Here is a 71,243-nt window from a genome sequence, read left to right on the forward strand (position 1 = left end):
AGGTAAGTAACAGAATAGAAGTCAAACATAAAAAGTAACAAGCTACTGATACATACCATGAACATAAATGAACCTTGCAAACGTTGATAGAAGCCAGTCACATAAGACCCAGCGTTGTGTGACTTCATTTATATGAATGGTCTAGAATAGGCAAATCCATAGACTGAAAGTGATTACGGATTTCCTAGGGCGGGGCAGATCAGGGAAATGGGCAGTGGCTGCTGATGGGTACGTAGTTTCTTCTGGAGTGATCAATGTTCTAAAACGATGGTGATGGATACACAACTCTGTGAATATATACAAACCCCTTGCATGGTACACTTGAAATAGATGGGCTGGATAGCATGTAAATTATATCTCAATAAAACTGTATAAAAATAAAGAGAAGCGCCCGGAAGTGCTGCCTTGGAGTCGGTGAGAAGGCGGCCACGGCCAGGCCTGGTGCCTGAAGAGAAGTCGGAGTCGGCGGCTGTAGAGGCTGTGCGCCACATACATCTGCAGAACTTCTCACGCTCTCTGCTTGAGACCCTCAATGGGCAGAAGCTGGGTGGGCACTTCTGCGACGTGACTGTGTGCATTCATGAAGCTTCGCTGCGTGCGCACCGCTGCGGGCTGGCAATCGGCTCGCCCTCCTTCCAAGACAAGCTGCTGCTCGGCCACTCTGAGATCCGTGTGCCTTCGGTGGTGCCTGTGCAGACGGTGCGACAGCTAGTCGAGCTCCTGTACAGCGGTTCGCTCGTTGTGGCACAGAGTGAAGCCCTGCAGGTACTCATGGCTGCGTCGGTGCTTCGCATAGACAGTTATCGACGAATGCACGCAGATTATCGCACGCGCTCCTCTGCACCCGCGAGCACCTCTGCACCCGCGCCCCTGCCCACCCCTGTGCCCCCGCCACTCGCACCTGAGCAGCTGCGTCACCGCCTGCGCCACCTGCTGGCTGCGCACCCCCGGGGCACCCCGGTGCCGCGCACAGCGGTAAGCAGCGCCAGCCCGCGAGTTTGCAGCTGCCTGCGCCCCCGACACCTGCCAAAGCCGAGGGGCTTGGTGCCTACCCCTCACTGTCCGCGGCCCCTGACGACCGAGGTGACAACGATGACGAGGAAACTGACGATGAGACCGATGGCGAGGACGGCGAAGGTGGCGGCCCGGGAGAGAGCCAAGCACCTCCTTCCTTCCCAGACTGTGCTGCCGGCTTCCTCACTGCTGCTGCTGACAGCGCGTGCGAGGAGTTCCATGCACCCACTGGCCTCTCTGACTACAGTGGTGTGGGAGAGATTTTCTTCTGGGATCTGGGGCAGCTGAGGACGTATTTCCAGACAGCTATGTAACCGCTTGGCACGACAAGGATGGCGCTGTCCCCGAAGGCTGTCCCACCGAGACCCCTGTCCAGCCCGACTGCATACTGGCCGGACCCCGCCCGCCTGGCGTGAAGACCCCAGGGCCGCCTGTCGCACTCTTCCCCTTTCACTTGAGTGCTCCCGAACCACCCGCACCACCCCCTCCAGCACCATCCGGGCCAGCCCCTGCGCCCCCACCCGCCTTCTACCCCACACTCCAGCCCGAGGCAGCCCCCGGCACTCAGCCGTGGGAGGCCCCGGCTCCCTCTGCTGCTCCCACCACGGCCCCCTCAGGCACCACTGCTCGCACTCCAGGTGCCGAGCCACTTGCCTATGTGTGCGGCCACTGTTGCAAGACGTTCAGCTCAAGGAAAAACTACACCAAGCACATGTTCATCCACTCGGGGGAGAAGCCGCACCAGTGCGCCGTGTGATGGCGATCCTTCTCGCTGCGCTACTGCCTTTTCAAGCACATGGTCACGCACACCTGCGTGCACGCCTTCCAGTGCGCGGTCTACGCCAAGCCCTTCACGCAGAAGAGTTCGCTCAATATGCACATGCGCGCTCACCGGCCAGAGCGCGCGCCCTTCCCCCGTCTACCGCAAGGTCTTCTCTCGCTAGGCGCTGCTGGAGCACCACCTGGCCGCGCACCCCGCGCCCTGATGGGGCTGGGGCCTGGTCTCGCCCACTGTGGATCCGCAGCCTCCCGCACAGGCGGCCACGCCCGCTTTCCCACCAGTAGGCCACGCTCCCTCCTGAGCGCAAGTCCTGTTTCTCCCTTCACCCCTTTCTCCATACGCCCAAGTCCGCCTTACTCCTCTCCTCCATGTACTTGAACCTTCCAGGTGGTGTTGGGCTGGGGCTGGGCCTGGGACTGGCTAGGGATCAGACCACCTCTGAGAACTAGACCATTTCCGGCCTAAACCAGGCGTTCAGGCCCTTGGACCCGGCCCAAGATTTGACTCCGGTTCTCGCCCCGCCCTCTCCTGGGGTTGGGGTGGGGACTGAGGCCGCTCTCCTGCTCCAGTGTCGGGCTGGGCAAGGTCCCTGGCTCCCTACCCAAGCCATCACTCCCTCATGGGGCTCCTAAGGAGGCTCAAGTGGACCCATCATATATGGGGGCTGGTCCTCGGGACCCTCACTCTAATAAAGGAGTGTAGGCCATGGTGCCTAAACAATAAATAAATACATAAATAAATAAATAAATAGAAGCTCTAGTTCACAGCGCCCATGGGGCCTAAACAAACAAACAATTAAATAAATAAATAAATAAAAGCTCTAGTTCATAGTCCCCTTGTGTTAGGTGTGTCCTATGACCAGCTTTTGCCAAAGGGAGACAATGGACTAACGTGAGCCACTTCCAGAGCTGGCCCACAAAAGCCTCCAATGCCTTTCTCACACTCACCCCTTCTACCGATAGACGCAGGTGGGAGGAGGTCCCAGAGATGACGGAGGCACCTGATGGAAAGATTCTGGGTTCCTGCATGCCCACGCAGAGGGGAGCAGCCTCTACCCTGAACGCCCAGCCAGCAACCTCTGGTGGGCCCAAAATATAATGTGAAGTCAATGAAATCTGGGGGAGTCATCTGATATTTCAGCACATGTAACTAATGTATCTGCTTAAAAACTTGGCCGGGGCCGGGCGCGGTGTCTCACGGCTGTAATCGCAGCAATTTGAGAGGACAAAGCAGGCGGATCACTTGAGGTCAGGAGTTCAAGACAAGCTTGGCCAACATGGTGAAACCCCATCTCTACTAAAAATACAAAAAATTAGCCAGGTGTGGTGGTGGGCGCCCGTAATCCAAGCTATTCAGGAGGCTGAGGCAGCAGAATTGCTTAAGCCCAGGAGGCGGAGGTTGCAGTGAGCCTCGATTGTGCCACTGCACTCCAGCCTGGGCAACAGAGTGAGACTCCGTCTCAAAAGAAAAAAAGAAAAAACACTTGACCAGGGGCAGTGGCCCACGCCTGTAATTCCAGCACTTCGGGAGGCTGAGAATGGTGGATCACCTGAGGTCAGGAGTTCGAGGCCAGCCTGGTCAACATGGCGAACCCCATCTCTACTGAAAATACAAAAATTAGCTGGATGTGGTGGCAAGCGCCTCTAATCCCAGCTACTCAGGAGGCTGAGACAGGAAAATCACTTGAACCTTGGAGGTGGAGGTTGCGGTGAGCTGAGATCGCACCACTGCACTCCAGCCTGGGCAACAAGAATGAAACTCCATCTCAAAAATAAATAAAATAAGTAAAAATTTAACCACACTGTTAGCTAAGTATTTTTTAGACATTTAAACCCATTTAAACCCAGCCATTTTGTCTCAGAAAATTTTGTTCCTATGCAATGTTTGATTCTGTGCTAAATAAAACATTTAAATCAGAATTATACCAATCTTTAAATCTTTTTGCTAACACAGTATTTTCCAGGGCATTTTTTTTTTTGTATTTTTTTTTTAAGCAGCTGAAACAGGCACTTGTTTATTTCCCCAGAAGGAGGCAGAATGGGGTCCTTGGGGAGTCTCTGTCCCAGCCTGGTGCCCTGGACAGGCAGATCTCACTTCCAGAAGAGCACATTCCAGAAAAGTAGTCAGCAAGGGTAGAGGCCCAGGGACAGCAGTGGGAAGAGCAGGGCGCCTTAGGTGTGGTGCTCCAGCACACCCTGGGCCAGTGCTGCCAGGAAGAGCTGCCAGCCCTCGGCCAGTGACAGTGGTGCCTCCTGCAGCTCCCACCACAGGAATGGGCTGCCAAGGAGCGTGGCTGCCGGGCTTGTCAACACCAGCAGGGCAGCATAGAGGGTCCAGGGCCCAAAGGCTCGGCGAGCACAGCAGCAGCACCATAGTGGCGGCCAGCAGGAAGTCCAGTCAGAAGTTGGTGAGGGCGATGCAGCCCAGCTGCAGTACTAGGTAGATCAGGGCTACCAGCTTCAGAGCCATCCAGCTCCTGTCTGGGACCTGTGTGCTTACCACCCTGTGCTGGGGGAGGGGGGACACTAGGGTCAGGGGCCCCCCTGAGCTCCTCAAGGCCCACTCCGGCCTCATGCAGCTGCATCCACAGTTGCAGAGCCTTGAAACCAAGGACCAGGAGCAAGAAGCTGGTGGCGGGCATGTAGAGGCCGATGGAGACGAAGCGGGACAGAGTGGGGAGCAGGTAGAGGAAGAACAGCTGGTGCAGGTGTTCCAGGAGGTGGTTGAGCTTGCAGAACATGCCCTCCAAAGCCTTGCCCACTGCCACCAGGTCATACTTGTACTGGCGGAAGCTATTGATGCGACGCAGGGTTAGGGCCTCCACATGGTAGCGCAGGAGGAGGCCATGGGAGGCCTGCCACAAAATCATGAGCAGCAGTGTTTGCAGGCCCTGCAGCAGTTCGTCCAACAACGTCCAGTCCTGGGGCTGCAGCTTACCCTGAAGCGTGCACAGCAGGCCCACTTTCTGGCAGAAGGTCTGGAAGAGATTGAGCAGGTCAAGGTTGGGCAGCTGTCCATGGCAAATTTTATTCAGACATGTTAAAACCTTGATCCATTTTATAAAAATAAAGGATAGAAACCCAATTCTAACTCATCCACTTTATTTTTTATTTTTTTTTATACAGAGTCTTGCTCTGTCACCCAGGCTGGAGTGCAGTGGCATCATCTCGGCTCTCTGCAACCTCCACCTCCTGGGTTCAAGCCATTCTCCTGCCTCAGCCTCCTGAGTAGCTGGTATTACAGGCATGCCTCACCCATTCCTGGCTACTTTTTGTATGTTGGCCAGGTGGGTCTTGAACTCCTGGCCTCAAGCGATCCACCTGCCTCGGCCTGCCAAAGTGCTGGAATTACAGATGTGAGCCACCATGCCCAGCCTCTAGCTCATCGACTCTTATTTTTAATTCACCAAAACTATTTTATCAGGATTTTTTTTTATTTAAATGACTCTGTTTTGGGCCACATCAAAATTAACTGACTACAGATTCTGCTATCGTAAGTTTTCTTTAGGGATCAGTATTTCTTTAAGTCAACTTTTCAGGATCAAATTAAACACAACAAAACATTTTCCAAAATATTTTTCTTCCAACAATTTTTAGTCATCATAAGTTGTATCACATATAGTTTTAACTGTTATCCATTTTGCATGGATTATTTGTATTATTAATCTTCACTATGAGAATTGAAATATCTCTAGTCAAAATGGTGGGGTCAAACCATTCTACTTTTTTAGTTTAGAGATTTGAATTAGTCTTAGCTTTTAGGAACATGCTGCTTGCCTAGAAGTCTCCATAAACCCCTGTGCTGGCCTTGCCCCATTGATGAAACAGAAGAGGATTTTCTCAGAGCTCCTTACAAGTTACAGTCAGGTGGAAGCCAACACATCACTTCCTATCATCCTGCTTAGGCACTGAAAGCAGCCTTCCTACTCACATATCCTGGCTGAGAGCCATGACTTTTTCTCTCTCTTCAATGAATACATACCAAGAAAAGAGAGTCTGTTTTAGACAAATAAATTCCCAATTTATCTAAGGGTAACTCAGTTCCTCCCCTTCATCTTGCAGTTCAGTGTAGGGAAACAACGCTGGTCTTCACCCGGGATTTTCATACTTCCCTGTTTCTTAAGAACAGAGGGCTTAGTTTTATCCTCGGCAGCAACTTGCCAAGCAAAAAGGCTACCGCTCCTAACTAACCTACCTTGTAGCTAAGGTGACCAGAACAAGTCCAAGCTAACTGGGCATGAGCAGAGGCACTGTGAGGGGCTCGCAGAGGCTGTCTGCCTGGAACTCACACAGCTGAGCAGGTCTTGGTCCTTCCTTCTCTCCTCTTCCTATCTCTGAAGCACAGCCCTCTGGGGTCCAGAGACAGCATTGAGGACAGAAGTCAGCTACTGAGACTCTGGGACAGCAGGACAGGTGCTGGCTGATGGCTATGGGGACAGCCTGGGTCAGCATGGACAGCCACCTCCAGAGTTCTTTAACAGGAGAAAGAAAGCACTCTCTCTTGTCTGTGCCACAACTGTTCTGAACTTTCTGCTGTGTGTAGACAAATCTAACCCCAGCTGAGGCACTCACTTTTCCCTGAATCTCTGTGAGCTGGGACCAGTCCTGCCCTTCCCTGGGACACACGCTCCTGCAAGAGGCAGGGGTGTAGGTGACCAGCATGACTGTAAAGATCTGGGGCTCTCGCCAGTCCCACATCCATGGCCACTTCTAATAGTCACAGAGGCTCAGTTTTCCCCTGGGGAACTACTCCCTTCCTCCAAGTCCATGTGGTTAAGTAAGGTTGGCTTACTTCCTGGTTGCAGGAGACAGGAACCGTGGGACACGCGCTGGAGGAACCACTGGTGCCATGCAATGTGCTGTGCAGTGTGGCTCTGGTGCACCTGCCGCCTGGGGCCCATGAAGACCCTGTGTGCATGTGTGGCCATGGGCATGAGGCCCAGGCATCCCCTTCAAGGTTCACGCATGCCCACTCATGAGGAGGCCCAAGGTTACCCCAGAGCACATCCCACTCACCCACCAGGTATGGAGGGAGCCAGACAGGTCCACACTGAGACTTCCATATGCAGTTCCAGTCCAACCCCTCATTAGACACTTGGGAAACCCAGGCCCAGAGAGAGGAGGGGCTGGCCCAGGACACAGGACATGGGCAGAGTCCAGTTACCATCTCCTAGGCCAGGGCTGAACCATATCCCATGGGGTTGCTTTGGGAATCGGAGCCCCTAAAATCCTGCAGACCCTGACTCACTTTTCCCAGGAGAGGCTGTTTCCTCTCAGCATCCCCAAAGGTGCATACCCACAGGCACGCACAAGCTGACATCACAGGGGGTGACTAAGGGTAGGATGGGAGGAGAAGCGGATCCTGGGGAGGTAACAAGGGGAAAGAAGAAAGAGGCTGAGGCAGCTCTGCTACAGACAGCAGCATCCAATCACCAGCACCATGACCAGGGCCCATAGCATGGGAAGGGGAGAGATGCAAAGAGGCCAGGCTGGGGGATCCCTAAGGTCCCCTGGGTCAGCCTGGTCTGGTGCCACCTCCACGGCAGTCAGGGGAAAGCAGGGCCTGGGGTCCTGTGTCCACTGCTCTGGGCACCTTCAACCAGGATGAGCCCCCTAGACTGAAGGAGCTACAGGAAAGAAGACCTCAGTTTCCTTCCCTACATACTGAGGTGCTTGGCGTGGGTCACCTCAAGAGTCCCACAGGCTCAGAAAGCCTCCGTTGCCCCAGCTCTCCATAGGTGACCCACTGTGCTCCAAGGTTCTTAGAAAATGCTTTCTACCCCTGGAGTTCCTTCTGAGCAGAGAGAGACAGGGTGGTTGATGCACTGAGACTTGGAGCAGCAGAGCATGGACCACGCATCCCTGGACAAGGGCAAAGACCCCAGTGTGGGAGCCTCAGGTCCTCCTACTGTGGAAGTGGAGCCGGGGCCACCTCCCTGGATGTGGTAAGGAGGCCTTGGAAGTGTCTGGACCCCAGGCCAGTGCTGGCAGTAGGAATAAGAGGGTTTTCTGATATTTCTCTCAATCCTCTTGGATTTTTGCCCCCTGGGATGTGGGAGCGTGGATTTGCCTTGCAAGTTCTGTGTTGTGGTTTTCCTTCTTTGGATGCAGTGCACGCTCTGGCCACCAGGGGGAGACATGTGCCCACTGTGTTCTGCAGGAGCACCTGAGCCAGGGAAGAGCCAGGGGTCATTCAGGCCATTCCCCTGCCTCCAACCTGACCTGCATTTCCTATTGTCAGCATCCATCTCCACAGTCCGAGCTGGTCCGTGGTAGGATGTGGGAGTGAGGGGCTCCAGATCCTCTCATTTACTCATTCAGTCATGATACCCAGAGCACTTACCTTGTTCCAGGGCCTGAGTTCAGCTTGGGTGCTGCAGTGAAAAAGACAGACATGGTATGGTCCCTGCCCTCCAGGAGCGCACCATCTGGAGGGGGAGCGGGACCAAGCCACAAAACATATAAGTGGGGAAAGGAGCAAGTGCTGTGTCGAAGTAAAGCAACTGCTGCAGGGGAGGCTGGGGGCCACTTCATGGTGGGGGGATCTGAAAAGGCCTCCCTGAGGTGACAGTCATGCCATGAGCAGAATGACAAGGGGGAGCCAGCCCTGCAGGCATTTCCAGCACAGTGTGGGGAGGTGGAACTGTGCAGGGGCTCTAGGACAGACATTAGTTTGTCCAGAGAGGAGCTTAGAAAGGGGGACAGCGTGGCTGGAGGGAGCTGGGGGGAGAGCAGGGGAGGGAGGGAAGGGTGGAGCAGATCCTGGGCCAGGTCCACTGTATGATGGCCCCACTGCTGTGTGGAAACACTGCCCCACCCGTAGCCGCCCATAACAATGGGCGCTCACTATCTCCGTTTCCACAGACCCAGGCCCAGCCCAGCTCAACAGGGTGCTTCTACCATATGGTCTCTCAGGGGGCTGGACTGAGGTCTCCTCTGAGACTCAACTGGGGCAGGATCTACTTTCAAGTTCATTCATGGGGCTATTGGAAGGATTCCATGTGGACTGAAGGACCAAGTTCCCCTCTGTTGTCCTCTCTGGGTCCTAAGCCACAGGAGCCTCCCCTTAGGGCAGCTCCTAACAGAGCAGCTGCTCCCCAGAGCCAGGGTTCAGAGAGAGGAAAGGAGAAAGAGAGGAGGGAGAGAGGGGGGAAGAGAGAGCTGAGAAGATCTGAGAAAATGTCAGCCATGGTTACTAACAAGTAAAGCTTGGAGGAGATATCCCATCACTTTTGCCATATTCTGTGATTAGAACAGGGTCTAGTCCACACTCAAAGGGAGGGCATTGCACAAGGATGTGTATCCCAGGGGTGTGGATCACGGGGAGCCATTAGTGAGGCTGCCTACTACATAGGCAAGAAAGGTACTTGGGTTTTAATGTGGATATAAAGAGAAGCCACTGGAAGGATTAACGGAGGAAGACAATATATGAAATCATTTAACTTCAACCCAGCATGGCCAGAAGGAGAAATGACATTTCCAAGTTCACATGGCAGCAATCCAGGCCTTCCACAGGAGCTGTGGGGAGGTGGTGTTGCACGTATGGAGATGTCATGGAGTAGGAGGCTGAGCAGTCAGCATTTGGGGTCCTCTTATCAGATAAATTTGGGATAAATCTGTTTTCTGACCTGAGTCTTACTTGCACAGCACATTGACTTTGCGAAAATTCATCACCTTGCATGTTTCATCTGTGCATTCTATTTTCTTTTCAATTTAATGCCAGAAAATTAGAAAAAGACTTCTGGGAAATCTTTAAACCTCCAAACATGTGGTTTTACCCTCTATCTCTAAGGATGGGAGGGAAACTCTGCCAGTGTCTGGGTTGTAGGTGGAGTAAAGAAACTTGCAGTACCCCGTCTCTACTAAAAATACAAAAAAATTAGCCAGGCGTGGTGGCAGGTGCCTGTGGTCCCAGCTACTCGGGAGGCTGAGGCAGGAGAATGGCATGAACCTGGGAGGCAGAGCTTGCAGTGAGCCAAGATCGCGCCATTGCACTCCAGCCTGGGCGACAGAGTGAGTCCGTCTCAAAAGAAAGAAAGAAAGAAAGAAACTTGCAGTAAAGTAAGTTTGATGAAAAACAGGTAGTCCCAGAGCAGGATGGAAGGATCTAGGTGGTAGGAGGAGTAGGTCTGCCCCGATGGACCCAGAGCAGTTTCCTCCCCCAGCGCTGTGATGCGCGCCTGGAATTTAACACTCATTTTGAGTGTTCTCTGGGCCCGTTGCTGAGGCAGCAGCACACTTTAGATGACGAGAAGGTGGCTTCTCCCGCATTTGGTGAGCCTGGGGCTTTGGAACCCTCTTCCATTATTTGTGTGAGGTGGACATCTTTTTCCTGTAATGCAACTGCATTCAGTGCATCCAGTCACCAATATGCAAGAAAGACAGAGACATCCATCTGATGAAGGAACCCTAAGCCCAGCCCACTAAAAGACTCTGACTCTTGGTTTCATTTGCCTTCTTTTCACTTTTCTAATCAATTATTGGCTTACAGAGACCCCCCCTAGGGTAGAAAGTCATAGGAGAGAGGAGAACATCAGTCTAGAGGAACTGATGGGCGGGGCAGGAGGTGGAGGGCAGACTGGGGCTTCTCTCCAGTCTCTCCTGGATTCCAGGCTAAAACCCTACACACTATGCTTTTGGGGCCATAGACTGGCTCCTGGCAGCCCAGGAGAGTATCCCACAGCCCCTGTTCATCAGCTGCCTTCCCTTCCCAGGTGAATCTGCACCAGGCCTGTCATCTCCTCTATGGCCAGCCTAGTCCGAACTGCTTTTATGCACAACTCAATTCTAACACTTACTAAACAGAGTTAGTGCAGACCCCACAGGTTAAGGGCTCAGCTCCATAAGGCTGCCCTCACTTCAGACACCAATCACAAGCCCCAGGCCTCTCGTACTTCTGACTGGCCAGCTTTCAATGGAAGGTTTGAATAACCCCATCCCCAGGCTCCATGATTAGCTGGAATGATGCACAGAACTCAGGAAAGCACTCAGCTTCCTATCACTGGTTATTATAAGGGACACTACTCCAGAACAGCCAAGAGGAAGAGATGCACAGGGCACCATGGCAGGGGGTGCACAGAGCTCCTATACCCTCTGGGCACAACACCCTCCCAGCACCTCCCTGTGGTCACCAACGTGGGAGCTCTCAGAACCCAGTTGCCTGGGGGCTTTATGGGGGTTCCATCATGTGGCATGATTTATTAAATCACTGGCCACTGGTGACTCACTCAATCTCCAGCCCTCTTCTCTCCCTGGGGGTGCAGAGGTCGGACAGACTGTTTCAACCCTCTCATCATGTGTGTGGTCTTTCTGACCAGGGCCACCCTGAAGCTTCCTAGGAGCCTACCAAGAGTCACCTCAGAACAAAAGAAGCTCCTGTCACCCCTACAGGTCTCAGAAAACTGCAAGGGTTTAAGAACTCTACTGCCAGGGACTGGGGACACAGACCAGTCACATGCTTATAATATCACAAAATCACACTGAGAGAGCAAGACTGAGCCTCTCGGAGACTCTGGGGAGACACTGATCAATCCCAGGATGGACGCACACTCAGCCCTCAGGGTCCGTGGGGGACTGATTCCAGATCCCCAAGGATACCAAAATCCACAGAGACTCAATCAAGTCTCTGATAGAAAATGGTGTAGTATTTGCATATGACCTGAGCATATCCTCCTGTGTACTCTCAATCATCTCTAGATTCCTTATAACACCTAATATAGTGTCAATGCTATGTAAATAGTTGTTACGCTGTATTGCTTTTTTATTTTTATTTTTTTATATTTTTCACCTGCGATTGGTTGAACCCATGGACTGAATATATTGAGGACCACATGCAGAAAACTATTTTTACTTGAGTTTTGTAGAGGATGGAATAAATATTTCAATCACTTTACTATCACTATCAAAGACCACCAATCTTAAATCACCCTAGGAGGTCAGCATATTTGTTGATAATGGATGTTTGCTGCTTCCTTAGGAGGCAGCACCAATGTGCTGGCAGGAGGACAAACAAGGCATGAGTTTCAAAAGGTGAGGTTTCTCCAGGCGCAGTGGCTCAAATCTATAATCCCAGCACTTTGGGAGGCCGAGGCAGGAGGATCTTTTGAGCCCAGGAGTTTGAGACCAGCTTGGGCAACATAGCCAAACCCTGTCTCTACAAAAAATACAAAAATTAGCTGGGCATGGCAGTACAAGCCTATAGTCCCAGCTACTAGGGAGGCTGAGATGGGAGGATCACCTGAGCTGGGGAGGCAGAAGTTGAAGCAAGCCGTGATCACACTACTGTACTCCAGCCTGGATAAGAATGAGACTGTGTCTCAAATAAGTAAATAAATAAAATTTAAAAATAAAAGGTGAGGTTTGCTGTCCAATGCTGGTCCCAGCCAAGTATGACCTTAGCATCTGCTTTCTGCAAAGTCCCAGGTCCCCACTTGCCAAGGACAACAGTTCCCAGAGTGACTGGCCTCAGAAAACAAGGTGTCTGAGGGGATGATCAGAGGAAGGAGCCTGGTGGAAATTGGACAGGGAAGGGCTCTGTCCATGAGGTGGCAGTCGCCCATAAGCTGTGGTGTGGGAGGAAGCACAGGGAACCTAGCTTGGTGCTGGAGACAGCATTTCCTGGTCCTGACTTGGAGGAGTTTTTAACCCCGACATTCCTGACTCCTCCTTTGAGGAGGCTCCTGGCCTGCAAATCTCACGGGGTTATTGTGAGGATCACCTGGGATGATGGGTTTGGATGCACTTTGTGAATGACACAGTGGGCCTTCCTCTTTCTGTCACTGGCCCTTTGACCTTGAATATGAATTGCCAGGGATCTCCAAGTCTCAATGTCTAAATGTCTAAGCCTGACAGGGTATGAGCTGCTGCAATGGAACATTCTACAGTGCCTCCTGGAAGATTCCCTGCTTCTGTCTGCACCTGACATAGCCCCTACTCCTGTTCCCCAGCCCGGAGAGCTCGCCCAAGGGGCACCCGGGTGGTACTAGGCCTACCTTCTCTTTGGAAAAGGTGATGACTTCCTCATTTCAGCTCTCCATCTTCCTAGCTTGCCCCATGGAATTCCAGGGCTCTGGCACAGCATTTGCTGGACATGAGAGGGAGAAAATCTAGGGCAGGGATCTGCCCTGGGGTGGGGGTGAAGGAGTATCCTGGAAACTGGGTGTCAGGAGGGTGAGTCCCGCCCAGCTGGCCAGCGCCCTGTCCCCATGACACTGCTGGGTGCACATCAGTCCTCCTATCTCCTACACAAGCTCCCTTCCAAGGATCGCTTTCCAGAGTGGCTACAGCGCGGTCCATGCTGTCATGGGTGATGGAACAGCCCTGGAGGCCAACATACTGCTGTGTGGGGAGCCAGGGAAGACACTGCTCTTTCCCATCACCTTTGAGGTCCAATGAGCCATCACGTCCCTGATCTCCTCACCCAGGGCCTGCACCCTCCCACCGACCTGTGCAGGGCCCAGGCCACCTGACATCGGAGCTGCCGTGGGCAAAGAGCTATAAAACCAGAGGAACATACCAGCGTCCTAACAGAGACGCCTAGGCTCACAGGCAGGGTTTATACATGGAAGGAAATCCCATCTGGGAGGAACCTGAGGACAAGTAGAGCCCAAAGGTAGAAAACAGGGGCCTGAGACAGGATCACATGCCTCGAGATCTGTGAGATTGCCGGGTCACGCCATGGTTTTAAGCAATCCCACTCTCTTACTCCCCAGGAAAGGCAGCACCTTCCAGGCCCTGCCAGCCCTGGACACCCCTAAGCCATGTCTGAGGCCCATGTCCTCCTCCACAGCCGCCGGAAGGGTCTTACCACAAATACAGAATATCAGTTTGTTCTTTCAACACCATGTCCTCCAAACAGGAGGGCCTCTGATTCTCACAACCAAAGGCATTTATTCTTCCCAAATATATTTGTTCCTTACAAAAGGGGAGGGCATCATCTGTCTGTGCCCTATGGGGGAAGGTCTGGGGTGTCCCAGGAGCCTGGGCTTGGGGAAAGGAATGGGTCAGCTGTAGCTTTTACTGAGAGCTGGCCGTGGCCTCTAGGAATGGAAAGGATCAGGGAGAGAGGATGACAGTGGCTTGCTGCCCTGCCATCGTCCTGCTTCACTCACTTGCATTTGTAAAGTTACCTCACTTTTAAAAATTGTTTTATTTATTTATTTATTTATTTATTTATTGAGACTGAGTCTCACTCTGTCGCCCAGGCTGGAGTGCAGTGCTGCGATCTCAGCTTGCCACAACCTCCACCTCCCCAGTTCAATTGATTCTCCTGCCTCAGCCTGCCGAGTAGCTGGGATTACAGGTGTCCGCCATCACACCCAGCCGATTTTTGTATTTTTTACAGAGACGAGGTTTCCCCATGTTGGCCAGACTGGTCTCTTAACTCCTGACCTCAGGTGATCCACCCACCTCGGCCTCCCAAATTGCTGGGATTACAGGTGTAAGCCACCACGCCCAGCCTTTTATTTATTTATTTATTCATTCATTCATTCATTCATTTTGAGATGCAGTTTCGCTCTTATTGCCTAGGCTAGAGTGCAATGGAACAGTAGGTTGGAATGCAATGGTGTGATCTCGGCTCACTGCAACCTCCGCCTCCCGGGCTCAAGCGATTCTCCTGCCTCAGCCTCCAGAGTAGCTGCGACTACAGACACCCGCCACCACACCCAGCAAATTTTTGTATTTTTAGTAGAGATGAGGTTTCACCATGTTGACCAGGCTGGTCTCGAACTCCTAACCTCAGGTGATCCACCTGCCTTAGCCTCCCAAAGTGCTAGGATTACAGGCGTGAGCCACCTCACCCAGCAGAAAAATTGTTATTTTTAATAGACTGTCATTAGAAAGATAAAGCAAAAACCCAATGAACAAATGTTCCAGGGCTTGTAAAAGTGAAAATGCTCAAAAAAGAACAAGCCCCATGCCCTGGGCCTCTCAGGCCTCCCCCATTGCCTGGAGATGCATTTGGCAGGAAGCGGAGTGAAGGAGGCTGTGAGCCTTAGGGGCCGAACCTCCCCATGGAGCATCCAGGGAGAGTGAAAGACAAGAGGCTTCACATATCCCAAAAGTGGAACTTGAAGGTTTGGGGTGGGCAGCCCTGAGTTCAGAAGGGTGGGGAGAAATCCATGCGCCTGAATATCTTGGTGGGGCTCAGGTTTCCCTGTGCCCAAGACCCCACGCCCTTCCTCACATAGGCTAGGGGAGAAGTGCTCCCTGGTTCACAAGCCTGGGGAGGGTGTCAGCTCCCACCAGCTCCCCTCGCCTGTCTCCATATGTGTGTGTCAAGGTTCTCCAGAGAAACAGAAGCAGTAGGATATATATAGACATATAGATAAGAGGAGATTTATTACGGGAACCGGCTCACACCATTATGGAGGCTGAGACGTCTCACAATCTGCCATCTGCAAGCCGGAGACCCAGGAACACCGGTGGCATAATTCAGGCTAAGTCCGAAGGTGTGCGACCCAGGGAAGCCGACAATGTCATTCAGCATGAGGCCAAAGGCCTGAGGACAAGGTGAGGGTGGGCTGGGGAGGGAGACTTCAGTCCTCAAGGAAAGAGAGAGTCTGCTCTTCTTCTGCTGTCTTGCTCTGTGTGGCCCTTGTGGATGGGGTGAGGCCTGCCCACGTTGGTGAGAGAGACCTTCTTACTCTGTCCACTGGTTCAAATGCTAATCTCTTCCAGAAACACCTCACAAGCACACCCAGAAACCATGCATTACCAGCTATCTGGGCACCTCGTAGCCCAGTCAAGCTGACACTGAAATTAACCATCACACCACGTGGCACACTCTGGGGCAGCAGGGAGTACAGCACTCTTGGCTCTGCACAGGGAGGTGGTAGGGACGGGCCAGGAGACCAGGACTGTCAGCATGGCTGTGTGGGCTTTGCTCATCTACCTTTGCCAAGTGAAAATGTTCCCAGATCCCCATCTTTTCTTTCCACGTCAGCCTGGGAGGATGCACGAGGCTTGCAGCCAGGGGTGCCGGGGCCTGGGCATGTGGGCAGGCACCTCAGCTCTTGGCTGCTGGACATTGTAGCCCTGCAACCTTGCTGGGCTTTGCTAAGGGTACCCTCTCTGCTGTCACTCACCCCAACAGGAGGTGGCCAAAGAGAGGCGGGCAGGAAAGGAGCTTGGCCAAGCAGCCTTGGAAAGGTATTTCTGTGTATCACTCATGTCCTTCTCACCACTAGAAAGGCATTTCTACATTGGAGGGGAAGGAAACCGCTGTGCTATGGGAGGGAATGGATCCATACAAAAGAGCAGGGAGGAAGGGAGGAAATGTGCCCAGTGCCAGAATTTTGTGTCATTAAAGGCACTTGCCAGCGTTCTGCTTTTGGGGATGCCCATTTTGACAGTTTTGCGAGTCAAAGAACTGCCCATTTTTTGGTTCTTACTGTGTGGCAGGCACTATGCAAAGGGCATTAGCACACAGGGATGTGCTTCCTGCAGCAGAGCTGGAAACACCTCTCAAACACTACCTTCAAGAAAATTCAGTGTCAAGCAGCTTGAGTGTATTATCTAAGATCACATGTCCTGAAAGAATTGGGGTTCAATGCAGAATTCTGTATCATAAATCATAGGGTGTATTTATATTTCACATTTTAAATTTCTGGGTGGTTTTTTTTTTCATTTTTCACCATGCTTTCTACCTTGAACCACTTTTCCTTGGGATTCTTGGCCTTCATTACTTGGATATTTTTGATTTTTTTTTTTCTTTAGACAGGGTCTCACCCTGATGCCCAGGCTGGAGTGCAGTGGCACAATCACGGCTCACTGCACCTTGGCCTCCCGGGCTCAGGTGATCCTCCCACTTCAGCCTCCCAAGAAGCTGAGAATACAGGTGTGTGTCACCATGCCTGGCTAATTTTTGTATTTTTTTGTAGAGATAAGGTTTCACCATGTCGCCCAGGCTGGTCTTGAATTCCTGGGCTCAAGTGATCCACCCCCTGCAGCCTCCCAAAGTGCTAAGATTAGAGGCGTGGGCCACCAAACTCAGCTGATGCTTTTGACTTTTTATAGGTTTTAACATAAATGGTTAAAGAATACTTCTTAATTGTTTTTGTTTTCGTTTTCGTTTTTGTTTTGAGACGGAGTCTTGCTCTGTCACCAGGCTGGAGTGCAGTGGTGTAATCTCAGCTCACTGCAACCTCTGCCTTCCAGGTTCAAGCGATTCTCATGCCTCAGCCTCCTGAGTAGCTGGGACTACAGGTGCACACCACCATGCCCAGCTAATTTTTGTATCTTTAGTAGAGACGGGTTTTCACCATGTTGGCCAGGCTGGTCTGGAACTCCTGACCTCAGGCGATCCACCGGCCTTGGCCTCCCAAAGTGCTGGGGTTACGGGCGTGAGCCACTGAACCTGGCTTCTTAATGTTTTAGTAATTACACATGAGGTAAATATATTTACTTTGTGTAAACTTCCCAGAAGAAAAAAATAAAGATTTCTCTTTTAAGAAGCAGTGTTTGAATAGTTTCTAGTAACTCATAAAAGAATTTTGAGTTACTTAAATAAGAACAAAAACAAAAACTAAGCATGTATTTATTTAGAAAATGTTGAGTCATTAGAATGTTAAAACACAACATAGGTGTGGAGAGGTAAAGATATTTGATATTAGATTTTAGGTTTCTTTATCCACAATAAGTAGCTTTGGTTTCTGTCTATATTACTATCTCAAGCATGACCTGGTTATTTCAGTAGTCTAACGGAATTGGATCATTCAGCTAATCAACATGCAAAATATACATAGCTTGAACAATGTGGTCATTTCATACAAATATATCTTTAGCCTGTTTAATTTTTAATCCATTACATTGATCTAGTTAATATCTCTCATTACTAGGATAATGCGGTCAAACTTCCTAACGCTGGAGTCTTATGATTATCCTGCCTTAAGGTATATTGTGTGGGATCTCTTACAGCACAAAAAGTACATGTCATGATTATTTTTGTACTCAAGAACTGAATCCCTTTAGATAAGTTCCGAGGGAGATGAACTATAAAATAAATCTCATTTTATAATATAAAAAGTATAATAAAAAGTATAGTTTTAAAAAACTGAGGCTAAGAATGATATTAATAGATTCTATATAATAAAAACATTTTGCTGAATCACTTAATAATTGCAGATTATCTTAATTATCTGGTAATAATTGAATACTTTATAGATCTAAGTATTTCAAATCGTGATTATGTTATTTGGCTCATAGGTAGGAAATTACCATTAAGTTCAAAAATATCACAGAAAAACTAAATTAAAATAAAAATATTCATTTGGATATATACATGCTTTAGATATTATGGTGTATTGCATACGTTTTCATATATATGGTGTTATACCAGAAGGATTATTCAACAGTTGGCCTGTTTTTTTCTGTTTTTGTTTTTTTTTTTTGAGATGGAGTCTTGCTCTATTGCACAGGCTGGAGTGCCCAAGATGGAGTGCGGTGGCACGATCTCAGCTACTGCAAGCCCCACCTCCTGGGTTCAGGCCATTCTCCTGCCTCAGCCTCCCGAGTAGCTGGGACTACAGGCACCCGCCACCAGGCCCAGCTAACTTTTTTTGTATTTTTAGTAGAGACGGGGTTTCACCATGTTAGCCAGGATGGTCTCAATCTCCTTACCTCGTGATCCACCCGCCTCGGCCTCCCAAAGTGCTGGGATTACAGGCGTGAGCCACCGCGCCCACCCAACAGTTGGCCTTTTTTAAAAAATCTGAACTATGTTCAGAAAATCTTTCCACCGCAGTGCACAGAGATTGATTTCATTTGCATAACAGATGGATGAGCCATATTATAATTAACTGTTTAATTACCCTGTTATCCAGTTGTGGATATTTAAGTCCAAACATTGCAGTAATAAATATGCAAGAGTGCCTTTAGACACATCAGAGAATGTGGCTCTAATTTAGGGATGTAGAAGTAAAATTGCTCAGCCAAATTGCTTATGCATTTTGAACGATAGGAGTTACTGCCGAATTTTTGTTACAAAGGCTGCAGTAATTTACACTCCCGACACTGAATGAGTGCCCGTATGTTGATGCATCATCAGTGCTGGAGAAGATGACCTTCTAAATTTGTCTTACCCTCATCAGTTGTGTTGGTCATTAATCTGTCAGGAAAACAGAAACTACACAAGCTTCCTATAACAAAGAGATCTGGCTGGGTGCAGTGGCTCATCCCTGTAATCCCAGCACTTTGGGAGGCCAAGGCAGGCAAATCATTTGAGGCCAGGAGTTCGAGACCAGCCTGGCCAACCGAGCAAAACCTCCTCTCTACTAAAAATACAAAAACATAGCTGGTGTGGTGGTATGCACCTGTAATCCCAGCTACTCAGGAGGCTGAGGCACAAGAATCACTTGAACCCAGGAGGTGGAGGTTGCAGTGAGCCGAGATCACGCCACTGTACTCTAGCCTGAGCGACAGAGCGAGACTCTGTCTCAAAAAACAAAAAAAGAGACTTGAATACGGGGAATTTGACAAAAAGATGCCACAGATCTAAAACTGTGCCGACCCCAAGGCTGGAGGAACCAAGGTAAGAGTTTGGGGTTCTCAGAACCTAAATGATTGAAGAAATAGAAAGTGGGGCTGAAATTCTGAGAAGGAACCACCACCTGGCTGAGGGAGGGGTGTCTCAGAGGTGGGACGACCACCTGACTGTGTGGTGTCTCTGGAGTGGAGGAGGGTTTCTCAGAGGTGCAATGACCACCTGGCTGTGCTGGTGTTTCTGGAGTGGTGGAGGATCTCTCAGAGGTGGAATGAGAGTCAGGCAATAATCCCAAACAAAAACATGAAATTTGTGTGGTTTTCATTTTGGTTTTGCTTTGTATTTTAGTAGAGACAGGTTTTCACCATGTTGGCCAGGCTGGTCTTGAACTCCTGACCTCGTGATCTGCCCACCTCAGCCTCCCAAAGTGCTGGGAATATAGGCGTAAGCCACTGCGCCCACCCTATCTTTTGGTTATTAATCCCTTATCAGATAGATAGTTTGCAGCTAATTTCTCCCCTTCTGTGGGTTTTCCCTTCACTTTTTTCCCTTATTGTTCAAAGCCAAGCTCAAGTCCTACCCCTTTGTGAAAACTTCCTTGACCACTCTACTACAGAGTGTTCGCTTTTTCTATCCTTTGAGTTCCTATCACATTACTATCCCATTCCTCTGGCATCAGTCATCTATTATGGCCTATCTTTTCTTGTACTATTCCCTTTTTTGTGGTTGCAATAGTACGGTGAGATAAAGGGCTCTTGCCTGGAGAGGCTTGGCAGGACTGTGTATGGTAGAATGGCTTTGATGAAACCCCCACCATCCAGGATCTGATTCTTAGCTGACAAGACACTGTGTTGTCAGTATCCCAAAAGCCAACCGATGTCTGACAATTAATCAGCAGATATTTATTGACTGCCTCTGCCATGTCAGGTGCCGTGCTAGGCATAGGTCCACGTTAGCCACCCGTCTCCAACTTCATATCTCTCACCAGAGCTTAACCTCAACTAAATGGGATTTCTCAACATTCTCTTATCACACCAGGCTCTTCTTACAGGCGGGTCCCTTTGCCTAAAAAGCCCACTCACCCCCCACCCCGCCCTCCGCCCTTTCCCCTTTCTCCCTCTGGAAAGCTCCTTCCATGTCTTTCAAACCCCAGTGCAGCCTTCACCACCTTTGGGAAATCTTTGCAGATGCCCTACAATCACCCAGTCTCTCTGAGCAATCTCTGTATCCCATTCATATATATACATACATATATATATATATGTATATATATATTTGTTGTTGTTGTTGTTGTTGCTGTTGTTGTTGAGATGGAGTCTCGCTCTGTCACCCAGGCTGGAGTGCACTGGTGCAACTGCAGTTCACTGCAACCTCTGCCTCCTGGTTTCAAGCAATTCTCCTGCCTCAGCCTCCTGAGTAGTTGGGACTACAGGCGCCCACCACCACACCCAGCTAATTTTTGTATTTTTAGTAGAGACAGGATTTCGCCACGTTGGTTAGGCTGGTCTTGAACTCCTGATCTCAGGTGATCCGCCTGCCTCGGCCTCTCAAAGTGCTGGGATTACAGGCATGAGCTACCATGCCTGGCCTCCCATTCATATTTCTAACATTGATTCTTATCACATTATATGCTGATGCTTTTTTTTTTTCTTTTTCTTTTTTTGTTTTTCAGAAAGGTCTCACTTTGTCGCCCAGGCTGGAGTACACTGGTATGATCATGGCTCACTGCAGCCTCGACGTCCTGGGCTCAGGGGATTCTTCCGCCTCAGCCTCCCGAGTAGCTGGGACTACAGGTGCATGCTACCACACCTGGCTAATTTTTTGTATTTTTAGTAGAGATGGGGTCTCGTTGTGTTGCTCATGCCGGTTTTGAACTCCTGGACTCAAGCCATCTGCCTGCCTAGGCCTCCCAAAGGGCTGGGATTACAGGCGTGAGCCACCGTGCCTGGCCTCTGATGCACTTCTTTTTTTTTGTGGTCCTCAACCTTTTTTGTGGTCCTTGACCTTTTTGGCACCATGGACCAGTTTCATGGAAAGCAATTTTTCCACAGACGGTGGTGGTGGAGATGGTTTCAGGATGATTCAAGCATATTACATTTATTGTGTACTTTGGAGATGGTTTCAGGATGATTCAAGCATATTACATTTATTGTGTACTTTACTTCTATTATTACATTGTAATATATAATGAGATAATTACACAACTCACTATAAGGTAGAATCTGTGGGGGTCCTGAGCTTGTTTTCCCGCAACTAGATGGTCCCATCTGAGGGTGATGGGAGACAGTGACAGATCATCAGGCATCAGATTCTCATAAGGAGCACCCAACCTAGATCCCTCACATGCACAGTTCACAATAGGGTTTGTGCCCCTATAAGAATCTGATGCGCCCGATGATCGGACAGGAGGCAGATGGTGATGCAAGTGATAAGGAGAGGATGTAAATACAGAGGAAGCTTCACTTAGGGACCACTGCTCTAGTTGCTCTTTTTTTTTTTTTTTTGAGACAGAGTTTCACTCTTGTTGCCCAGGCTGGAGTGCAGTGGTGCGATCTCGGCTCTCTGCAATCTCCATCTCCCGGGTTCAAGCGATTCTCCTGACTCAACCTCCCAAGTAGCTGGGATTACAGGCATGTGCCACCATGCCCGGCTAATTTTGTATTTTTAGTAGAAACAGGGTTTCTCCATGTTGGTCAGGCTACTCTCGAACTCCCGACCTCAGGTGATCTGCCTGCCTTGGCCTCCCAAAGTGCTGGGATTACAGGTGTGAGCCATCACGCCTGGCCAGAATGTCACTAACTTTTATTGCAAGGGTAAATGGCTTCTGAGATCTAAAATTTTACCAGGCAGCGTGACTGGTTCATCAGAGTGAAGGCTTTACTTTTAACTCTACTAAGTTAGAATTTGTGATAATTAAGACAGGAGCTGCTTAAAAGCAGCTAAAGCTCAGCATGGCTCCATCTATGGGGAAAATTTTGCCAAAAAATTATGAAAACAATATTGTAGCATATGCATTTAATTGATTTAACAGAGCAAGTTCAAAAAATAAAGTTACCATTTCCTATTATTATAGAATTTTGGCAAGCTGAAAGCACCATCTGAAGAGTCCCCTTTCTCTACAAAAACAAAAACAAAAAACAAAAAAACTCCAAACAAAAAATTTAAAAACCATTTCCGTAACATTTTGATATATTCCCTCCATCTTTTCAAAAGGCCATTTTGCACATATTTATGATCATGTATAGTATTTTAGATCGTGCTTTTACTATTATAAGTATTTCCCAAGTAGATTTTTTTTTTATTTAATTTTTTTTTCAGACAGGGTCTCACTGTCCCCCAGGCTGGAGTACAGCGGTGCGGTCATAGCTCACTGCAGCCTTGACCTGGGCTCAACCCATCCTCAGTCTCCAGAGTAGCTGGTCGCCATAGGCATGTGCCACCATGCCTAACTTTTTGATTTTTTGTAGAGACGGGGTCTCACCACCACACCTGCCTAGTTTTTAATTTTTTGTAGAACTGGGGTCTTGCTATGTTGCCCAGGCTTGTCTTGGAACTCCTGGGCTCAAGCAGTCCTTCTGCCGTGGCCTGGGATGCCCACTCCCTATCCTCCTTCCCCGCCTGGCCAACTTCTGTTCATCTCTCAACATCTCAACAGAGCATGCTCTGTGCTCACCCCATCCAACACTTCCCACAGGGAGATGTAATGACCTGTCTCACCTCTACAGGGAAGGAAATGGAACGCAAGACTCAGACAGAGCCCCCAGGATTCTCTACATTTAAGGTGGATGCAGAGCTGGGCGGACCAAGCACTGGAAGAGGAATGCCCTGGTAGTGGGTGTCTTCCCAGCACACTGCACACAGTGACTCAGGGCTTGCTGAATTTTTTATTAAGCTGTATATCTCCTTTCTTTTTTTTTTTTTTTTTTTTGAGATGGAGTCTTTCTTACTCTGTCACCCAGGCTGGAGTGCAATGGTGCAATCTCAGCTCACTGCAACCTCTGCCTCCTGGATTCAAGTGATTCTACTGCCTCAGCCTCCCAAGTAGCTGGGACTACAGGTGCACACCACCACGCCCTATTAATTTTTGTATTTTTAATAGAGATGAGGTTTCACTGTGTTGGCCAGGCTGGTCTCAAACTCCTGACCTCAAGTGATCCACTGGCCTCGGCCTCCCAAAGTGCTGGGATTACAGGTGTGAGCCACTATGCCTGGCCTGTAATCTCCTTTCTTAAGAATAATAATAATTTAAAAACCCAGCATTTACATTGAGTAGAGGGAAGACTACACCATTGTTCTAGATGGTTCAAAATTTGGCTTATCTATAGTAACCAGGTCATTTTATTCATTTACTTGTTTCTATTATATATTCATGAATACTTCAATTTTCATACATATTTCATATATATACCATTCAAATTAAACAATATACAACAGGTTATTGTTAACAATTATAAACATTTATTAAGCACCAAGAATATACTGTGGTGGTTGCTATATGAAAACACAATTACCGATATAGTATCCCTGCCATTGAGCTTACAATCTAAAACGAAATACAAGGCTATGAGCCTACCTAAAAACTTCCTTAACTTAGAAATGGCTACTTTGGCAAATGAGTGAGGCAAAATGACCTATTATTCAGGTGCAGTGCTAATAAGGCTTTGAATATGATCCAAAGAATGTTCTACTTGTACCCATTGTTCCTGATTATGTTACACTTGCTAAGAAAAACAGTACTTAGAATTTTGGCATGAACAATGAATTATTTCAAATTGTCTTGTAGGACTTTAAACAAAGAGATGCTTACTGGCCTAAGTTTTCCAGCAGCCAGGGAAAGCCCTATTAAAAATACTATGAACTAGACCAAGTTTCTCTTTTAATCCACTTACACTTTTTTTTTTTTTTTTTTTTTTGAGACAGAGTCTTGCTCTGTCGCCCAGGCTGGAGTGCAGTGGCTCGATCTCGGCTCACTGCAAGCTCCGCCTCCTGGGTTCAAGCCATTCTCCTGCCTCAGCCTCCCGAGGAGCTGGGACTACAGGCAACCGCCACCATGCCTGGCTAATGTTTTTTTTTGTATTTTTAGTAGAGACGGGGTTTCACCGTGTTAGCCAGGATAGTCTCGATCTCCTGACCTCGTGATCCGCTCCCCTTGGCCCAAATTTCTGATGACTACAAATACACGCCCAAAAGTTGCAGGGAGGGAAGAAAGCAAAAGACAGAAACAGAACAAAAACATATTCCAAAGGACTAACCAAAGGAGAAAGCAGTGAAAATGATGACACAGGGATAGAAAAGTTTACAAACAAACAGACTGGCTTTTTCTTTTTCTGCTTGTCCTTATCCTTTGCTTCTCTCTCCCGTTTGGCAAGTAGCCTCTTAAATTCTTCTGGCATTTTCTCATAACAGTGTTTGCAGACTGGCTTTAGGTCAATTTCAACAAACTTATCCCTTTGAGTAGGACAAAGAAGGAATAGAAGAAAGAACAGGGAACAATTAAAGGAAGAACCTTTACTTTCAGAAGGCCTGAACAGAAAGAGGAAATAAGAAATCAAATAATTCTCTTTTTCTAAATTCTAGGATTTTTTTTAAGTGTCCCCCCAAAGTTTTCAGTCTTAGGATTCACACTGGACAAAACCGTACACTTACTTGAGTGTTAATTTAGTGTTGCAGGTAGAACAGGCAAAGCAGTTCACGCACCAGGCCTTATTAAGAGCAGAGACCACTGGAGAAAGAGGAAAGAGATCTGGTCACATGGAAATACATCAGTATGGGGAGCAGGGCAGCTTAGAATTTCAACTCTAAAACAGAACTACGACTGTGTCTGTGGCACTTGGTGGAGGTTCTCAAGAACCTTTTTTTTTAAAAATGAGACAGGGTCTTGCTCCATAGCCCAGGCTGGAGTACAGTGGCACAATCTTGGCTCACTGTAGCCCCAACCTCCCAGGCTCAAGTGATCCTCCCACCTCAGCCTCCTGAGTAGCTGGGACTACAGTGCATGCCACTATACCTGGCTAATTTTTTTTTTTTTTTTTTTTTTGAGACGGAGTCTCGCTCTGTTGCCAGGCTGGAGTGCAGTGGCGCAAACACGGCTCACTGCAACCTCTGCCTCCTGGGTTCAAGCGATTCTCCTGCCTCATTTTCCCAAGTAGCTGGGACTACAGGCGCGTGCCACCATGCCCAGCTAATTTTTGTATTTAGTAGAGACGGGATTTTACCATGTTGGCCAAGATGGTCTTGATCTCTTGACCTTGTGATCCGCCCGTCTTGGCCTCCCAAAGTGCTGGGATTACAAGCGTGAGCCACTGCGCCCAGCCTATACCTGGCTAATTTTTGTATTTTTTATAGAGACACGGTCTTGCCATGTTTCCCAGGCCGGTCTTAAACTCCTGGGCTCAAGCAATCTGCCTGCCTCGGTCTCCCAAAATGCTGAGATTATAGGCATGAGCCACTATGCCCAGCCAAGAACCTCTTTCTTGAGAGCTTCTTTTCTTTTGTTTTTCTTTTTTTTGGATATTAAATAAAAATTTATTGACATGTAAAGATGGCAATTATTAACAACAACAAAAAACAGATTATAAAACATTTCATACAACACGATTGTATTTTGGCAAGCAAACACACACACACACACACACTCTCACACAGGAAACGACCTGGAAGAATATTTGGTGCTTTTATTTTTTAGATTATTTGTGTTTCTGAAATTTCTACAATTAATAAATACTGCTTTAAAATAATCAATGGTTATTTGTAATTTTAAAAAATCAAGGATTTCCATTCAATGCTAGATGCCACAAGCGGGTGACATTCTAAGAAAAAATATTGGCGATATCTACATTGACTAGAAATTTTTATCTAGAACAGACTTTTTCAACTGAAGTTCCTAATCTGAATCTCAAAAACCAGCAAATATGGCCAGGCACGGTGGCTCACGCCTGAATCCCAGCACTTTGGGAGGCCAGGGCAGGTGGATCACTTGAGGTCAGGAGTTCGAGACCAGCCTGGCCAACATGGCGAAACTCCATCTCTACCAAAAATATGATAAAATTAGCCAGGCATTGTAGTGCACACATGTAGTCCCAGCTACCCGGGAAGCTGAGGCAGGAGAATCACTTGAACCCCAGAGAGGGAGGTTGCAGTGAGGCAAGATCGCGCCACTGCACTCCACCCTGGGCGACAGAGCAAGACTCCACCTCAAAAAAAGAAAAACAAAAACAAAAAAACAGCAAATAATTTGAGTGTTTTCTGAACTTTGCTGAGAACAGTAGGTAAATAGTCCCATGCTACAGGCTTAGAGGTTAATTTGTTATGTATAATCCATGCCCTAGGGCATGTATAAGACATACCCATATGCAGTAGGGCTTAATTATCCCTAGGAACTAAACTAAAATATGCAAGGATCTCCTGCTAAGCAACATGAAAAAGAAAAAAGCAGAAAATCTGGTAAAGAACATGAATAAGCAATTCACAGGAAGGGAAACAAAAAAACACTAGTGAGTATATGAAAAGATGCTGAACCTCATTAGTAATCAGAGGCATGCAAATGAAAATGAGATCACGCTACACTCATTGGATTGGCAAAATTAGAAAGCTGGATGATGCCATGTTTTGATGAGGACATGCAGAAATAGAATCTCTTATGCACTGCTCATTATGAGGATAAAATATTATAACCATTCGGGAGAGCAATTAGATATTTACTCAAACGCCGTTGGCAGGTGTCCTGTTATCCAGCAATTCTACTCCCAGCTACAATGACAGGAGACTGGCACAGAATCAGAAGGGAGCATGTACCAGGATGCTCATGGTGACACGGTTTGTAGGGGCAGGAACTGGAAGGCAATCTAGGTCTCCAACCTCAGGGGAATGTATGAACAAAATATGGTGAATGAACACCGCAGATTTCTCTGCAGCTGTTAGAAGCAAAGAACTAGATGTACTTGGAGCAGCATGAATAGATCTTGAAAAAAAGTGCTGAATTAAAAAAATGCAATGCAACAGAAACTGATTCACAGCTTCAATGCCATTTATGGACATTTAAAATGCACACATATGCAGAACAATGCTTTAGCTTTTCGAGCATATGTATCAAAACATTAAAATTGGATGGGTGCCCCTGGGGAAAGGAAAGTAGGCAGGGGACTGGGAATGGAGGGAAAGAAATAAAACTAAAAGACAAAAGGTTTGCAGAGACCAATATTGATGAAGCGCCGCACACTGAGGAGTGTGCTGAGCTGTGTGAGGTGCAGAGCAGGAGTATAGAAAAGTACAGCTCTTGGGAGGCTGAAGGTCAGATAGTCAGGTAGCCTGGGGTCAAATCTGAGCTCTGCTGCTTCCCAGCTCTTTGACCTTGGACACGTCTTCCAAGCTCCCTCGCGTTTCTTTTTATGTCAAACAAGGATACAAGACGTATACACAAGCAGATAGCAGAATTGCTCCTGACACACAGTGGGTACATGATGACATTAGTAAATTTAAAACTACAGGCCGGGTTTTAAAACTTCAGTTTTAACATTAGTAAATTTAAAACTACAGGCCGGTGGCTCACGCCCGTAATCCCAGCACTTCGGGGGGCCAAGGCGGATGGATCACGTGAGGCCAGGAGTTCGACACCAGCCTAGCAAACATGGTGAAACCCCATCTCTACTAAAAATACAAAAAAGTAGCAAAGCGTGGTGGCAGGCACCTGTAATTCTAGCTACTTGGGAGGCTGAGGCAGGAGAATTGCTTGAACCTGGGAGGCAGAGGTTGCGGTGAGCCAAGATCACGCCATTGCACTCCAGCCTGGGCGACAGAGAGACTCTGTCTCAAAACAAAACAAAACAAAACAAAACAAAAATGCTACAGAGCAGGAATGCACTTCCAAGATCTAGTACAATGAATGTTTCTCAAATGCAAGTGGTAATTTATTAATGGGTCATGAAATAAGTAATGGGTCCCAAACAGCATTAAAAAGAAAGATTATCAGAGTACATTTCACTAAAAGTATCTTTTTATAGAACTGTTATTTCAGTTATATATAATGAGTACTAAAATGCATTTTTTCCCTATGGCAGGCAATCAAAAAGTTTGAAAAACATGGATATTGTCCAAAGGAGTTCTACACCTTTGGGCTTCAAGAACCAGTAAGTATTCCCTGAGACAAAAGTTGTTCAGGGAGGCCACCTTTTAATCTATAAAGGGCATTCAAAAAGAAACTTTTATAATCTTCTCTTACTATTGTAACACAAAAGAAAGGACATTTTTAACATTGTAAAAATAGAACAGAATAACAGGCTTTATGTAAAACTCACTACTTTGTACTTATTTTTCTCCCTTCCCTGTCTTTCGGAACCCGAGGACAGAATCCCAGACGTAGGAATGGACTCACTGAAGGTCACTGAGTCAGCTGTGACAGAGATGACACAGAACCCTTATGTCCTGGCTTCACTTTCCAAGCTCTGCTCCTCAGAACCCTAAGGGGTCCACAAAAGTGGAGCCCAGCAGGTGGGGTCTCTAGAGTCCCCAACCCTGTTTTACTGGGAGTGGCCCTGCTTCTGTGAGATTTCATTTGAATAAAGAATTTCACTGTTTAAAAAAAAAGAAGAATTAGAAAGCCCCTGGGGGGCGGAAGCCATGGGAGAATGCTGCCTCCCAGGATAGGGCCAGATCGCAGAGGTTATTATATTTCAATTTAAATTTAGATGTTTTTCCCTAGTGACACGAGGGAGCTATTTAGGATTTCTGAGCAAGAGAGAGAATAGATCGGGGTTGTGCTGAAAGATAATTACTCAGGTGCGAGTGTAACAGCTGGACTGGCTGCATAGGAACAGTGGGAAGCAGAGAGCAGCTATTTAACCATTGCAAAGGTCCTGGCATGAGGCTGGGGTGGGGGTGCCGCCTGAGGCAGCAGGGATGCAGAAGATGGCACCTCAAATTCTCTGGGGTTATGGCCAGCCAAAGCCAGGCTCTCCAAGCCATACCCCATATCTCCTTTTTTCTGCTCTAATACCTGCTTGGGCAGCTCTCCCAGGAACATAGGCATGGGGACTCCAAAGGCCCTCACCTGCAGCGCCAGCCGGCAGTCCTCAATCCGGCCCTGCGCCAGGTAGTAGCGTGCTTCGCCCAGCAGCTCCCCCAGTTCCCTCGTACTCTCCGGCAGTGGCACAGACCCATCCCGCAGGTAATTGAGGACTGTACCAAAGCGACGGCCGCTCCGGTCAATCAGCACCCGACCTAGTGGGGTGGGGAGAGGCAGGGGGAAAGATGGCTTTGCTGCGGGACCTGGAGCTACTAAATTAAAAAAAAATTTTTTGTAGAGATGGAGTCTCACTATGTTGCCCAGGCTGGTCTTGAACTCCTGGGCTCAAGTGACCCTCCCATCTCGGCCTCCCAAGTACTTGGATTATAGGTGTGAGCCACCAAACCTGGCCTAAATTATAAGAAAAAAGGATTCCAGCCAGGCGCGGTGGCTCATGCCTATAATCCCAGCACCTTAGGAGGCTGAGGCAGGCAGATCACCTGAGGTCAGGAGTTTGAGACCAGCCTGACCAACACGGAGAAACCCCATCTCTACTAAAAATACAAAATTAGCTGGGCTTGGTGGCTCGTGCCAGCTACTCGGGAGGGTGAGGCAGGAGAATCGCTTGAACCCGGGAGGTGGAGTTTGCAGTGAGCCGAGATCGCGCCATTGCACTCCAGCCTGGGTAATAAGAGGGAAACTCCGTCTCAAAACAAAAAAATAAAAAAAGAAAAGTAAAGAAAAGAAGGCCGGGCACGGTGACTGACGCCTGTAATCCCAGCACTTTGGGAGGCCGAGGTGGGCGGATCACCTGAGGTCAGGAGTTCGAGACCAGCCTGACCAACATGGAGAAATCCCATCTTTACTAAAAACACAAAATTAGCCGGGCATGGTGGCGCATGCCTGTAATCCCAGCTACTCAGGAGGCCGAGGCAGGAGAATCGCTTGAACCTGGGAGGTGGAGGTTGCGGTGAGCTGAGATAGTGCCATTGCACTCCAGCCTGGGCAACAAGAGTGAAACTCCATCTCAAAAAAAAAAAAAAAAAAAAAAAAAGAAAAGAAAAGAAAAAGGATTCCAAAGCCACAAAAAAGTCTGAATACTGATCTGTCTCAAAACCGTGCCACAGTTTTGTGGCTGTGCCACAGCCAAGAAATCTCTTTAAAACATCTCCAGCGAGTTCTCCCTTAAGTTTTTATACATATTCAACCAGATAATTAACTCATCCATATCTGGTCTACAGTCAGAAGGCTCTCACCATGAGAAAGTTCTTGCAGAATTACCTTATCAATGAACTGCTAACCCCCGAAGTTAATTCTCACCATCCTATTTAATTAAAATGTCTACCTCCCCCCGTCCAGTTCACTGCCATTTTAACTTTTATATTCTTCATAGAACTTACTATCAAAAAAAGAAAAAAGAAAGAACTTACTACTATCTGCAATTGCATATGCATATACATTTTGTTTACTTGCTTATTGGTCTTCTGATCTCCCACTTCCCTAAAAAAAGGGAATTTCCATAATTTTGTCAGGTTCATTTACCTATCTCCAGCACTAACTGATATTTTACAAATACTTATTGGACAAATGAATTCTTCCCTTTTTTTTTGAGACAGTCTCTCTCTGTCGCCCAGGCTGGAGTGCAGTGGCGCTGTCTCGGCTCACTGCAACCTCCGCCTCCCAGGTTCAAGCGATTCTCCCGTCTCAGCCTCCCGAGTAGCTGGGCTACAGGCGCACACCACCACGCCCGGCTAATTTTTGTATTTTTAGTAGAGAAGGGGTTTCGCCATATTGGTCAGGCTGGTCTCGAACTCCTGACCTCAGGTGATCCACCGCCTCGGCCTCCCAAAGTGCTGGGATTAAAGGCGTGAGCCACCGCACCTGGCCGAATTCTTCACCTTTGATACTTGAAGGCAGATCTCCGCCTCCCAAATTTTTATTCTCCTGCTCTCACAGTCCTCGTTAACCCCTCCCTTAAGACTCTCCCACTCCCAAACTCCAAAACTTCAAAGTCTCACTTGGGCACGAAGGGTCCATACTTGAATGCAACACTCCAAGAAGGTAAGGTTCACCTGCCAAGGAGACCTGTCCACCCTCCACTCTGGTGTCCCTGGCAAACCCAAAGCAGCCTCCTTCTGCAATGTGTGTATACAGGTGGATTCCTAGAGTGTACAGGGACCTGTGTCAGGGGAACACAGAGGCAGACAAGATCTCCCAGCTCTCCTGGCTGGCTGTGAGCAGTTCTGAAGTAGAGAGGGAAACAAAAGGCTGGGCAGTCGGAAGAAACTGAGGAAGGCTGCCAGGAGTAGTACTGCAGGCAGCAGGGCTGGTTCCCAAGTCTTGAGCTGAGGGGTGAAGGGTGGGAGAGGTGGTCATGAGGATTATGAACTGACACGTTCAATCACTTACCACAGCGCCTGGCAGTTAGGGGTTCCGTAAGTGTTGGTTATTGCTGGGGGTAAAGGATCGGGGGAGGAGAAGAGAAATGATGAATGAGAAAGGGGAGGAGATGGGATGTGGGGGCTGGAGGGAGCTGAGAATGAGTTGACTGGACAGTAGCGGGCAGAGAGAAGGGGCATGAGGAGCCCCGGTGGTGAGAGACTGCGGGGAACGGGAGTTGGGGGTCTGGGGATGGGGGCACGGTAGGGGCGCCGCTCGTACCTCCGGCATCGGTCAGCACCTCCACGCGGCCGCCGAACATGGCTTTGAGCACGGTGTCCTGTCCCGTGAGGGTGCGCAGCGTGGTGTAGTGCAACGAGCCGCCCACGTTCAGCTTCCCGTATTTGCTGTTCGGGGTCAGCGGCTTGAGACCGTAGGCGGCGGGGCCAGGCTCGAGGCCCGAGGGCTTGGGGGCTTCCAGGGACGGGGCCGCGGCGGCCGCCGGGCCCGAGGCCTCCGCCGACAGTCCGGGTAGCGGCGGCGGACGGCGATCCCAGGATCTCTCCGCGCCCTGCGGCCTGCTCCCGAAGACCCTCGGCCGGCCCCCAGCCCTTGGGCCAGACCGCTCGGCGCACACGCCCACTCGCCGCAGCTGCTCTGCGAGACCGGCCCTCCGCCCCATCTCGCTCGCACCACCCGGAAGCCCTTCTTTTGTTTTTCAGACAGGGTCTCGCTCTGTTGTCCAGGCTGTATTGCAGTGGTGCGATCACAGCTCGAACTCCTGGGCTCAAGCAATCTTCTCATCTCCTTCTCCTGTGTAGCTGGGACCATAGGTGTGTGCTACCACATCTGGCTAATTTTTAATTTTTATTTTGTAGAGATGGAGGTCTTGCTATGTTGCCCAGGCTGGTATCCAACTCCTGGCCTCAAGAAATTCTCCTGTCTCGGCCTCCTTAAGTGCTGGGATTACAGGTGTAAGCCACCACACCCGGCCCTCAACCTTTATGTATACAGTTGTTGCTCAATATGTGCAGGATACTATTTCTAGGATGCTGTGAGGATACCAAAATCTCAGACGCTCAAGTTCCTGATATAAAATGCATATAACCTATGTACATTGTCTTGTATACATTTATTTATTTATTTTTGAGACGAAGTTTTGCCCTTGTCGCCCAGGCTGGAGTGCAATGGTGTGATCTTGGCTCACAGCAACCTCTGCCTCCCGGGTTCAAGTGATTCTCCTGCCTCAGCCTCCCGAGTAGCTGGGATTATAGGCATGCACCACCACACCCAGCTAATTTTTTGTATTTTTAGTAGAGATGGGGTTTCACCATGTTGGCCAGACTGGTCTTGAACTCTTGACCTCAGTTGATCTGCCTGCCTCGGCCTCCCAAAGTGTTGGGATTACAGGCGTGAGCCACTGCGCCTGGTCCTGTCTCGTATACTTTAGATCATCTCTAGGTTAATTATAATGCCTAGTACAATGTAAATGATATGTAAATAGTCATTATACTGTACTATTTGTATTGTTATATTGTTATTTTTCTCTAAATATTTTTGATCCATAGTTGGTTGAATCCACAGATGTTTGGATCCAGCCCCTGGATATGGAGGGCTGACTTTAATCTTCCCCCATCCTTAAGTATCCTGTGAAGTTATAAATGATGTGTGCCATGTCTTACACCAGCAACTGTGCCCCCTTGGCCTGGGCACATGTGGCAACTGTCCATGCATCATGTTGTTTAGGTGAGCTTGCTGTTTCTGTCCCTACTGCTGTTGGCCCAACATGGAAATATGAACTAGGTAAATAATTTTCAAAAATCCAGACATTAACTTATTTGCCCCTGTAGGAGTCTTTTTTCCAGAGCTGATGATAAGAAGACAGTTTCCTTTGCAGCTTCTTTCACCTGGCATCTATTTCACACAGGAGGGAGGTAAGTTTTATTTTCAATGGCACTAAAGATTGTTTTCCTGGATTGTTTTCACAAACTGCACATGAACAGTTTCAAAAGTATTTCCTGAATTAGGTGATGTCTGCAGGCAGCCATGAATCATGCTGAAAACAGTATCGTTCAAAACTTTGCCAGGAAGTCTCTGGCAGAAGTGTGTTAGCGAGTCTTAGCAAACACAGCTGCTTCCTTTCTGTTCCAATCAATCAGCCCAGCCTAATTACCACAGTACAAGGGTGGTAAGTCCTAGATATGCTTGCTGATAACTGCCAGCTTTTAGCATGTGCAGGTTAAAGTGCCTCTTCCTAACTGCGATAGCAGATTAAACTCTTCCTAATAAACGTTGTTCTAGAGCTTCCTGAAACTGGACACAGAAACAGGTCTTAGGGTCCACCAGGGACAGTTCCCATGATTGCTGGCATACAACACTGCAGCAGTGGCCGCAAGTAGTGTCATAAATCAGTAACAAATCCAACTCTTTGATATTATCATCTTACTGCTACAGATTACTTGGAAAATACGCCAAAGATAGAGAAAAAGTAACTGATAACGATCACATTTCAAACCATAGCAATCACCAACCTGAATTTCCACATTACCCAAGTGTTTTTGTGTCAAAGTGGCACCAATCTAAAACTCACACAGATACTTACCGTCACCTTCTATAACACGATTGCAGTGGAAGCAAACATCACCAAATAGCTGAAAATAAAAAAAGGTGGTCGAAGTTCAAGATGTGTTAGAATTTTTAGAACACTGAACATTTAAAACTAGCTGGCTATCTAAATTGAGGATTTATCACTACTAGAGAAAATTAGTAAAAGTTCTTTGACAAGTTTTTACTTCTTACAATGAAAGTAATTCACTCTCATCAATTAAAAGAAAAACTTCCCGGATGACAGTTTGAACACCCAAATAAGTGATACAAAATATAGAAATCTGTGAGTCCATATGGATAAGAAATAGATAAATGAATAAACCTATAGACGGGAGAGGAGGTGGGCTCTTGCTCAGGCAGAGCGCTGAGGACCAGACTATGGGTGGAGGGCATGGGGCTGGAGAAGTATTGTTTGCAGCTGGCGCAGAGACAAGAATCATCAAGGGGTGCTGAATCTAGGGCGGGTTGATGAGGAACAGGACATTTCCATGGTCATAGAATGATTGCCCACAGATTGCTTCTTTCTTACAGAGGAGGGAAGGAAAGTGTAATTCACAGTGATGTTATCAGCCAGCACCATGCCTGGGAGATCACCAGTGCAGGAGAGGTATCAAATGCTCCAGGGGCAAGGTTCTGAGAAGATGCCCTGCCACTGTATGAGGCCACAACCTGCTGTGTATAACCTCATCTAAGCACAGAGAAGCACCAGGTGAACCCAAGTGGAAAGTAGTCTATTAAAAAGGGGTTAGGGGCCCTCTGCATCCCTCCAAAATGTCAATGTCATCAAAAATTTTAAAAGACTCTGGAAATGTTCCAGATTTAAGAAGGCTAAAGAAACATCACAGCCCTAGGCTGGGTCCAGTCTGGGAGTGGAAAAAATGCTGTGAGGATATTACTGACTCAAGTGACAAAACTGGAATAAATGGGTTAAAGTACGGTATCAATATTGATAACTACAATTATGTTAGAGAGTTCCATATTCTTGGGAAATATACACTGAAGTATTTAGGGGTAAAGGAGTATGATGAACTTATTGGCAAATGCTTTAGAAACAGCCATCGTACTTGTATATAATATTTATGTAAGTATGTGTTTTACACAGGAAGACTGAGCGTGGGAAATGATAAAGCAAACTGTGGACTTGAATGAAAGACATACAGGTATTCTTTGTATTTTTATAGTTAGCTTCTGAGTCTGAAATTATTTCCCAAATAAAAAGTTAAAAACAAATCTCTATTGAACAATGTACATCTTCCAAGGGATTTCCTTGTAGCTAAACTACTGATAAGCTTAGGTTCATAAAAGTCTATCTAGCATCCAGTCACTAAGGTCAATACCTGGTTATAGTGAGTTTCACAATACGCCAGGCCTTTCCTCTCATAATGGCGATGTCCAAGAAAGGGTTTCTCACACTTGGCACAAACAAAATGCTGAAAAAAAATTGCTATAGGTCATTTTTGAATTGCCATATTTTATATCTAATAAAGTAAACACCAGAGTTAACCTATTTTCAGAGAAGATGAAGGAAAGTTTGAGACAGTCATTTCATTTGGCCATAGGTGGCCCCATAACATAATACTTCTGCAGTTGTAATTCAGGTGTCTGTCTTTGAAGGTTACTTTAAGACATAGCCTATTAAAATAGCCCAAAAAGAGAATAGAGGTGAGCATCTCAGTAGCACCTATAAAGGAGGAGCTGCTGCTGGATACAGACCATGGCACTTCCTGCTTCAAGAAGGCTTTAGGAGCAAAAGTGCACATCCTGTATCATTACTGAGACATTCACAAAAGCAGTGTACAGTCTATATTCTTAGCTGTCAGCAAAGTCAATTGTCTTTAAAATGTCCACGTTTAATCTTTAGAGTCTCCTAATCTTGCCAGGACACCTGAATCATGAAGATTTGAAAGTACTGGTTACCCCTGAATCATGGAGATTTGAAAGTATTGGTTACTCCTTAATCATGGAGATTTGAAAGGATTGGTTACCCTTTGCCATTTAGAACTCACCTCCACATGCCACTGCTTGCCCATGGCGTTCACCACGCGCCCTTCGATGGGCCGTCGGCAAGCGCCACAGATGGGGACCCCCATTTTATCATGGCATGGCAGGCAGTATAGCTCCCCTTTCAGCTCCCGTGCATCGGCAGTCAGCTCCTTCCTGTCCGTGAGAAAGACACACAGCTTAATACTAAGAGAGAAAAGCGGCCAACCGATGGGGCTAGCACACTTTTTAGAAGGTTTTTAAAGACATTACTATGACAATCCCTGCAAATTTCTTTTTTCCCCTTTAGAGGTGATCAGAATAACCTGAATTAATAGGCCCAAACAGGTTTCAGACTCCTACCAAAACATCTGTATCTTAAAAGGATAAGATGCAAGACTAGGTCAGATACATACCACCACACCAGTCATATTCATAATTTCCTTCTTATATTATCACATTACATTTTAGTCCATTTGTCTTCCTTTAAAAGCTACAGGGAATAATCACAGTGCTGAGGGTAGACTCAGTAATACTACCTGCTATGGTGTGACTGTGTCCCCAAAGTTCATGATCCCCAATTCTGAGGTGTTGAGAGGTAGGACCTCTAAGGCGTGATTACATCACGAAGGCTCTGCCCTCACAGATGGATTAACGCTGTTACTGAGGGGGTGGGTTCCTTATAAAAGGACGAGTTCAGCCTCCTTCCTTCTCTTCCTTCCCCCCTCCTCTTCCCCCACCATGTGATGCCCTCTGCTATGTAATGATGCAGAAGAAGGTCCTCACCAGACGCCAGCCCCTTGATCTTGGACTTCCCAGCCTCCAGAACCATGAGCCAAATAAACTTCTGTTGGTTACAAATTACCCAGTTTGTGGTATTCTGTTACAGGCCCATAAAATAGACTAACACACGACCTTTCCAAGCAAACTGAGAAGTTGGGAGACTAGTTCCATTTACTAACAATTATTTAAATTGTCACAAGCTGTTGAAAAGAGTTATAGGTTAATAGGTTTATTTTCATAAACAACAAAATGCCCAGAATTTTCCTTCTCCAAATACTCAAATTAAATATTATTTTCAGTCTCCTGCATCAATAAACATTTGGTCAGAGATGGTCCCAATTAGTCAAATGGACTTGTTTGAATTTCATCCCTTTTATGTAATTCTCTAGGAGAGATCCTAATGAAAAGTGGGCAGAGGTGAAACCCGAAGAGGAAGGACAGGCAAGAAAACAAGAAAAGGCACAAACTGATAATTCAATCACAAAAGATGAGATGGCTGAACTTATACAACCAAACTGTTTAATTTCTTTCTTTTTTTTTTTTTTTTTTTTTTTGAGATGAGTCTTGCTTTGCTGCCCAGGCTGGAGTGCAGTGGCGCGATCCACGCTCACTGCAAGCTCCGCCTCCCGGGTTCACGCCATTATCCTGCCTCAGCCTCCCGAGTAACTGGGACTACAGGCACCCACCACCACGCCTGGCTAATTTTTTTATTTTTAGTAGAGATGGGGTTTCACCATGTTAGCCAGGATGGTCTCGATCTCCTGACCTCATGATCCACCCGCCTCGGCCTCCCAAAGTGCTGGGATTACAGGCGTGTGCCACTGCACCTGGCCCAAACTGTTTTCTTAGCATTTGGCCTACTGTTTCTTCTCCATCCCTACTATAATTTAGCAAGTAAGTTCACATTAACTACGGTAAAGAATATTTTTTTAATTTTTTTTTGAGACGGAGTCTCGCTCTGTCTCCCAGGCTGGAGTGCAGTGGCGCGATCTCGGCTCACTGCAAGCTCCACCTCCCGGGTTCCTGCCATTCTCCTGCCTCAGCCTCCCAAGTAGCTGGGACTATAGGCGCCCGCCACCGTGCCCGGCTAATTTTTTTTGTATTTTTTGTATTTGTAGAGACGGGGTTTCACCGTGTTAGCCAGGATGGTCTCGATCTCCTGACCTCGTGATTTGCCCGCCTCAGCCTCCCAAAGTGCTGGGATTACAGGCATGAGCCACTGCGCCCGGCCAAGAATCTTTATCCACTAAATTTTTATACTAGGCGGCAAACTGAGAAAAATTCATAGCCTAACAATTTATCATAACTTATTGAAGACAAAAAATTAAATATATTTCTTTTAGATATAAACCAAGCCAAACTAAATAAATATAACAACATCTTTTAAGATAATACCTAATTATTACAACTGTAAAAGTTATGCATGTACAGAGATAAGACCTTTTTTTGTTTTTAGATCTTCGACTGGAAAAACATAGTGATGACAAATATTTCTGGGGCTACTGGGAATATTTTTAATATGGACTGATAGTTGATATTATAAGATTATTGCTAATTTTCTTAGGCATAATAAGAGTATTGTGGTTCTGGCCAGGTGCAGTGGCTCATGCCTATAGTCCCAGCACTTTGGGAGGCCGAGATGAGTAGATTGCTTGAGCCCAGGAGTTTGAGACCAGCCTGGGCAACGCAGCAAGTCTCCATCTCTACAAAAAATTTAAAAAAATTAGGAAGGGTGGTGTGTGCCTGTGGTCTCAGCTACTCTGGAGGCTGAAGTGGGAGGACTGCTTGAGCCCAGGAGGGTGAGGCTGCAGTGAGCTATGATTGCCCACTGCACTTCAGCCTGGGCAATAGAGCGAGACCCTGTCTCAAGGAAAAAAAAAAAATTTACAAAATGTATCATGGTTCCATAGGAAAATGCCCTTATTCTCAGGAGATGCATACTGGGAGTCATGAGAAATTTTAGAGGTATGCGTATACAGGCACACGTGCACACATACATAGGAGGGTGAAACGAGAACGTGGACTGTATACACACAAGCATGGCAAAATGTCAACTGGTGAAACGAAATTAAGGGTATACAGGTTTCATTATATCATTCTCTTGACTCTTCTATAGGTTTAAAATTTTCTAGACTAAAAATGGGAGAAAAACAATTTGGTTTGCTAGAGTAACAGAAATATAGATAAATGTAATCTTTCATTCCCACTGCTTGTGTAATAAAAAAGAAACAATTCCAGTACCCGCAGTTGGCGCAGTTGAAATGGTCTGGATGGTAGGGGTCGTTCTTGAATATCAGAGGCTGCTCATCGATGATAGCATGGCATTTCTGGCAGATGTATTTCCCAAGGCCTCTGGCTTTCTCACGATTATGACAGGGGCGACACAGGTGTCTAAACAGAGTCAAAACTTAAATTTAAAATTTTAGGTTCTTTCTAATGGTTAAAAAGAAATATGCTTCCCTTATCTCTGAAAAGAAATTAAACAAACCATTTCTTAAAAAAAATCACTCCTGTGCTTCACGGGGCAGAATCAAGCCACATGAAAAATGTGTTCCAACCCTAATATCTGACTGATTTTTAAGAAACTCCATCTAGGTACATCCCCCATTGGTAGTTCAGCCATGCATGGAGCAGTTATGCCCTGTGAACAGCAACACAAGGGTCCACTCCCAGCAGCAGCACTCAGTCAACACACTGCAGTGTCTGAGTTCCCATGCCCTCAATTCAGTGTCCTACAGAACTGCCTTACATCCCACATGGAGAATACACGTGATCTTGTCACAGTCACATTGTCCACCCACATCTGACAAGGATGAAAATCCACCTACCTCCCAGCATTCTTGACAAACCCGATATCTGCCAGAACTTCCTGGCAGAGGTCACAGCGGAAGCACTCCGGATGCCAGCTGTTATTCATGGCTTTGATAACTCGGCCAATGATGAATTCACCTGTGGGAAAGCAACACACAAAGGATGTTACTAAGTAACATCCTAAGTAACAAGCATGGCACCTTATTTACTGAGAGAGCAATTAAGGAAAAACAGTGAGGAAAAAAACCGTTGAAGCCTTTCTCAATAGAGGAACTTTTTTTTTTTTTTTTTTTTTTTTTTGAGACAGTTTCGCTCTTGTTGTCCAGGCTGGAGTGCAATGGCGCCATCTTGGCTCACTGCAACCTCTGCCTCCCGGGTTCAAGCGATTCTCCTGCCTCAGCCTCCCAAGTAGCTGGGATTACAGGCACCTGCCACCACGCCCGGCTAACTTTGTATTTTCAGTAGAGACGGGGTTTCTCCATGTTGGTCGAATTCCCGACCTCAGGTGATCCGCCCGTCTTGGCCTCCCAAAGTGCTAGGATTATAGGCGTGAGCCACCACACGTGGCCAGTAGAAGAACTTTTTATGTGTCTACCAGAGTAAGCACATTAGAAAAAAAGTTTATTTCATCGAATTTTTGTTTTTGATTCAACAGCCACATTTTTGGGCTGTTTTGTGTCATCTCTGAATCTAGCTTTCCTTTCCAAACGAGCTACTAGGCTCTCTTGAATGCCTTTTGGTTATTTCTGGTCATTGTCAACATAGACAACTGAAATCTACAGCACAGTTTCTTATAACCCATACTTAATTTATTCTTTCATTAAACCTTTAGAACATTCTACCCAGTTTCTTCAATCTCTGGAAACCTGGCAGAGGTATTAGCAACCAGTGAAGTGGCCAACGTGCAAGCAAGTCCATCACTTATGCGCCGTGCAAGCAATGTTTAAGCATCCCTCAGCTTCTGAAGCACCTCACTGATATCTTCCCTGCCTCTTTCCGGGCAAAACCAAAAGCAAGTAGGTAAAAGTTGTGTTAACACAGGAAAAGAACACTCCCAAACGCCACCCGATAGGAGTCCTAGTTCATCCCAAAATACCTCTACCTTAAATGTCCTTAAAAATCAATGATCTCTAGGTTTTGATACTCCTCCAGCTTGTTCTATGTTAACAATAGGGAAGAGGAGTGATGAAGTATCCAACAGTTATTCATAATGAGCACTAAAAACCATTTTTACCATCGATACTTCACCAGTGTGAAATGACTGAAGTAATGTGGAAACTTACTTTTTTTTCCCCCCAAGATGGAGTTTTGCTGTTGCCCAGGCTGGAGTGAAGTGGTGCAATCTCAGCTCACTGCAACCTCTGCCCCCTGGGTTCAAGTGATTCTCCTGCCTCAGCCTCTTGAATAACTGGGATTACCGGCACCTGCCACCACGCCCAGCTAATTTTTGTATTTTTAGTAGAGACGGGGTTTCCCTATGTTGGCCAGGCTGGTCTCGAATTCCTGACCTCAGGTGATCCTCCTCCCTCCGCCTCCCAAAGTGCTAGGATTACAGGTGTGAGCCACCGCACCTGGCCGGAAACTTACTTTTTACTTGACATTTAGCAGTAAAACTTACCACACTGATGACAGCAAGGGGCAAAGAGCATCTGAAAGTCATGTTCACAGTACTTTCTTCTTTCAAACTGAAAGAGAGGGTACCACCAACTTACAGACACGAAACAATCACAGGAGAAATATATTTGATGAAGATATACAGGAAAGATGTTTCTAAACTAAGAGTTCTACTCTAAGAATTTATAACTCTACTGGGATTTTAAAAAGCAGATACTCTTTTGCACCATCCATACATCTACATGTTGGTACAGGAAAGACATACGGAATAAGTAGAGGCTAGAGTGAACAGTACACCTACAGGGACTGGTGACCTGGCCTCTGACTGTACTGAATTGTTTTCTGGCTCAAATACCCTGCCTTTAATGAATCTGATGAAAGCTATGGATCACCTCTCCCTCCAGAAAATATGCACATACATACAACTCTCCTCCCACATTTTTCAGGTCGATATCTGTAATTCTCACTGTAACCTCAAATATTTACAAAGGGCAAATATTCTAGCACATTGTATTTTATTATTTTTTTAAATGGGAGTCTTGCTATGTTGCCTAGGCTAGTTCTTGGACTCCTGGCCCAAAGCAATCCTCCTACCTCAGTCTCTCAAAGCACTAGGACCACAGGCGTGAGCCAGTACGCTCAGCCCTAGCACATTTTAAAATGACCAAAATCCATTAAAAAACATTCTCTTAACAGCCAAGATTTTTACATCTTTCATTTCTTGAACTGTTTTCATTTTATGTGCTCCAATTTTATCCTAGTATATTTTTGTACTTGTCTTTAACTGATCACCCTATCATACTTTTCTGCAATTAAAAAAAATATATAACATGAAATTTTAAAATGTGCTTTCTGAATCCATAAGGCTGTAAAGGTTAACATTTATTTTCTTCTGTATTATCATTAGAATGATTAGTATAGGACAAGCAAGACACAAATATTAATTTTTTATACTATGTTTACTTGAAAAGCATATCTTAGTGATAGTGAAATGAGTAGGGCTGCCCTTTCCTCCCACAATTATTTCATGTATCTCATGCATCAATATGGCTTTCCACTAGAAGACTCAGCTTCAATATTAATTCTAGGTCTATTTTCTATTTTGGGTGTTGCTTTTTTTTTTTAAATATAGAAATGCTAAGAAGCCTTTTTCACATTACTAACTTGTGAGAAATGTTATAGTAATGTCTCCCCTTGAGTCTTTGAGCTCCTTACAAGTTATATGCCAAAAGTCATACACTGTTTGATTATTAAAATCCATTTTTCATGATATCCATTTTTAATGTATCAGTTGTCAACTCAATTTCCTCAAATTATGGCTATAGATTTAGTGCATCCAATTTAGTGAACATATCTACCATAGCTTAACTGGCAAAGTCAGTTCTTACTGTTGAACCAACCAAAGCAGATTTTCTCCTAGAAAGATAACTTTTTTTTTTTCCAGTCTCGCTCTGTTGCCCAGTCTGGAGTGCAGTGGTACAATCTTGGCTCACTGTAACCTCTGCCTCTTGGGTTCAAGCAATTCTCCTGCCTCAGCCTCCTGAGTAGCTGGGATTACAGGCACCTGCCACCATGTCCAGCTAATTTTTGTATTTTTAGTAGAGATGGGGTTTCACCATGTTGGCCAGGCTGGTCTCGAACTCCTGACCTCAAGTGATCCTCCCGCCTTTGGCTTCCCAAAGTGCTGGGATTACAGGTGTGAGCTACTATGTCAGCTTTCACTTTTTAATTCAAATGAATAACATGTAGTATATTTAATGTATCTTTTTGTTTTTAGACTAGGTCTTGCTATGTTGTTCAGGCTCGTCTTGAACGCTTGGGCTCAAGTGGTCCTTCTACATCAGCCTCTTGAGTAGCTGGGATTACAGGCACACACTACCTTGTCCAGATTAATGTATTTGGTTTTTAAAGTTTATTAACAGAAGAGAATAAATTGATATGCTATTACTCAATACTATGCCATACTACATTATAATGTGCAGCCAAAAGTACAAGTATTTATGAAGCGTGATATATTTCTGATAAATGTATGCCACCTATACGTATAAAAATCTGATGTTTAGCTTTTAGCAGTAATTAATGGAACTACCATATGATCCAGCAATCTCACTACTGGGAATATATTCAAAGGAAATGGAATCAGTATGTGGAAGAGATATCTGCACTCTCATGTTTACTGCAGCACTATTCACAATAGCCAAGATTTGGAAGCAACCTAACTGTCCATCAGCGGATGAATGGATTAAAAAAAATGGTACATATACCCAGCGGAGTACTCTTTGGCCATAAAAAAGAATGAGATCCTGTCATCTGTGGCGACATGGATGAACATGTAGGACATTACATTAAGTGAAATAAGCACAGAAGGACAAATACTACATGATCTCACTCATATGTGGAATCTAAAGAGGTTGATTTCATAGAAATAGAGTAAAATAGAGGTTGCTGGAGGCTGGGGAGAATGGAGTGGAGGGGATGGGGAGAAGATGGTCAATGGGTACCAAGTTACAGTTAGGACGAATAAGTTCTAGTGTTCTATTGCACAGTAGAGTGACTTTGGTTAATAATATATTGCATTTCAAAATATTTCAAAATAGCTATTTCAAAATAGCTAGAAAAGGGGTATTTTGAATGTTCTTACGACAAAGAAATTATAAATGTACAAGGTGATGGATACGTTAAATACCCTGATTTGATTTTTACACAATGTATACATGTATTGAAACATCACACTGTGCCCCATGTGTGTAATTATTATGTCAATTAGAAACAAAAAAACAAAATGACCACAAAACAGCCTTCTGTATCTGCTGGGTCTGCATCCTTGGATTCGATCAACCAAGGATAAAAAAAAATGTGGAAGAAAAAACCCCAAACAATAAAAAAAACCAATAGAAAAATAAAAATAATACAAATTTAAAAACACAGTATAACAACTATGTACATAGCATTTACATTTTATTAGCTATTGTAAGTAATCTAGAGATAATGAAAAGTATACAGGAGGATGTGCATAGGTTATATGCAAGTAAGTATACCATTTTATATCAGGGACTTGAGCATTCAAGGATTTTGGTAAGCTCTGAGGGTGAGGTGGGAGTGGGGTGGAGGGGGTGTCCTGGAACCAATCCTCTGTGGATACCATAAGACGACTGTGTAAAAACTCATAAATAACTCCATTAATTTAGATAGAAATGATCAACTTTTATTCTGTATTAAATGAAAGAGAAAGATGTATATTGCATAAAAACACTAAAAAGTAGCCCAGTAGTATATATATATATATATAATTTTTTTAGAAGGTTGAAAATATAATCACTGTATACGATAAAATAAAATTAGGATTAACTATAATTTGGAAACATCTTTTAACAAGACAGGTAGGAGTCAAGAACACTGACCATGGATCCAGACTGCCTGCGTTCAAAATCTGGCTGAAAGACTCATTGTGTGGTCTTGGGCAAGTTGCTTAACCTCTAGGGCCTCCCAAGAGTCAAAAAGCGATACTGCTTTGGTCTGTTTGTTCTAGCTCATGGCATACCCTCACTGTGACATTGTGAAATACATATTTGGTCTTCCTCCCAGTTTCTTGGCATACAGCTCCTAAAATCCTTGGAATCTTAAAAGTGATGTCTTTGTATATGTTAATGAGGTGCCTCCTGACTGGCAGCCCCTAGGTAGATTTAGGATGGGACTGGTTACCAGAAAGACCAAGGCAGAATCAGATGGTTGGGGTTTTCAGCCCCACCCTCCAGCCTTCAGGAAAGGCAGAGAGGAGCTGAAGGTTAAGTTGATCACCAGTGGCCAAGTGTTTAATTCATCATGCCTACATAATGAAGCCTCCGTAAAAATTTAAAAGGACAGGGTGCAGACAGCTTCTGGATAGCTGAACACAGTGTAGTTTCCCAGAGGGTGGTGCAGCCAGAGAAGGTGTGGAAGCTCTGACCACCTTCCCCTGTATACCTCACCCTACGTATCTCTTCATCTGTATCCTTGGTAATATCCTTTTTAAAAATTTATTTTATTATTATTATTATTTTTTTTTTTTTTTCAGAAACAGGGTCTTGCCCTGTTTTTCAGGCTGGAGTGCAGTGGCATGATTATAGCTCACTGTAGCCTCCAACTCCTAGGCTCAAATGATCTCCCCACCTCAGCCTCCCAAGTAGCTGGGACTGTGTGTGCCATCATGCCTGGCTAATTTTGTTATTTTTTGTAGAGACAGGATCTCACTATGTTGTCCAGGCTGCTCTTGAACTCCTGGCTTCAAGCAATCCTCCCACCTGAGTCTCTCAAAGTGCTAGGATTACAGGTGTGCTCTACTGTGCCTGGCTGGTAATATTGTTTATAATAAACTGGTAGAGCCAGGCATGGTAGCATGTGCCTATAGTCCCAGCTACTGGGGAGGCTGAGGCAGGAAGACTGCCTGAGTCCATGAGATGGAGACTGCAGTGGACTGTGATTGTTCCACTGCACTCCAGTTTAGGTGACAGGCTTGACTTTGTCTCAAAATAAACAAATAAACATAATACTAATAATAAACCAGTAAAAGTGTTTCCCTGAGCTCTGTGAGTTGCTCTAGCAAATTAATAGAACCAGAAGAGGAGGCTGTGGGATTCCCAATTTACAGAGCATGTCAGCCAGAAGGACAGGTGAAGCATTCTGGGGCTTTCAATTGGCATCAGAAGGAGGACAGTCCTGGGGCTGCCCCTCAATCTGTGGTCTCCAGGTAGATAGTGTGGGAATTGAATTGGAGAACGCCCAGCTGGTGTCCACTGCAGAACTGATTGCTTGCTTGGCGTGTGGTGAAAAATTCCCACACGTTTGGTCACAGAAGAACTTGTGTTGATTGTTGTGGTGTGCAAGCAGAGGGAAAATGGTTTGTGTTTTCTATCCACCTCATTCACAATTTCTTACCAATGCTCTTTGCTTTGCTCTCCCAGAGCTTTCCCTTAAAATGGATAAATTTTTCTGAAATTACTCAGGGGATGAAAAAGGCTAAGTCCTAAAAGGAAAGCTGTTGGCTGGGCGCAGTGGCTCATGCCTGTAATCTCAGCACTTTGGAAGGCCGAGGTGGGCAGATAATGAGATCAGGAGTTCGATACCAGCCTGACCAACATGGTGAAACCTGTCTCTACTAAAGATACAAAAATTAGCCAGACGTGGTGGCATGCGCCTGGATTCCTAGCTACTGAGGAGGCTGAGGCAGGAGAAATCGCTTGAATCCAGGAGGCGGAGGTTGCAGTGAGCCGAGATCATGCCATTGCACTCCAGCCTGGGCGACAGAGCGAAACTCCGTCTCAAAATAAATAAATAAATAAATAAAAAATAAACATAAATAAATAAATAAATAAATAAGGAAAGCTGTTGTAACTACTTCCTACGTCTCTAAATTCAGCATATGCAGTCACCCGCCGGATAACATTTCTGTCAACAATGGACCATATATACTACCATGGTATATGGTATATTTACTGTACTTTTTCTGTTTGGATACTTTTAGATACACAATACTCACCATTGTGTTACAACTGCCTGCAGTATTCTGCATAGTAACATGCTGTACAGGTTTGTAGCCTAGGAGGGACAGGCCATACCATATAGACTAGATGTGTTGTAGGCTATGACATTTAGGTTTGTTAAATACATTCTCTGATGTTTGCACAACAATGAACTTGCCTAATGACACCTTTCTCAGACATTTCCCTGTGGTTAAGGGGCGTGCATATCTGTACCTGAATACAGAATATCCAACACAGTTCCTAAAGCCAAGCTTCTCCTTAACGAGAAAATACATAAGGCAGGGAAAGACTAAGCCTTATGGGTTTCAGCACTCCCTAACTAATCCTTTTTGATGGGTATCCTGGAGCAATTAATGATAGTAAGATTTGGGATCTCTTTCTTTTGCAATGTGAGAGAAGTACTACTGTGAATATAAATATGTTTTCAGGCAAAGAGAAAAGGATCCAGAAATTGAGTCCTTCAAAACCAGAATAGGAGGACTTAGAAATAGATTTCCTTGCCACCATTCATCCTGCAAATCTCTTGCACTCTGGGCTATGCTTCTCCAGTGTCACAGCTACTGTTAATTCCAGGTGGAGAACTTCTGCTATAATGAGCTGCCTCTTTTCTACAGTGTGTAGAAATGATCAAACATAGTATAGCTCAACTTTTGAGCCTGAGAGAAAGGCCAGAAGTTGATCCAAAGTAAAACTCTACGATATAAAATTTTTTAAAAATCAAGAATCATAAATTGGGAGGAATTAAATTTCTATAAATATAGCCTTTCTAGGTAACTACACATTACATCCCCAAACTGATTTAAACAACGAATACAATAAGCCTGTTAGAATTATTAATGGTCCAAATTGTTTATAAACAAAATGCCTTAAGAACCCTGGGGTCCCACCGCTTGTGGAAATGGGTTGCTTTGTGTGGGGGAAGATGAGCTCCAAGAATGGCTCTAACTGTTTTAAGTTTTGGAGTTCTGTAAATATTCCCTTTAGGGGAAGAAACAGTTATTCTGAGCTGCTTTCAAGTAAGCTCAGAACGGGAAACCAGCTGAAAGTCTCATTTCCAGTCAAGTGCAAAGTTGCAAATCTTCATTTGGTACTTTATACTGGTTTGTCATAAACTGCCTTGAAGTGAGTGGATCCACAGATAAACAGATGTGCTGGTTGGAAGTGTCTTCCATTTCAGTTTCTGCCTTCCTGAATAATCAGAGTAAATGAGTGAAGAAACCTCTTTGTAAAACATCTTGCTACAAGACTACTCATCATAAACGGGTCTTTCCTGGCCAGGCATAGTGGCTCACTCCTGTAATCCCAGCACTTTAGGAGGATGAGGCGAGCGGATCACCTGAGGTCGGGAGTTTGAGACCAGCCTGACCAACATGGAGAAACCCCGTCTCTACTAAAAATACAAAATTAGCTGGGCATGGTGGCGCCTGCCTGTAATCCCAGCTACTTGGGAGCCTGAGGCAGGAGAAGCACTTGAGGCCGTGAGGCGGAGGTTGCAGTGAGCCAAGATCACGCATTTGCACTCCAGCCTGGGCAACAAGAGTGAAACTCCGTCTCAAAAAAAATAAAAATAAAAATTAAAAATTTAAAAAATGGGTCTTTCCTGTTAATGCATTTTGTGATGGGAAAAAAGGGACACATTTGTGAAATCCAAACTAAGGAGAGAGAAATGTGAAGCACCAACAAAGAACCCAGCCCTGAGCATGTACTAAGTCAGGGTTAATCAGCTGCACACCAGGTCCCTAGTCCTTGGTTCAGTCCATCCCACTCTGCAGTACTTCCTGGACTTAAATCACTCTTGTAACTGTTGGCTTCACCACTCCCGAAAGTATTTTCTTATGGGAAAAATTAAAATACTTCTTTTACTGGAGATAATGCTGGATGTCACAAAGATTTAGGAACCACTATAGTTAGCGTTAGGGCCTCTGGGTTGAAAGGGTATTTCCCTGGGTAAATGGCATCTAATCACTTGAGCTCAGGAGTTCGAGACCAGCCTGGACAACAGGGCAAGACCCTGTTTCTGCAAAAAAAATTTTTTTAATTATCTGGCTGTGGTGGTGTGTGCCTGTAGTCCTAGCTACTAGGGAGGCTGAGGTGGGAGGATTGCTTGAGCCCAGGAAGTCAAGGCTGCAGTGAGCCATGATTGTGCCACTGCACTCCAGCCTGGGTAACACGGTAAGACCCTGTCTTAAGAAAAAGAAAAGAAAGAAAAAAAAAAGAGAAACTATAGTTGAGACAGAAATACTGGTGCTCATTTCTTCAGATATATGTTCTGGTAAGTGGTTAGGAAACAAGGATCTCATTCTATACTTGCCTCTGTGGCCAAAGGGAAGAATGTCCTATTTAATTCAAAGTACCAGAAAGTTCTACCATAAAAGTAAATCACATTTTCAAGGGGAAGCGAGTGCACAGACCCCACCTCTAAGTCTTCCTAACTAGTCTTCTAGAGAAAAGAAAAAATAGAGGCTGTGGAAATCAGGGAAGGAAGTTGTTGTGATAATGAGACAAAAGCAATAACAAAGATATAGAGTGGCGAAGATGCATTTATTATACAAAGACTGAAGCACATCAGTCATGTCCCAAATGGAAGGCAAACTGGGTAAGTTTCCAAGCTTTCTTTTCTGGAAAACAACTTATTGCTGGATATAATTGAAAGTGAAGATTATTTGTTAGCAGTCTTGGATAGTTTTTTTCTCTAATATCATTTAACCAAAAAGAAATGTCTTATTCTCCAGATGCAGGTTTACACATCCCTGGGCTGGTTTTAATGATAAACAATGTAGCCAAAATAGTAATCTTCCTCAGGACCCAACAGAGCTTGAACTGGGCAACAGCCCATGAATAGCCTAGTTCTGGGTATTCATCGCATCTTTTGGAATAACAGCACACAGACCCAGGGAGGGTATTTATAGTCCAGTGTGAGGGTGGGCAGGATGAGATGAGTCACACTTTACTCTTCGCTGCTCAAGGCTGTTCTGAGCTTTTCCCTCTGACTCAGCACCAGTGGCCTCACAGCTGACGGGGCCTAAATGCGGCAGCAGGAGCTCAGGAAGCGGTCATGCTGCTTAATGAAGGTAGCTCAACCATCATGTTCGTTCCTAAGTCACAGGCAAAATGGGAGAAAGAAGGTGACGGAGGGCTGGGGCTCCAGGGTGCTCACAGGGGAAACAGCAAGCCAGGGATATAAGGAAAATGTTGGGGAAACAAAGCCTGTCTTTTTCTCTGAGTTCTTCTCTATTGCTCCCCTGGACCGAGCTCTCCTAAGGCCTTTGTCATAATCACCCATTTCAATAAAAATATCTTATATTTAAAAAGAATATGTAAGGGAAAGAATATTGTATTGGATACTAGGAGACCAGCTAGGCTCTCATCTCTTTCATGTCGCAAACCTGCTATGTTATCAGACATTTCAACCTCTCTGGACTACAGGAGAACAAAAAAAGAAGGGAGGGATACAGAAGGGATTCATATAGTGAGAAGACCATGCTCTCTCCAAGCCAGCTTTCCAGAATTCCCTTCAATGTGCCTTGGGAGTCTCACCTCCTTCCTTGCCATAGTCCCGGCAAGCCTCCACGGTGCCGAGGTAGAAGCAGGTCCTCAGGTCCCTTTACCTGAATTGAGTCATGGCTCACCACCACTACCACCAGCAAACGCCCTCTCTTCTTGCTGCCACAGCACCTAGGGATTTCCTATTCCTTCTCCTCACCAGCTAATCACAGTCTACCTATAGCCCCGGTAGGGAGTCTCTATGCCTGATGCCTCCATTCACACCTCTGGAGCTCCTCTCCTGCCCTCTTCTGCTGTGGTACATTGGCCTCTCCTGCTCCTGTCCATCTTCACAACTGTCATTTGCCCATCCCTAAATCCATCATCCTTGCCCAAAAGATTCCCACTGCCCAGGGAAGGAGTCAGGAAGAACAGGAAGAACTGTAAGAAGATACATAGAGCATGTTTGGAGACCTAAAGAAATAAACTTAAAAAAAAAAAAAAAAGAACTAGAAGAAAAGAGAAAACAAAAACCTCTTTCCACTGCTAAGGTTTTTGTTGTTGGGAATGTGTGTTTTGGGGACACAATAGGAGCTTAAAAAAAGGTGTGCTAGTGAATAAAATAGCATTCCTTAACCCAAACCCTTAAAGCTGTTTCCGAGTTGACATTATTACCTACTTGCTAGCCCTGTATTTCATGTACCCATGATGGGGTAAACAGCTTTTCTGTGGGATAGCCTGGGAACCCCACTCTCATGTTTGTTTCTATGGGAAAATGCTGCCTGAGTGGCATACAATGGACTTACCAATGATCTTTGTCAACTACCTTTCCTTGCTCAAGCATGGTTTATATAACAGGGAAACATAAAAATCTGCTAGGCAAAAGAAGAAATCAAAGAGCAGCCATCTCCAGTTATAAAATAATTCTATATACATATATTATCATATATAGATGTGCATATACGTACAAATATGTAAGAAGTAAGGTGGTAAAAGTAAATTACCTATTTGATCTAACACACACATACACCTCACTCTCACTGTCATTTATAGCCTGGGGTCAGCATCTCTAGATTATCCCCCAAAATACATGTTTACTGTGAGAAAGGAGTTTCAGTAGGCCAGACATGGTGGTTCATGCCTGTAATCCTAGCACTTTGGGAGGCCGAGGATCACCTGAGCCCAGGAGTTTGAGACCAGCCTGGGCAACATAGGGAGACTCCGTTTCTATGAAAAATAAAATTAGTCGGGCATGGTGGCACGTGCCTGTAGCCCCAGCTACTCAGGAGGCTGAGGCTGGAGGATCACTTGAGCTTAGCAGTTCAAGGCTGCAATGAGCTATAATCATGCCACTACACTCTAGCCTGGGCTATACAATGAGGCTTTGTCTCAAACAAAACAAAACAATAAAAAACAACGAGAAAGGGGTTTCGGTAATGTTGAGAATACCAAATACACTACAAAGGAAGTGCAGACCATATGCTAACACCTGAGGATCAAGAAAAACAAATATTTGGAAAAGAACATAGACACCCAGAAGAGCTAAATGTAGACAGCATAGTTCTCTAAAATACTTATTTTTTTTTCCTTAGAAAATAAATGCATGGACGCTCCTGGCTCGAGGCTGGGAAGTTGTGGAGGGGGTGACGTACACTGCACGCTCTCCTTTAGAGCAGGTCCAGTGGTCCTCCGAGAAGGGGGAAAGACACAGAGACAGGAGTGGGTGAGGTGTGTGGGGGGCCTGAGTGTGGCTGAAGACTCGGAAAGAATTTTCTATGTGGAGCTGAGCTGCTTAGGTCTGAAAGGCTCTGTCATAAGGGACTCTGGGTTCTGAAATAGGACGATGAACTGAGCAATACAAATGCAGGGTCTGTGAGGGTGTCCCAATCACTCCACTGCCCATATGGGCCATAGAGATGCCACCTCTGACCTCACAGCTATCAAATACCTGGCATGCATCTGGCACTTCAATTCAGTCTTTCATCATGAAACTGAACATGAAGGAGGAGGCCTCAGGAAAGAAGGGCAGGAAGCAGGAGGGCAGGGAATGGCACCTCCCTGCTTTTGTCCAGTGCAACTCACCTCATAGAAGAGTCCTTCTGGGAACTGCTGGAAGCACTGAGCGCACACGAAACACTGCTCATGGTACAGCTCCCCATTACTGTTCACGATCTTCTCAGAGGGCGCAAAGCCGCCCTTGCAGCGCTCGCAAGTGGCGCTGGCCAGGGTGTTGGCCATGTTGCTGTAACACGCAAAGAACAGCAGGTTGCAGACCGTCAGCCACTTCTTAGATCGAAGATCAAACAACACTAAGAACCGAGCAGCAAATTCTATCTGATCACAAAAACCCTATTTTATCTAAAAAGCTCAATTTCTTGCTTTTCCTTACATGCTCTGAACTCGGACTCTTCAGCCTCTTTACCGAAGCATCTGAGGCTCTGTAAGGGTGTCCCACTTTGATTCTGTTTCTAACATTTTTGGCATTCTTCTTGCTGAATATACTATGAGTGCGTGCCTACTATGTGTTAGGCACCTGAGACAGAGATGAAAGTTACAAGCTGCTCTCAAGGAATTGGGTTTATAGCTTAATAAGTAGCTTAATTAAAATATCCAAAAGTCAACATCTCAAGGCCAGTTTCTTTCCCTTCTGAGAACAGAATCTAAAATGCATGTCAACTAAATGCCATGTCATATAACCTAGACACGGGTTATCCCTTTGATTAAATCCTGTGGAAAACAACTGCTTAAGTAGCCTTAAAACCAGCCAAGATGCCCAGTCCTGTTACCTAATCGGTAAGACGAACCTGATTACCAATATTATAAAATGTATCTTAAAATCACAGAATTTTACATAATAAAGATCATTTTACAGATGGCAAACAGGTTCACAGAGATGGAAGGATGAGACCAACATCACAAGGCTAATTAGTTAAAGGAAGGCACAGGACTAGAAATCCAGTTCCCCTGCTCATACAATCACACTGTCAATCAAAACAGATTACACCACGAATTTCAAACACTTGAAAGGACATGACAGGGATACCACCATGTATCATAGGTTAGGAAAGTGACACCAGGTTGTCAAGTAACCACTGCTGCGGCTGGTGACGTGGGAAATTCCCCCATCAGTAGCCTCACTACACCTTAAAACACAGAAGGCATTCAATAAATAATCTCAGGCTCTAACCAGTGTGCAGTTTGGAAGAAGGAAAGCAACATGGCAGACGGCTGCGGTGACTCACACCTGTAATCCCAGGACTTTGAGAGGCCGAGGACAGTGGATTACTTGAGGTCAGGAGTTCGAGACCAGCCTGACCAACATGGTAAAACCTCGTCTCTAGTAAAAATTCAAAATTAGCCGGGTGTGGTGGCACATGCCTGTAGTCCCAGCTACTTGGGAGGCTGAGGCAGGAGAATCACTTAAACCTCAGAGGCGGAGGTTGCAGTGAGCCAAGATCTCACCACTGCACTCCAGCCTGGACAACGAGAACAAAACTCCATTTCAAAAAAGAAAAAGGAAAAGAAAAGCAACATGGCTTTGACAGGCATACAATTAGATGAGGATTTCACGTGAAGACCTATTTATTTCTTAAGAGTCCTAGAAATGGAGACGGTCCCCCATGCCAAGCGGTCCTTCAATTTTTGGCAAGTTTATTTTCGCAGGCCTACCCACAGCATGAGCTCCACACCTGTGTGTCTAGTTCCCTGGTACAGCTTCTGACCTTCCAGATATTTAATCAATGTACTTCATGAAGTTATTACCAATGTTCTCCTGAATTTTCACAACCAACTAGTGAGACAGACAGGTAGACAGTCTCCATTCTATAAACAGAGTAACTAACTGCCTTGCCCCTATTGGTTTCCAAGTTTTGCTGTTTCCTTAGCAAAAGTGGTTCCACTTACTTGCTTCACTCCCCTCCACACCTCTGGAAGACAACTTTCCCTCTGCCTTCCTCCCCAAAATGTTTCACAAAACAGTCATCCTGTTTTGTAGCCTTCCATAAATAACTGCGTGCAGACACACCATGTTCATCACTTCAGACCAGTCAAAGCTCAACTTTATTTAACAGGTTTGAATGCAGAATTAAAATGTCACAAAAAAAAGGAAGGAAGGGAGAAAGGGAAGCAGCTTCACTGCTCAGTAAACCTGGCCTAAGCCTCATGTTAAAATGAATTTCCATTTTGTCATTTCAAAGTTACTGTGGGTTGGGGAAAAAATCTGTAAAATTCTCATCATCGCCCAGCTTTGCCGTAAGCCAGATGATTGTGGCAGTTTTACAAAACTCTGGAGGGGTTTGTGCTTCTTCCCTCTTTCTGACCAAAGTCCACAGGTATTCCTGGATGAAGGAGCACGGTAAGCTCCACATCTGCCTGGTCATTCTCAGTGCTGTTCTCATTATTGTTCTGAGGAAAAAGTATTTTAAACTATTTGGAAACCGTAAGATGCTGCTCAAATATATGGCTCTGTTGTTAATTCTAAACCCTCTCAAAAGATTCACCAAACCTCAGCAATCTCAATGGGACTCTAAAAAAGCCCAAAAAGAATATTCTAGAATGTCCTGGATCATTGTCACCTAAATCAGTCATTTTCAAAATGTCAGCGTCACCATGACCCTTTCAGGAGGCAGAAAAGTCCTCTCTTTTCCAACTACATCTCTGTGGGAGGCCATGTTTTCTTCATATATTTCATCTAAAACAATAGACTGTAATAGGTTGAATGCAGAAACAAATCTGAGAAACTTTTATTAACAAGATTTGCAAAAATGTAATGCAATGCCATCCTTTCCTCTAAGCCTCTTCCATTTTGGAAAACAGTTATTTTTCATGAAAACATTAATATTAACATTTACTATTATTAACACGTAATAAGCTTAGTGTTGTTTTTAAATGAATTAATAAGTATTTTAAATTGTTCCCAGTTTCAATTTCTCATATGGTAAATACTGATAAATGAAAGTTCTTTGGGAACCTTAATAGTTTTTAAGAGTGTTAAGAGGCCCTTAGATTAAAATGTTTGATTATCACTGACCAGTTTAAACTCATTATAATATAGATTGTTTCTACTTAAGTTCAAATACTCAAGTAGAATTAGGAAATAGGTAGATACATCATAAAAACAAGCACAGTTACTTCCCACACACAGGAAAAATCTGCTAGTTTTAGAGGTAATATAATATGTATTTTGCAAGAAGTATTCCTTTTCACCACAAGCAGGGGGAAAAAGGAAACAGAACCATCACCTTGCTGCCCCCTGAACCAGTCAGGCTTCCCTTTCCTCTTTTGCCTTTGACCCTCTGGCACAATGCCTGTTGGTTTTTTTTTTAACGTTGATTTTATATTTAATACTACAGATGCCAGAAATTACTTTAAAAAAGTCATTAGTGACAGTTATAGCTACCATCAGATTAGTTATAATTAATTAGCTAATTTTTCAGAAAAAGATTTTCACTAAAAAGTGTTAATGACAAGAAATATGTAAGTGGGGGAGTATCTATCTATCTATCTATCTATCTATCTATCTATCTATCTATAGATAGATAGATATTTATATGTAAAAGTCAGGCCAGGCATGACTGATGAAGCTGATCTATTTCCACAAATCAACCTCACACAGCACAACTGATATCTTGCTTTCCATTATTCAAGTATGCAAAACAAATTGTTTGGTCCTAAAATGCAGCAATGTATAAATCCAAAAATCTTCTTGAGAGTTCACCAAGCAGTTAAAATGTGGGTTACTGTATTATTACAATTCCCCAGTTACTGTCAAACAGAGCTCTCTGTGAGTTGTGAAGATAAGTGACATCTGTACCACAGAGCACGGATTATGGAAGTAGAGAACCGGGTCAGTTAAATTCTCATTAACTCTTACTTGACAAATTGGGGATACGCAGTAATTCTAAGCTCACAACTTTGAATGAGGTCAATAATCTTGAGCTGGTCTGATGGCTACTCTGCATTTTCTTAAAAAAATGTGTTTGCTAAAACCTATTTAATAATATAAATTAGCCTAGCTTTTTAGAGTTAACAGTATGTTCTATATGTGTATTGAGTTGCTACTTTTACGATATATATATTTATTCATTCAATTAAGAAACCCAGTTAGCTTACTTCAAATTGTTGATTATTACACAAAACAAAAATATTTATCTTTACCAACAGTCTGTAATTTGTTTTTTTCACTGTTCCAACCCATCTGCCCCTTATCTTTGGGCCGTTTTAGACTGCAGAATTTTTCTAACGTAATTACTGACAATGACAACACTAAGCCTCCCTTGCGGACGACATGATGAAAATGCAGTTACCAAGTGATCAGGAACCTACTGAAGACGGGGCCGCCAGGCTCTCACAGTGAGGGCAGCACCTCCCTCCCATCTGCGTGTCGCTGCATGTCTTACCGACAAGGCAGTCTCCTGTCTCCCTAAACATGCTGCGCTGCGAGCCCCTCGGAGCCCTACCACCCTGGAAAACTCCCACCCAAAGTCCAGTCAATAAAATTGTATGGGCCAGCTCAGGATGGCTCCTGAACAGACAGCCAAGAACGCTGGACCTGCAAGAGGGCACTCCAGGAGAGGAGACACTCACAATTTCGCATAAAAGTCACAGAACTCCTTGTAGACTTTCACGTCACTGTGCCTGCGCTGCAGTTTGGAAACAGCCCTCTCGTCCTCGGTCCCATTGGCCTCGTGGACACTGTTAAGGGCTGCTCGGGGGATTTCTTCGTTCTCTGGGATAACGCAGGGGCGCGCTCGGCCTGAGAAGGCCATCGTGGGTGCTTGAGAGCTCTGAGCACAGGGACGAGAATGGCAAGACACAGAGCCAGGAGAAACAATATCCAGGCCTCCCTGCTTCCCAGCCAGGGTCACTCCCCCTGTTCCCACGCACGTCAGCCTGGCCCGCCAGGGTCACTGCTGCTGCTTCATGTTAAGAGCTCAGCAGCACAGTACACAGTTACATGGCAGTCAGGATTTACTGAGGCATTCTGGAAGTTCTAAAAAACATTCCACAAAGTAGTGACACAGTCTGTGTCAGAGCGGCAGTCCCAGTGGACTATGCTATAAACACTGCACCAGGATACCGGGGCTACCTTGTAAGCCTCCAAGAGAAAGAAATACCCACACGTGCCTTGCATATTTGCCACAAGAATTCATCAACAATGCCGTGCTTTTCACTCTGGAGGGCATAAGAGGCTTTTGGAGACCTTGTAAAACATCCCCTGACAAGCTCTCCCTGAGGCTGAGGCTGCCGGCACACTCTGAGGAGCATGTGAACCCTGCCCGGACCTGGGCTTCCACAACCCTGGCCATGACTGCCAGCTATGCCCGATGGGTCCCTTCCCCAGGAGGCCATGAGCCCCTAAAACTAAGAGCTATGTTTGACTTCTATCACCTTTGCTACTGGTACATAGTCACAGTCCAATCTCAGCTTCAATGAATGGGCACAAGTGGAAACAGACAAGAGCCGGTGTTTAGTTATAACTCTTCTACTGGACTCCAGCTAACCTCAAAGCTTAGGTGAGCCGATGTTTTTCAGTCTCTATCATGACTAAGGAAGCTGTTACATATTTTGGCATTCTTGCTATATTCAGTCCACACTCCTGTCTCCTGTGATTGAGTTAGCAATGCCAAAGGAAACTAAATCACTAAGCCAAGGAAAAAGTCAAGCTGGAAATGACGTCAGGCAAACTTGCCTCCTGTTTTATTGCTAAATAAGATCGCTACAAAGATAACAACCTACATCCCTCCCTCACCATTTGCCCGCAAGAAAACTCCTTATGGAAAAAGGACAGACACAACTCAAAGTCATCCCTTTGAGGCTCACCTGAGACAAATGCATAACTGATTGCTTCCTCTACCCTATTGTTCACGTAAAAATGTAGGTTCACTGAGCCAGACACAATTGTGTATTCATCGGAAGGCTGATCAAGGACTCAAAAGAATGCAACTTTTTGTCTCTTATCTACTTCTGGCCTGGAAACCCCCTAGTTCGAATTGTTCTGCCTTACTGGACTGAACCAATGTACATCTTACATATATTGATTGATGTCTCATGTCTCCCTGAAATGTATAAAAGCAAGCTGTACCCCGACCACCCCGGGGTGCATGTTGTCAGGACCTCCTGAGGCTGTGTCATGGGTGCGTCATTAACTTTGGCAAAATACATGTTCTAAATTGAATAAGACTTGTCTCAGATACTTTTTGGTTTACAGCAATCATGACAATCATGATGTAGCACTAGAGACAACTAAAGGGCTCAGAATCTTTCTCACGTCCCCGTCCTCTCAGGGCAGCGTGCCACCCACCAAAACCAAGAGACTGTGAAATAAAATCTACAGAACAGGCACAAGGCACACTGATGGACAGTCACGGAACCAGCAGCGACAAACAAAATGCAGCCAGAGACCCCAAGTAACAACCATAAATAATGATATCCAAGAGTCAGTGAGTGCTTCCTATCACATCCCTTAATCCTTCCCACGGCTTCTGAGATAGGTGTTAGTTACAAATGAAGAAACTGAGGCACAAAGAGACTGAATAACTACTAAGGAGGTGGTGGAGTCAAGATTTAAACCTAGGCACTCTGAGTCCAGAGCCTATGTTGTTAATCCCTATGTGAGAAAATGTTAAACATAATTACTGGGAAGCACAATGGTTAGCCAGAAAAGATGAGGGAGTGGGTACCAGACAGGACTGGAAGCAGGGGACCAAGTCTTTCTACTTTGAACCCTAAAAATCTCAGAGGATAGGTCAAGAACTCAAAGGCTGTGGGCTACAGATCCTGCCCAGGCCCCAAGCCTATGGCTCATGAAACAAGGGAACCACCATATTTAAATAAGAAAGGAACAACCTCATGGTTTAAAATTTTTCCTTTCAATTTATCTACATTTCCTAATTTTTTAGGTTTCTTTTTTACAATGACCATGTGAAACAGTGAGGAGGCAGGGAGGGAGGGAAAGAAAGAGACAGACAGACAGATGGATGAGGACAGAGGCAGGCTGACTCAGACCAGAAATTTAATGCATCCGGTGGGGGTGGCATGGTAGGAGGCAGGAAGCCACGTGAGCCTTCTGCTCAGAATTCTCCCTCACAGTCTCCCCAGTGCTCACATCTTACGTGACTACAGTACAGGAGCAAAACCAGGAACCTGACATTGCAGCAATGCATGTGTGCGGGTCTCTGTCATTTCATCACATGGGCAGCTTCCTGTAACAACAGCCTCTATCAAGTTACAGGACTATTCCATCACCACCGACTTCTCTTTCATGTTATCTCTGACCATCACATACCTCTGCACACTCCAACACTCCTAACCTCTGGCAACCACTCATGTGTTTTTCATTTATATGATTCTGTTATTTAAAGAATGTTACCAAATGGAATCGTTCATATGACATCTTAAGGCTTTTCATTCAGCACAATGCCCTGAGACCAATCCAAGTTGCTCCACATGTCCACAGTTTGCTGTTGTTTACTGCCAAGTAGTATTCCATGACATGGATGCATAGTTTGTTTCACTGTTCACCTGCTGAAGGGCATTTAAGTACTTTCCTTCCAATTTGTGGCACTGTGAATGAAACTATAGAAATTTCTGTATTGAATATATTTTTATTTCTCTGGGATAAATGCCCAACAGTAAAATTGCTGAGTTGTATGGTAAGTGAATGCTTAGGTTTTAAAGAAACTGCCTGTCATATTGTGACTTTTAATAATAAATCTATTCTTGGTCTCTGCCCCCATTTCCTGGCACAGGACTCCTAAAACTCTTGGACTCTCTGAAGTGGTAAGTGTCTTTTGTAGGCTAATGTGACAGGTGTGGGGGTGGCTGCTGGAGAATCAACCATGCAATAAGAAGGCTGCAACTTTCAGCTCCAGCCCCAACCCCTTGGAAGGGAGAGGAGCTGTGGTCAATGATCAAATCAATCATGCCTATGAAAAGAAGCCTCCATAAAAACTCAATAGGACAGAGTTTAGGGGAACTTCTGGGTTGCTGAACATATGGAGGTGCTGGGAGGGTGGCGCTTCCAGAGGAGAGAAGCTCTGCTCTGTTTCCCCACACCTTGCCCCATTATCTCTTCCATCTGGCTGTTCTTAACTCAAGTTATGCTATGTAAGGATTACTACGGGGAAGCAGACAGAGATCTTTCCTTTTATCTGGTTTCCTCTACTTACATCTGTGACTATTTTAATGAGGGTGGTTGGCACACAGTAACCCTAAATAGAACTCTTCAATAGAGGTCACCTTAACATGACCTGGTTTTATGATCAAAGGTACCATATACTATGAAGATATTTTTAAACTGTTTAATCAATCAATGTAACATTTTATATGAATGTAAAACAGGTTTGTGGCTCTGTTCCTTTGTTTACAATTTTGCTAGATCTCATTCTCTCCTCTTGGCCTTTCTTTCAATCAGGAATATCCTACTGGGAGTTGGGAGGGAAAAGAGAAGCTGACGTTCTGAAGGAAGAGAAGATGCAACAAGAAAGCTAGATTGTCTTCTATCACACTCTATAGATCACCTTCCCATTAGCCTCTCCCTAGGAACTGACGACCCAACCAGTTGATTCTCAGCATAAATAATACAAGGCAAAGAAATTCTCTGCACATTACCCAAGCTACTTACGCTGAAACAACAAAGGAACTAATGTGGGGGTTAAAGCCAAGCAGGAGGCTCAGACATGTCCTCCACTGCAATGGTGGGAGTAAACAGGCCCCGGGGTTTCAGGAGCTGGTGACAGCACTGATGGGCTGCCCTTCCTTTAGCAGCCCATTTTGGCATTCTGGTAAAGTCTATTTCTTCTAGAAAAATAGTTGCTCGCATTATTCCATTGTTGGCTTTACATCATTCCTGGACATATGGAACTTTTACTATGAGCCCATGATGCAATAGGCCCAATGTGGTGCCTAAGAAGTATCCAGCCCACCATCAGTAGAAGATACTACAATCTGCTGAATGAATGAATGAATGAATGAATGAATAAAAGTCATAGCCTCTGCTTCTATGACTATACAGTACATAGTTTGGTGCCCAGTGCTGAGTGAACAAGGTTGTTTGTATGTCATGAATAAGGATCTGTAACAGTGTGGCCATGGAAAGTTTAGGTGGTGGTCAGGTGCAGTGGCTCATGCCTGTAATCCCTGCACTTTGGGAGGCCGAGGCGGGTGGATCACCTGAGGTCAGGAGTTTGAGATTTGGCCAGGAGCCTGGCCAACATGATGAAACCCTGTCTCTACTAAAAACACAAAACATTAGCCGGGCGTGTGTGTGGAGGAAAAGTTAAATATTAAATTTGAACTCAATTGAACATGGACACAAACAATGGTCACCAAGTCCTGAAACAGGTTGAGTGAGCCCCTTGAGGCATTCATCCAGCGCTGTTTCAGAGAAATCTCTATTTCAATCTATTCTTACATGTTAGTTATTGAAAAACAATAGACAATCGCAAAAACAAGTTGTGACCTTTTTGTGTTCCTTAAGCCCAGTCACGAAGGCACTTGTGACTGGGTCTCATGCCAAACAACTTGTTACGAAAACAGCTAGAGTCCCAGACTGCACCGAAACTTCATGAGACCTTCCCTCGCTGTGCATGGACCAGTGTCTGACTCTGGAGCCCAGGCTGTTGCTTCCCGGTCTGGTGATGAATCCTCCATAGTTTGGTGAGTGTAAAAAAATATATATATATATCTTTTCCCTTCTCCCCTTTTCATTGCAATTTGTTTATTATATCATTTGTTTATTATATCTGCATTGCCATTTACGTGGGATAAAGCTTGTTTACCCTTAAAGGTATTGTGTGTGTGTTTTTCTTCCCCCCTTAGGCATCTCCCACACAGAAGAGCATGGTGGCAGGTGCCTGTAATCCCAGCTACTCAGGAGGCTTGAGGCAGGAGAATCGCTTGAACCTGGGAGGCAGAGGTTGCGGTGAGCAGAGACTGCGTCAGAGCAGCCTGGGTGACAGAGTAAGACTCTGTGAAAGAAAAGTGAAGAAAAAAGAGAAGAGAAGAGAAGAACAAAAAATTCTAAAATTTATGTGGAGTCACAAAACACCCGAATAGCCAAAGCTATCTTAAGCAAAAAGAACAAAACTGGGGGAATCACATTACCGGATTTCCAATTATACTGGAGAGCTATAGTAACCAAAACAGCATGGTATTGGCATAAAAACACACATATAGACCAATGGAACAGAATAGAGAACCCAGAAACAAAGTCCACACACCTACAGTGAAGTCATTTTCCACAAAGGTGCCAAGAACGTACACTGAGGAAAAGACAGTCTCTTCAATAAATGGTGCTGGGAAAACTGGATATCCATAATGCAGAAGAATGAAACTAGACCCCTACCTCTCACCATAAACAAAAATCAAATCAAAATGAATTAAAGACTTAAATCTAAGATCTTAAACTATGAAACTAGTACAAGGAAATGTCTGGCAAACTCTCAAAGACGTTGGTCTGGGCAAAAATTTATTGAATAATACCCCACAAGCACAGGCAACCAAAGCAAAAATGCACAAATGGGATCACATTAAGTTAAAAAGCTTCTGCAAGGCCAGGCGTGGTGGCTCATGCCTGTAATCCCAACACTTTGGGAGGCCGAGGTGGGCAGATCACCTGAGGTAAGGAGTTCAAGACCAGCCTGGCCAAAATGGTGAAACCCCGTCTCTACTAAAAATACAAAAAATCAGCCGGGCGTGGTGGCGGGTGCCTGTAGCCCCAGCTACTCGGTAGGCTGGGGCAGGAGAATCGCTTGAGCCCAAAAGGTGGAGGTTGCAGTGAGCAGAGATTGCATCACAGCACTCCAGCCTTGGCGACAGAGTGAGTGAGACTCCACCTCAAACAACAACAACAACAACAAAAACAACAAATACAGCTTCTGTACAGCAAAGGAAAACAATCAACAAAGTGAAAAGACAACCACAGAATGGGAGAAGATATCTGCAAACTAACCATCTGACAAGGGATTAATAACCAGAATATATAAGGGGCTTAAACAACTCTATAGTAAAAAAATCAAATATAATAATCTGATCAGAAAATGGGCAAAATATATGAAAAGATATTTCTCAAAAGAAAACATACAAATGGCAAACAGGCCTATGAAAAGGTACTCAATACCACTGATCATCAGAGAAATGCAAATCAAAACTACAATGAGATCTCATCTCACCCCAGTTAAAATGGCTTATAACAAAAAGACAGGCAATAACAAATACTGATGAGGATGTGGAGAAAAGGGAACCCTTGTACCCTGCTGGTGGAAATGTAAATGAGTACAATCACTGTGAAGAACAGTATGGAGGCTCTTCAAAAAACTAAGAATAGAGCTACCATAGGATCCAGCACTCCCACTGCTGGGGATATACACTAAAGAAAGGAAATCAGTATATCGAAGAGATATCTGCAGCACTGATCACAATAGCCAAGATTTGGAAGCAACCTAAATGACCATCAACAGACGAGTGGATAAAGAAAAAACGTGGTACTTATACACAATGGAGTATTATTCAGCCATAAAAAAGAATGAGATCCAGCCATTTGCAACACCATGGATGGAACTGGAGATCATTATGTCAAGTGAAATAAGCCAGGCACAGAAAGATAAACATCATTTGTTCTCACTTATTTTTGGGATCTAAAAATCAAAACAATTTAACTCATGGACACAGAGAGTAGAAGGATGGTTACCAGAGGCTGCGAAGGGTAGTGGTGAGATGGGGAATGGGAAAGGAATGGTTAATGGGTACAAAAACATTAGTTAGAAAGAATGAATAAGACCTAGTATTTGATAGCACAACAGGGTGACTACAGTCAATAATAATTAGATTGGACATTTAAAAATAACTAAAATAATATAATTGGATTGTTTGTAACATAAAGAATAAATGCTTGAGGGGATAAATATCACCCCCCCAATAAAATAATTAAACAGAAACAGGAGGTAGATTTGGCTCACAGACTGAAGTTTAGAGACTCCTCCTTAATAGGAAGAACTAAATACCATATTGGACAAACTTAAACAAAATATCATTACTATAGAGCCTTGAGAAAACAGATTTTTCTTTATAAGATGCTAACTCCTTAAATGAAATAGTGGCCACCACAATTACTGAAGGAATACCTTAAAGACCCACACAACCACAGCTTTTTGAAAGACCAGGGCTACGTTTACAATGACAGGAGAAACAGACACAGCTTCCGTGTTGCCTGAACTGGCATAAACAACAGAAGAAATGAACAGTGTCAGACTGGCACACATCTGCCTGGCCAGGGCCTCATTCCCACACTCCGTCCGTTCTCCCAAAAGGATTCCCCACCCACCACCCCCCAGATGGCTAGTATCCAACCATCAGGGCTTAATCCTAAGCAAAATATTGAACTAGCTGTTTTCTTCTCACTGGCCTGGTATCTGCAAAGCTAACCATCCGGCTGCCCTACCTTCAACTTTCCTTCCAAACATAGTACTCCTCAGTCTCTCCTTCCTCCTAGCCTATACAAAGTCACAGTTTATGTTAATTTTATTAAAGCTATGCCAACAACAACAAAAAGTCTCAAATCACATCTAAGACATACCAGGTGACAAAAATTCATTTATAAACAAAAAAGTTTGGATAAAGTAGACATTTTTTTAGTTTACTATGAACTGATGATATACTGGCAAACTTACTAGATGGAGGGCTTTGAGCCAGCTACTTACACATCAGGTCCTAATCTATGAAATAGCCCACACTGCAGTTGTAGGGATGAGGGGTAAAGTTCATAAGCCACCCAGTGCACAGCCAACCACAGTGGGTGCTCATAATTGGTAGCTATTCCTAGGATGATGAGAAACAAGGATATATTAGAAAACATTCAGAATTCATCTGTAGAACAGGTGGGAGAAGGTTTTAAAAAAACAGCATTTCTGGCCAGGTGTGGTGGCTCACACCTGTAATCCCACCACTTTGGGAGGCCGGGGCGGGCAGATCACCAGGTCAAGAGTTCAAGACCAGCCTTGCCAACATAGTGAAACCCCGTCTCTACTAAAAAATACAAAAAATAGCCAGGTGTGGCAGCGGGCGCCTGTAATCCCAGCTATTTGGGAGGCTGAGGCAGGAGAATCACTTGAACCTAGGAGGCAGAGGTTGCAGTGAGCTGAGACTGCATCATTGCACTCCAGCCTGGGCAACATGCAAGACTCTGTCGCAAAAAAAAAAAAAAAGAAAAAAGAAAAAAGTATTTTTGCTTGTATTATAGATAAGTGAAAAGGAGAAAAAAGAAACATGCACAAAGAAATTCTTTTAGTTATGCAGGTAGAGACAGTCTGTGTGTGTGCCTCTGTCTCTTTCACACAGACACACACACAAGCAAGCACATACACAGGAACCTACAATGGCAACCTGCCAGAAAGAACTTGATGTGTGCTAGAAAACATCACCCTCTAGTGACTGCTAGTGTATTTGTTGCTTATTCAATTTATCAAGAATTCACAACATTTTAACTCTTCTATCCAAAAAAATGCTTTTAAAAAGTCTTCAGAAATGCAATCATCATTACAATCACGTGTTGCTGTGGCTGGACTGGGGGCATGAATTCCTGGAAGTTATACAAAAACTTTCTATGCATGTGCCTTTGTGCATTTTCTTCTATGAATGTCGTAAGTGTTGAGTCTCAAAGTGGTCTGTGAATTAAAAAAAAGGTCAAATTAAGATGTTTTGACCAAGCACAGTGGCTCACATCTGTAATCTCAGCACTTTTGGAGGCTGAGGCAGGCAGATCACCTGAGGTCAGGAGTTCGAGATCAGCCTGGCCAACAAGGAGAAACTCCACTTCTACTAAAAATACAAAAATCAGCTGGGTGTGGTGGTACGTGCCTGTAATCCCAGCTTCTCGGGAGGCTGAGGCAGGAGAATCGTTTGAACCCAGGAGGCGGAAGTTGCAGTGAGCCAAGATCATGCCACTGCACCCCAGCAACAGAGCAAGACTCTGTCTAAAAAAAAAAAAAAAAAAAAAAAGATGTTTCGCAGGGAAATTAATGAAGCATCCCAAGTACTTCAAGTTCCTATTTCCTCAACATGCCCCCCTCCTTTTTATTTTTATTTTTATTTTTATTTTTATTTGAGACGGAGTTTTGCTCTTGTCCAGGCTGTGCAATGGCGTGATCTCGGTTCACAGCAACCTCTGCCTCCCAGGTTCAAGCGATTCTCCTGCTTCAGCCTCCTGAGTAGCTGGGATTACAGGCATGAACCACCATGCCTGGCTAATTTTGTATTTTTAGTTGAGATGAGGTTTCTCCATGTTGATCAGGCTGGTCTCAAACTCCTGACCTCAGGTGATCTGCCCCTCTTGGCCTCCCAAAGTGCTAGGATTACAGGCGTGTGCCATGCCCGGCCAACATGCCCTTTCTTTACATACATCCCTAATGGGGAAAGTAAAATCTGAGACCTAACTGAATTCCATTGATCTGTTCTGTAAATCATTTTACATTTATGTTAATCTTCCAAAAAGTGTGCTCCCATTTTCCCCACCTCTTATTTTTAAAATGTTGTCATCATGTATAACACCAGAATCCTGAGCCACCCTCTGGCTTTTCTGCCCCTTCCACAGCTACAGCTCATCTTCTATGGACCCTTTCATTTCCTCCTTTGGAAATTAAAGACAGCACATGCTCATTTATCTCACACTCTTTTGTAAGAATTACAAATTAACTCGTATTAATACTAAGAGTATTAATTATCGCTAATTAGAAATAAGCTGAGAAAGATAAAGTACTATACAAATGTTGGCCGCTGAATGGCTACAGGGACATATGAAGTCAAAACAGTATCAGGTCTTTCTATGTCTGCGGCAGAATGCCAAAGCCCTGACACACATCCTTTTAGCAGCTTTAAGTCACTTCTGCAAGTGAATACTAGGAGATTGTCCCTTACTCCTGATCTCTGCTCTCAGGGGGCCACTTCAGCATAAGCCTTCCACCCTCCACAGATAACCTCAGGTTCTCCTCAAGCCTCTAGATCTTATTTGACATTTTATTATAGGTAGCAACTTCTCGTGGCCTGTTCTTCCATCTTCAAAGCACATTACTCTGACCTCTGTTTCCATCCTCACATTCCTTTCTCCTCTTTCTGATCCTCCTGCATCCCTCTTATAAGGACGACTGTGACTCCCTCGGGCCCCCAGATCATCCAGGATCATCTCCCATCTAAAGGTTCTTAACCATATTTGCAAAGTCCCTTTGCCATGTAAGTAACATATTCACAGGTTTTGGGGAGTAGGATCTGGACATATTTGGGGGCCATTATTCAGCCCACCACATGTCCTTCTTACACGCCTCCATCCTTTCTTTTCCTTCTGGTGCTACAAGATGTTCCAGCCTTATTCTGTGTATTCCTGGCTCCAGACGTAGAATTTCTCAGGCGTTTCTCCAGAAATACTGGGCTGTCACTGCTTCTAGGGCTTCTCAGAAGACAGAGTGAAAAAATATAGCTAAACACAGATTAGTGTATTATACATGAGTATATATAGACACGCACACATTCATACTGATACCTCCCACTCTACTCCACAGGGCTCATTCTAACTTCCCCCCTTGCTTATTTGTAACTTTTTTCTCTGAGAGTGAGACCCCGACTTTCATTATCTACAACATATTTATCTATTTATTATACTTGTAGTTTCAAAATTACTGAGAAACAAATTTACTACCTAGAATACTGTGTTAATATACAATTTTCTTTAGTTTTACAGTATCCAGTCAAAAGGCTGTCTTCCAAAATTGCTTAGGTCAGCTCCTTCTCCATGCAACTCTTTCAGTGAGGCTGTATCATGCGTTTGTAATATTGTTAGATTCATTTGTTATAGCCTGCTTTCTCCACAGGACTTCCTAACAGCCTATTTCTTTTCTTTTTTTTTGAGATGGAGTCTTGCTCTGTCACCAGGCTGGAGTGCAATGGCACTATCTTGGCTCACTTGCAACCTCTGCCTCCTGGGTTCAAGCGATTCTCCTGCCTCAGCCTCCGGAGTAGCTGGGACTACAGGCGCCCGCACCACGCCCGGCTAATTTTTGTATTTTTAGTAGAGATGGGGTTTCACCATGCTGGCCAGGCTGGTCTTGAACTCCCGACCTCAGGTGATCCACCTGCCTCCGCCTCCCAAAATGCTGAGTTTACAGGCATGAGCCACCCGCCCGGCCAGCCTGTTTCATTTTTCAAATTTGCGTGCACTAAAGTCCACTCTTTGTGGTATACAGATCCATGTGTAGTTGTGTGTTTCTGGGCTTTTTATTCTGTTCCAGTGGTCAGTCTGTCTCTTCATATGACAGTATCACACACTTTCCTAAAAGAGGATCTAGAAGTGTTTTTAATACCTGACAAGCTATTCTCTCTCCACAGCTTTTTATTCCAGGGTTCTTCTAGTTGTTCTTATGTTTAATTTTTTTCATATGGACTTTGGTATCAACTTTTCAAGCTCCATTTAAAAAAGAAAGCTTGTGGAATTTTTATAGGATTGCACTAAATTGATGGTGTTGCTAAGATTCAAACATAGGCAGTTTGCTCCAACACCTACATGAAGTTTTGGGCGAAAAAGAAAAAAGTAACATTTTTGTAGTGGTATTCAGTTTTTATTAATAGAGTTCGGTTTTGATGTTATAACTAGGCTACTTTGTATTAACCCTGGAATTGAAACTTATTATGAAAATAATTTGCATGTAGGTTTACTAATAAAGAATCAGGCTCAAATGCACTAAAAGACAGACATGAAAATTGTGTTTAGACTACTCTGAAAATTCTTATCCCTATAATAGAAAATAATTCATCTGTGAAATGAAATAATAATCTAGAAACCCTCTGATGGCATGTAGAACTTGTTCTCAGTGGAAAACTCAGTCAACTAATTCTCAAATGTTTGCATACTTAAATTATACCCCAAGTCATAAGTAACAACCTATTAAATAAATTTGCTTTGTGTCTTTGTGTTTTATTAATTTTTTCTCATCTGACTTCTTTCCAAAAGCACTTAAAAAGATTATAATAAGTCTCTAGTTACACTTTCCTTCTTCTGCAAATTTGTCAGAGTGAAAATTTATTGTGTTCTTTGAAAGAATTACCTTTTGACAACTTGCACGAAGTCTTCACAAGCTTTCGCCAATTCCTCAGCCATCTTCTCCAGTGAGGCAAATACTTCATTCTCCACTTCTTTTCTCTCCATTGAGATGAGCAGATGGCAAAGCTGAACGATCATTGGTGAGATGATTCTCTCAATGCCTTTGTTCTGTATCACAGAGCTGATGTCATCCAAGAGGAAAGACTCCATCTCTCTTAGTCTGTGAACAGAAGTTACAACATAGTTTAACTCACACTGACTGACATGTAAACCTACTTCTCTTTGACTTGATGTTCATCTAATTTTACTTCTACGATGAGAAAGAAATCTGCAAAATATCAAAGGGATAAGTTGGGAGAGATATTTTTAGGACCTCACAAGTATGGGATAGGTTGTGGCTTAGCAGAAACATTAAAAAATGGGACAAAGGCACAATGAGATAGATTCAGAGGTTCAAACAATGGTGAATGGACTCACAAACTATATGAAATAGAGGCAGTTTAAGAAATGGTTAATGGACAAAGAAACATTGAACTTAAATAGGACTTTACAGACATTTACAGAACACTCTACCAAACAACTGCAGAATATACATTCTTCTCATCAGCACGTGGAATATTCTCCAACACAAACCTCTATCAAGCCACAAAACAAATTTTTCTTTCTTTTTTTTTTTTTTGAGACAAAGTCTCACTCTTGCCTCCCAGGCTGGAGTGCAATGGCGCGATCTCAGCTCACTGCAACCTCCACCTCCCAGGTTCAAGCGATTCTCCTGCCTCAGCCTCCTGAGTAGCTGGGATTACAGGCACCTGCCACCACGTCTGGCTAATTTTTGTATTTTTAGTAGAGACAGGGTTTCACCGTGTTGGCCAGGCTGGTCTCAAACTCCTGACTACAGGTAATCCACCCGCCTCAGACTCTCAAAGTGCAGAGATTACAGGCGTGAGCCACAGTGCCTGGCCAAAACAAATTTTTAAAAATTAAAATCATATCAAGTTCTTCTCAGACCACAGCGGAATAAAAACTTAGAAATAAACACCAAGAGGAACTTTGGAAACTATACAAATACATGGAAATTAAACTACATACTCCTGAATGATCATTGCATCAAGAAATTAAGATAGAAATGTAAACAACATTTTTTTAAATTTTTTTGAGACGGATTTTTGCTCTTGTTGCCCAGGATGGAGTGCAATGGCACGGTCTTGGCTCACCGCAACTGCTGCCTTCCAGGTTCAAGCAATCCCGCTGCCTCAGCCTCCCAAGTAGCTGGGATTACAGTCATGTGCCATCACAATGGCTAATTCTGTATTTTTAGTAGAGACAGGGTTTCTTCATGTTGGTCAGGCTGGTCTCGAACTCCTGACCTCAGGTGATCCACCCGCCTCGGCCTCCCAGACCACGGGGAGTACAGGCATGAGCCACCATGCCCAGCTGGAAATTTAAAATTTTTTTGAAACAAATAAAAATGAAAACAAAACATACCAAAACCTGTGGGATACAGCAAAAGCAGTGCTGAGTAAAGTTTATAGTATTAAATGCCTACATCAAAAAAAAGAAAGATTACAAGTTAACAACCTAACATCACACATCAAGAAGCTATAAAAGCAAGAACAAACCAAATGGAAAGTTAGCAGAAGAAAAGAAGTAACAAAGATCAGAGCAGAGCTAAATGAAATACAGATAAAAAAATTCAAAGGATCAATG

At 44.9% G+C, this 71,243-nt stretch overlaps 2 protein-coding genes, 1 long non-coding RNA gene and 1 pseudogene across 12 annotated transcripts; 2 read left to right on the plus strand and 2 right to left on the minus strand.

Annotated features, from left to right (window-relative positions):
* The first annotated feature begins 267 nt into the window (after positions 1-267).
* Positions 268-2,087, plus strand: LOC737680 (zinc finger and BTB domain-containing protein 45-like; annotated as a pseudogene).
* Positions 2,088-3,708: 1,621 nt separating this feature from the next.
* LOC737606 (LIM and senescent cell antigen-like-containing domain protein 3) lies at positions 3,709-57,319 on the minus strand. Of its 10 annotated transcripts, none has more exons than XR_010149249.1 (12): positions 57,038-57,319; positions 52,535-52,694; positions 41,455-41,521; positions 39,854-39,974; positions 39,267-39,416; positions 36,269-36,419; positions 35,600-35,692; positions 34,258-34,306; positions 24,923-24,998; positions 8,138-8,168; positions 6,084-6,266; positions 3,709-4,772 (listed from the first exon to the last, which is right to left on the minus strand). XR_010149249.1 is itself a non-coding variant. In XM_016944287.4 (11 exons), exons 1-11 carry the CDS (start codon positions 57,217-57,219, stop codon positions 4,101-4,103), a joined length of 1,806 nt encoding a protein of 601 aa, XP_016799776.3. In that variant the 5' UTR covers positions 57,220-57,319; the 3' UTR covers positions 3,709-4,100. The 10 variants fall into 10 exon arrangements, 7 of the variants coding, with proteins under 7 accessions (XP_016799776.3, XP_054534124.1, XP_016799819.2 ...); XR_010149247.1 differs by having other exon boundaries at positions 8,138-8,222; XM_016944287.4 differs by lacking the exon at positions 6,084-6,266 and having other exon boundaries at positions 8,138-8,222.
* Positions 27,883-32,432, minus strand: LOC129143194 (BTB/POZ domain-containing adapter for CUL3-mediated RhoA degradation protein 1-like). The gene is made up of 3 exons (XM_054678151.2): positions 31,938-32,432; positions 29,322-29,491; positions 27,883-28,078 (listed from the first exon to the last, which is right to left on the minus strand). The coding sequence occupies exons 1-3, from the start codon at positions 32,335-32,337 to the stop codon at positions 27,971-27,973; spliced, it is 678 nt and encodes a 225-aa protein (XP_054534126.1). The 5' UTR covers positions 32,338-32,432; the 3' UTR covers positions 27,883-27,970.
* LOC107971244 (uncharacterized) lies at positions 31,565-37,106 on the plus strand. Its single transcript, XR_001714221.3, has 6 exons — positions 31,565-31,711; positions 33,224-33,401; positions 33,506-33,589; positions 34,794-34,971; positions 35,365-35,422; positions 37,015-37,106. It is a non-coding gene; the product is annotated as an uncharacterized LOC107971244 (long non-coding RNA).
* Positions 57,320-71,243: the final 13,924 nt, after the last annotated feature.

This window comes from Pan troglodytes, chromosome 12 (genome assembly GCF_028858775.2).
Source record: "Pan troglodytes isolate AG18354 chromosome 12, NHGRI_mPanTro3-v2.0_pri, whole genome shotgun sequence".
In the NCBI taxonomy this organism is placed as follows: domain Eukaryota; kingdom Metazoa; phylum Chordata; class Mammalia; order Primates; family Hominidae; genus Pan; species Pan troglodytes.

Bases quoted from the DNA above. Each gene is read 5' to 3' on its own strand.
- LOC129143194 (XM_054678151.2), bottom strand. From the start codon at position 32,337: ATGGGGCGGAGGGCCGGTCTCGCAGAGCAGCTGCGGCGAGTGGGCGTG. The intron at 29,492-31,937 runs GTACGAGCGGCG...CCACCCCACTAG, and splicing joins GGTGCTGACCGATGCCGGAG to GTCGGGTGCTGATTGACCGG. The intron at 28,079-29,321 runs GTGAGGGCCTTT...GTTTTGAGACAG, and splicing joins ACTGCCGGCTGGCGCTGCAG to AGTCTCTCTGTCGCCCAGGC.
- LOC737606 (XM_016944287.4), bottom strand. From the start codon at position 57,219: ATGGCCTTCTCAGGCCGAGCGCGCCCCTGCGTTATCCCAGAGAACGAA. The intron at 41,522-52,534 runs GTGAGTTGCACT...CCTCTCTTTCAG, and splicing joins CAGAAGGACTCTTCTATGAG to TTTGAAAGAAGAAAGTACTG. The intron at 24,999-34,257 runs GTAAGTATCTGT...CTCTTTCTCCAG, and splicing joins TCGTGTTATAGAAGGTGACG to TGGTCTCTGCTCTTAATAAG.